The 72,089-nt window shown below is 39.5% G+C and overlaps 2 protein-coding genes across 2 annotated transcripts in view; one reads left to right on the top strand and one right to left on the bottom strand.

Moving 5' to 3' along the window:
- Positions 1-4,857, top strand: part of LOC109675524 (NACHT, LRR and PYD domains-containing protein 9-like) — a 16,320-nt gene extending 11,463 nt beyond the window's left edge. Inside the window, 4 exon segments of the mRNA XM_020152217.1 lie at positions 615-785; positions 2,389-2,559; positions 2,965-3,135; positions 4,725-4,857. Of these exon segments, the coding sequence (XP_020007806.1) occupies positions 615-785; positions 2,389-2,559; positions 2,965-3,135; positions 4,725-4,857 (646 nt within the window).
- A 17,782-nt stretch (positions 4,858-22,639) lies between these two features.
- LOC109675525 (NACHT, LRR and PYD domains-containing protein 9-like) lies at positions 22,640-53,008 on the bottom strand. Its single transcript, XM_074057380.1, has 9 exons — positions 52,703-53,008; positions 36,339-37,884; positions 35,437-35,592; positions 34,339-34,578; positions 30,936-31,103; positions 27,736-27,906; positions 25,721-25,891; positions 25,147-25,317; positions 22,640-22,905 (listed from the first exon to the last, which is right to left on the bottom strand). Exons 1-9 carry the CDS (start codon positions 52,980-52,982, stop codon positions 22,773-22,775), a joined length of 3,036 nt encoding a protein of 1,011 aa, XP_073913481.1. The 5' UTR covers positions 52,983-53,008; the 3' UTR covers positions 22,640-22,772.
- Between the last annotated feature and the right edge of the window lie 19,081 nt (positions 53,009-72,089).

Here is a 72,089-nt window from a genome sequence, read left to right as displayed (position 1 = left end):
TGACTATTGTAACATATATTTAAGGCATACACATTATTTGGTATACGGGTATAATAAGAAGTGACCACCATAGTCAGACTAATTAATACCACCTCACATCATTTCCATTTTAATGTCAACACTTAAATCACTGTACCAGCAAATTTCAAGCATATAATACATTATGATTAACATTTAGAACACTTTATAGACATATACATGCTAAACTGCTTGCCATATTCAAGCAAATTAACATATCCATCATCTCATAGTGTTGCCTTTTTTGCCAAGTGAATCTAAAAATCTACATCTTTCAGGGTTTACTAAAAGTAAACAATAAGCAAAACTGTCCGTCCAGTACAAGCCATTAAACTAGGAGTACTCTCTGCTGTGAATGGGTGGTTTGTCCAAGGTCATCCAGTCAGTGGTGATCTGATTGGGAACAGAAATCAGAGGCTGTTTCATTTCCACACGCTGATTTCCACTGTCCTGGTATTTCCACTACAAGCTTTTAACCTCCGTTTTTTCTAGTGCTGGCTGAGGGCAAAAAACAAGTTGAAAGATTTTTGCATGAGGCTCCATGAGAAGGTCACCACAGAAGCTGACATGAGCTGATTATGTGTGTTTGTTTGCAGGTTGTCATACTGCTGTCTCTCTTCTGTCGCCTGTGAATACTTCTCCCAAGCCCTTTTGTGTAACAAATCCCTGTCTCTCCTTGATCTGGGATCAAATTTCCTGGAAGATAGTGGAGTAGCTGCTCTGTGTGAAGCTTTGAAGCAGCCAGGTTGCATCCTGCAGGAGTTGTGGTAAGAATAGCATGGTTCTCTCCACTGCTGGGGCTTCCATTTTGGGCACTGGCATTCAGAAGAAGGAGGTGTAATGGTCTGAATGTCTGTATTCTCCCCCCAAAACCACATTGGGGCCTTTGGGAGGTGACTGGATCATAAGAGTGGAGCCCCCACCAGCCTCATCCCTCCCACCATCTAAGGACACAGTAAGAAGGTGCCATCTGTGAAGCAGGAACTGGGTCTCAGTCTGCTGGCACCTTGAGCTTGGGCTCCCAGCCTCCCAGAACTATGAGATACACATTTCTGTTGCTTATAAGCCACCCAGTCTATGGCATTTTGTTACAGCCACCAAATAGACTAAGAGAGAGAATGGTGTATGCTGAAGAAAATGAGGTTATGTTTCCTCTCACCTCACTCTTCTGGGATGCTCAGTGGCTCCCTGACTTTTAAGAAGTGTTAGGACAGAGGGGTTGTACATGCTGCTCTGAAGTTGATATGCAGACATTAGAAGGCCTTAATTTGGTCCAGGGTGTCCTTGATCAGTTGTGGGAACTTGCACAGGTGACACATCTCTCCAGGCGTACATGAGGATAGCTATCATCCACACCTGAAAGAATTGAGAAGGCTAACAGAAATCATGCACAGGAAGGAGTGTTAGAGACTGACCTATCATGTGCACTCAGTAAGTGATAACAATAGCAGACATTACTTGCTCCTTCTACCAAGAATTGGAGACTGGTGGGTGGATTATTTAGTTGACAGATAATAATCCCAGCAGTCCTGTTCCCCTGGATTTCCATTTCGTGGAGACACAGGTATACACGTGCTTGTGTAAGGTGCAAATATCATGGTTTCTCAACCTTGGCACTGTTGTCACTTTGGCCCAATCACATTTTGTCATGGGGGGCTATTCTGGCTATTCTTTGCTTTGTAGGTGTGTTAGCAACATCACTACTAGATGTTAGTGGCGACCTGTCTCTGAGTGTGACAAAACAAAATATCTCTGAAAATGGCCAAATGTTCCCTGGTGGGGGAGATGATTTCTTGAGTGCCATAAACACATACCTATAAATATATATACATATCTATCAACCATAATTGATCTGACAGCCATTTCTGTAACAGCTATCTTCCATACAACTACATGTGCCTATCTGCCTAATTATGTAAAATCTCTACATCCTAGTCCTATCCTCTGTCTACTACCTTCCATCTCTCTATCCATATGGCAGGAGGTGGTGAATATTATGGGGAATGATTATCTTGGGGATGGACAGGGACGAGGGACAAGTTCTCACATTAGGCACAGGAGGTCTCAGCAAATGGTAATATTTGCACATGTTTTGAAGATAGTGATAGGGTATCCCCATGGATATTCAGTGCTTAAGCATGTTAACTGGAAGAACAGAAGTGGAGGCCCCAGAAGGGGCAACCAGACAGCAGAAAAACTGCAAGAATCCAAGGTGAAGAGCAGAGCAGGCAGGTTGAGGAACAGAAGTCAGAGCATCCTCTTAGCAGCAGCTCAGAAGTTCTTGGGTGTTCCTTCATGTGAACAACTGCAAATAACCTAAGTGGCTTAAATTAGACCTCATGCATGTGTATATTTGTCATTTCTCCCCAGGTTGCCAGGTTGTTACCTCACTTCTGATTGCTGTAAAGACATCTCTGCCACTCTCATTTGCAATGAAAAACTACATACCCTGAAACTTGGGAACAATAACATACAGGATGCTGGTGTCAAACACTTATGTGAAGCTTTGAGGCACCCTAAGTGTAAATTACAGAGGCTGGGGTGAGTATTTACTGATGATCATGGTGGGAAGGGCTCCCTATTTGAAGAGGAGGGAAAGCTGGAGGATCAATAGGTTTTAAAAGTTTGCTTGGCATAGTTTCATAAGTACTGTCCCATAAATACAGGATTTGCACAAATGTGGTACTGTGAACACACAGGCATTGTTAGTCTTTGTACAGTACACGATCATGAAAATGTTCTGCACCCCTGGCTACTATCCACAAATTGCCTCTACCATCCTCAGCTGGAACAAATGTCCCTGGTTCTTGGCATATGTCCCCCAAGGGGCACAGTCACCCTGGCTAAGAAACAGGGGTCCAGACCTTAATGTCTGCTGTTCAGAGGCAGGGAACAGGCGTGGAACAATGGTCTGTGTCTGTGTCTTTGGTGTGTTCCCTATTATAGGCTGGATGTGTGTCAGCTGACCACAGCATGTTGTGATGACCTTGCCTCAGCTCTCACTGCCTGTAAAACACTGAAGAGCCTGAACCTTGACTATATTACCTTGGACCATGATGGAGTGGTGGTGCTGTGTGAGGCTTTGAGCCACCAGGACTGTGTCCTGGAGACACTTGGGTGAGTGACTCCAGAGTGAAGTTCGTCATCTGTCACTTTGCTCTGCCCTGGCTCAATGAACACTGGATGGAGCACTTTCTGCTGTGGGAGCTGCCTTGCACTGTAGGTGCTGAGGGTCCTCCTTGTCCTCTCCCCACCCATCAGATGCCCACAGCACCACCTTACACCTGGGATCACCAAAAACATGTATGAGCATTAGCAGATGTCCTCTGCTAATCCAGCAGTCCAGCCCAGAATCAGAAAGGGGTTCGGAAAGGTCTGGGCAGAGTCAGAGATACACTCCCTGCAGAAAAGCAGTGAATGCAGTTCTGAACAGTTTGTGCATTTAGAGAACCCATTCAATATGTGTTATTACAATATGTGATATTACTTGAATGCCTGGTAGGATGCTGTGCTGAGGATGGGGCTGTGAGAAAAGTGGTTCATGTATCTGTGCTTCAGCTCTGGATCCTTCACTGGGGATGTGAGGAGTAATGTGTTACAGATAAAGAGGGAGATGCTAAGAAGTGCTGGTTGGGGAAGACAGAGGTAAGGTGTGAGCAAGTGGTACGGCAGACAGGGTAGATTGAAGAAGAAACTGAAATGGGTAACCAGATCAGAAAGCATGGCAGATCTCTAAGTTCTCTATGTGTACTATCCTCCTCCATCCTCAGTGAACCATGAGGGGTACTCATGTCTCCTTACCTTATAGATGGAGACACATGCCTGAGGGCTCAGGCCTAGGGGTTGTCTAGCTAGACCATGAAGGTAGACATGAGGGCTCCACACTCTGGATCTTGACAAAGACACTTTAGTAGAAATACTCCCAAGGTAGCTTCGAGGATAGTTCTGAGTGAGGTTGAATGGAATATCTGAAGACCACAGAAGCTGAAATTCACACAAGTTCTTACTAGACAGCCTGTGGTCACAATGTGTCTGCAACTGAAAGGACATTGAATCACATTCCCTACTTCTGAAAACCCAAGAGCATAAAACATCCCCTCCTCTTGTGTGTGTGTGTGACCCTGACTGTTTGGAATCTGCAAACACTCTATAGCTTCTTATGAAATTTAGGGTATAAAGACGCATGATATGTACACAAGAAAAGAAAGCACATGGCAGGCACTGTGGCTCAAGCATGTAATCCTAGCTTACTCAGGAGGTGGGCGCAGGAGGATTTCAGCCCAAGGCTAGCCAAGGCAAATGTTTGCCCCATCTCAACCACTAAAATCTGGGTATGGTGGCTGTGCCCAGCTGTCAGCTCAGCTACACGGGAAGCCTAAATAGGATCATGGTCCAGGTTAGCCTGAGCATCAGGGGACCCTATTTGGAAAAATAGCTAAAGCAAAAAGTTCTGGGGGTGAGGCTCACATGATAGAATACCTGCTTTGTAAGTGCAAAGCCCTGAATTCAAACCCAAGTTGCATCAAAAAAAATTAACCTTTTGACACAAGCTTTATATGAACTTCCACAGTACCATGTAAAGGAGAAGGTTCCTATTCCATAGGAGAGATTGGTGTTTTCCCTTCAGAGTTCTCCAAGTCACATTTAGGGAAGAATGATGGTAGGCAACTGAACATGTACAAAGAAAATCTTATTTCTTTTCCCAGGCTGGACGTATCTGTATTTGATGAGGAAATTCTGATGGTGCTGCAAGCCATGGAGGAAAAAGTCTCCCACCTAAATATCTCTCCTTACCCTTGGCTTAGGGAGGAGCACATGATGAGGGGTTTGCTCATCTGACAGGGAAGTCATCTTCTCACAACAGCTTCTCCTTGGTCAGTGTCTATTTCTTCTCCTGGCATGGTCTATTGAAAAATTGTGTATCATGTTGGTGGCGATTTCAGAGCTTCTCCTTCACAGTGGCCTATCTCTTGCCTTTAGAATTCCCATCCTACTTTGCAATATCTGGAAGAACAAATCCATTAAGTGAAGAATGACTTTGCTTGTCAGATGTCTTTGAGTTTGAAATGGAAGGAACACCACTCCTGATGCTTCTGATGGGAAAGTGATGCTAAATGTTCTATGATTGTATTGGTGTCACTAGACCTAATATCCACCCAAAGTTTCCATTTGTAGATTTTCTAGATTTTTATCTGATCTGTTTATGGTCTGATAAAATCATATCCAAACTTCTCCTTTAGTATAGGCCAATCTAGTATATTTTTAAAAATAAATTACTATCTTTTTTCAAGTATATATAAGTAACTCACTGCCACAATTAAACATTTTTTTGGTTCTCAACTGCCTGTATAATGAATTATTCATGTCTTTTTGACCAGATAGAATTATTAATTATTGGTACAAAGTACAAAAGTAACACAGAAGATGGCTCTATACGATCAACTCCAAATTCATAGGAATATAAACTCAAGTTCCTCAGTGAGAAATTTTGGTACCTAGACTCCCTCAGAACCTTGAGAAATCTATCACCGCTTACATTTTAAGAATTAAAAAATGGACCTGAAGGTTCAGGTGCAGAAACTTTGGGGAATGTGATTATATGGTATTCATCACCATCACTTCTGATGAAAAAAGTGCTTTCAGTGTTCATATCTAGGAAAATCTCCAGTGGGTGAGTGTTGTTGGATCCAGAGAGATTATCTACTCTCCAAGGTAGATAGTAAAATACCTAAGAGATTGGGGTTTACATCTATGTTAATCAGACTTTATTGCTGTGGTAAATACCTGAGACACAATTTAAAAGGAGGAAGGACATATTTTAGCTCATGGTTTCTGTGCATGGTCAGCTAGTTCCATTGTTTCTGGGCCCTGGGATGAAGACCACCATAATGAAGGCACATGGTAGAGCAGAGTTGCTCACTCATGATGTACAAGATGTATCTTTTTTAGGACATGCCCCCAGTGACCTAGTTACACCAATACCCCTTTCAATAATCCTATCACATTCTTAATGTGTTGATCTATTGATTATAGCACAGCCCTCAGGACCCAAATATCTCTCAATGGTTGAATCCACCATCTGGGACCAAAGCCTTCAACACAAGTGCATTTGGGGAGTCAGCATATCCAAACCATAACAGCATCCTAGATGGTTATTTTGCCTCCACATAGTATAGTGTTAATGTTATTCCTTTTCCTTGTGGGTTTTGACCTGTTGTGGGGGGGCACCATAAGTATATGTATATGACCATCTTTCCCAATCAGAAGAACCCAGTGTGTCACTATAACATAGGTCCTAGAGGCCATCAAGGAGGAATAATCCCCTAGTTCTCATACTAAAGGTGGCTTTGAGATTGACTGTGACATATAAGAACCAAACATGATGGAATCTTGTAGAGAAACTGGAAGTGGTGTCCTCAGATGATGGAAGAGGCAGATCAGAGATTGATAGGGAAAGGAGCTGTGGAGAGGGACACTAACACAAATCCTTACTTAGGATTTGAGCACCCTTGGGTTCATGTGTAGGTCTCAGGGATACAGTGCCTTGATCTTGGAGATCAGCTGTCTTCAGGGGAGGCTAGTTTTCCATGAGAAGCACTTTTTGACATTTGGGACCATTAGATGACTTCTGTAGTAAATTACTGTAGACAGTGCTGGATGTGTCCGTAATCAAAGGACATGGGTTCCTCCAGACAAGTCAGATAGGACATCTGCTTATTTCATGGAATATTTAATCTATCACCTCATAGCTTGGGGTAAAAGTCCATGAGTTGAGTGCATATTAGCATCTATGACTTCTTCATGACTTACATGAAGAGTGTTATAGTAGACCTCTGGTATCCACAGGTATGTGGTTCCTAGGAGACCACCATCAAGGAAAAAAATGTTCAGGATGCATAGAGTTCAGTGCTATGCAGTGAATGCTTGATTCATTTTCCCCCTAACACTACCCAACTTCCACATCTCAACTAGTCTAAAATTTTCATTTTATCACTTACATTAAGCACATTTTAACCTTACTTTGGGGGTATATTTACTTCTATGGAGGTGTGTTTTCACAAAATTAAGGGCAGAAAAACAGATCACAACTATTTAAACACAACTGATAACACAGGACTGACAGTTTTTTCATATCTACTGAGCTGCAGAATGTGTACATGGGAATTAAAAATTGTTTTTGAATTTTTTTTGCATTTTTAACCATGCTTAGTCAAAGCCACATGTAACATATGTCCACAAATAAAGCAGGTTTGCTGAATGTGCATCAGCTTCTCATTGGCCCTGGTGTTGGCTAATGAGGTTATCATATAAAGAGATGGAAATATCTGCTATCACTGGCCCTTTGGTAGGGGAAGGGTATAGGCACACAGGACATCCTGCAATTCAAGCAAGTCCCATCTGTAGCAAGAGCTGAGAAGTTGAAAGAATTAAAAGGACTCTAAATTTGCTGTGTCCAAGAGACACTTATAGTGCAAAACTAGAATTTGAGTGTAGAATTCATGTCTACTGACCTGAATGTAAGGGATGAAGTGGACTCAATTGAGCATATCATGGAATGTATATATTTTATACTTAGACAATACTGGTAAATATTATACTTATGTTCTACTCTTTAACTTCAGTTTTTAATATCTAAGAATTTTTAAATTGTGTGGTGGGTGCACACACCTGTAACTCCAGGTACTTGGGAGGAGGAGATAAGAGAATCAGACTTCAAGACAAGCCTGAGCAAAAATTAGCATGACGCTAACTCAAAAACACCAGGTGGGATTATGCATGACTATGATCCCAGCTACCCAGGATGCAGAGGGAAGAGGAGTGTGTTCTTAGGGTCTCACACTAACTTTTTTACTAGCCTATATGAAAAATAAAAGCAAAAGAACTGGGGGGCACAGCTGAAGTGATTGAGTACTTGCCTAGAAAGCATGAGGTCCTGAGTCCTGAACAAAAAAAAGGTTTGATTAATTTCATATTTCATTCCCACGAATTCTTCTCTGGCCTTGAATGCCTCTGAAAGAAGTGCAGATCCTATGAGAAACAATGGTGTTTTTATCTTGGAGTTCCTCTACAAACTCATTTATACACTGATGCTTCTCTTTAATCCAATGCTATTTTGATGTAACTCTATCTTGATGAATTACTGAGGACATAAAGGGTTAACTTCAACCTAAAGGGTTGAACTTTATCTGAGAGGTAAGTTTCTACTTCACAACAGTGACTTACTATCAGTTAAACACCTGATGGAATCCAATGAGCTGGTTCATAAAATTGTTAGACATTGGTTTTGATCAGTATTCTTAGGAATGGCTTATCTGAAATGACAAGAAGCCAGCATTCATGACAGCCCTAAAGCAAAATTACTCAGTATTAACTGAAACAGCTTTCTAAAGAAGCACTAATGTCCGATAAATACTAAGGAGATGTTCAACTACCTTAGCCATGAAATGTAAATCAAAACTACACTGAGTTTCCATCTCACCCCAGTCAGCAGAATGGTAACCCTCAAGAAAACAACAGATGCTGGTATAGATATGGGGGCAAAAGAACCCTCGTACACTGTTAGTGGGAATGTAAGTTAGTGAAGCTACCACGGAAATCAGTATGGAGATTCATCAGAAGACTAAAAATAGAACTACCATATAACCCTGTTATACCACTCCTGGGGCATGTAGCTTAAGGAATGTAAGTCAGCCTATAATACATATCTGCACACCCATGCATTATTTACAGTGACCAAGCTCTGAAATCAGCCTAAGTGCCCAAAAATTGATAGAGAAAATGTGTGTATACACAATGGAGTATTACTCGGCCATACAGTATGAAATTTGCAGGAAAATGGATGAACTAGCGGTCACCATGTTAAGCAAAATAAGTTCAACTGAGACATATCCTCTGTTCTCTCATGTGCAGAATCTAGTCTTTTAAAATGAATTAACAGGAATGTAAATCAATTTGAGGGTGGGTATCAGTGGGAATAGGGAGGGTGAAAGGATGTAAAGAGGGAGTGGGTATGGTTGAAGTACTTTATACCATGTATGAAAATAGAACTAGAAGACCTGTTGAAATTGTTTTAAAAAGGGGACAAGTTGGGTATGTGGGGTAGGGGTAGAGGTGGTGAATAAATATGGTATGTATGGAAGTATCACAATGAAACCCATTTGTACAACAAATATATGCTAATAAAAACCTATAACCTACTCTACTTGATAAAATATCTATTTGATGAAATATTTTTTTCTCTTTGCTGGTCTTTTCAAATATTTTGAAAATGATGTTTATCAGGTCCATACACATCATCTTTGCCATTCTTGTGTCAGGAAAACTGAAAATGAATGACTCCTCTTGGACCCATTCAAGAACCAAGGTCATGTGCAAAGTCAGTAGATAGTCACAGTTGAGATCTACCCTGAGAAGAAGCATCTGGAGCCATAAACTTACAGGAACATTCACGTGGCCATTTTGATAGTCTGTGGGAGCATAAGGATGAGTGTGAGAGTGGGAAACTCCTGGGCTCCCCAGTTCAAGGAGGGGCACACATCTTGTGGTGTTTACTTCCAGGAATTCTAACAAGTTCTCACAGTGAAGAAACAAAGAGCCTCTTGTAGGTCTGACAGAAAGAGGGGGAAGTGACCATTTTGAAATAACCCATAATATAACAAGACCATACAAGAGCTTTGCCTCAACACCACACCCTCTGGTTCTAAGAAATCAGCACAGAAGAGGAATCTAAGTGGCACACAGGTTCTGTTCTCTCCAAGTGGTGCTTGGCCAAGATGCCACAGAAAGAACCAGTCAGCATAAACTGAGACCTATCACAACTGACTTTAGAGGACTAGAGACTTGTCCTTCAAGATTGTTTTTGTATTTTCCCTTTTGGGGTGTTTTTTTTTTTAGTTTTTCTATGGATTTTAAATTGGACCAGTTTAAACATTTACACACAATTTGTTGTATTTTTAATTTATTCTATTTTGTTTAACATCTAATTCTTGATTTGGTATACATTAATAATATGAGGTGAGCCAGGCACCAGTGGCTCACACCTGTAATCCTAGCTACTGAGAAGGCCAAGATCAGTATTGCAGTTCAAGGCCTACCCAGGAAAATAGTTTGCAAACTCCTGTCTTCAAAATAACCAGAGGCATGGCTGAAGCACTAGAGTGCCTGCTTTGCAAGTGCAAAGCCCAAAGTTCAAACCCCAGCCCCCAAAAAAACACAAGGGGATTTAATTGTGATAATTCCGAACAGTGTACATCGAATAAGTTACCCCTTCTAAATTGTTTGGTGGGTTTCATTAATAGTTTGTCTTTTGGGGGGGGGCAGTGCTGGGGTTTGAATTCAGAGCCTCACAATTGCTAGGTAGTCACTCTACCACTTCAGCCACACCTCCAGCCCTTGTTTTGAGATGGGCTCTGACAGTAGGGCACAGGCTGGTCTCTGAGTGCTGGGATCATAGGCATGAGCCACTCCACTCACCTCTTAATATTTCCCTTCTCCTGCTCCTTCCCCCCAACCACCACCCTCACTGTTTATTCTTTCTTCAATTGCATCAGTGCTTTCTCATTTCTTTTCCCCTTTAAAATTTTGTTTTGGAGGTTTTTTGTTTTCCTTCTTTTATTTGAATGTTCTCATCCCCTTCTATTTTCTATTTTTTTCTAGTGTTATGATTTTTTTTCAATTCCTCTCTCTATTAACACACATATTCTAAGTTCATGCAGAATCATCTTTCTCTTCCCCTCATGTAATTGCAATTGTAACTGCTTTCCCATATATTGTGGTTGCTATTAGTTGGTTTTCTTCTGAGTGGTTCTGGAGATGGGCTCAGTGACTTGAGCATGTTGGGGAGGGTGGAGATTAGCTATGGAGCTGCACCCCCAGCTCAGCCAGGAAAACCATCTCAAACCTGCCATGTCCTAGTCCTGCCCAAACCTTGGGTGAAACACTCCTGAGTATATACCAAAGAAATCAAAGTCAGCATACAATAGGCAAGCTCTCACAGTAGGGCACAGGCTAGACTCAGACTTGTGATCTACCTACCTCAACCTATCCCTCCCCCAAGTGCTGGGATTGTAGGCATTAGCCACCACAACCAAATTTTAATAAGGAATTTTTATATCCATATACCATGTTTATTGCAGCACTATTCACAATAGCCAAGTCATGGAATCAGCCTAGGTGCCCAAGAGATAAATGGATAAGGAAAATGTGGAAATACACAATAGAGTATTATTCAGCCATAAAGAACAAAATTATGTCATTTGCAAGAAAATGGATGGAACTGGAGATCATGTTATGTGAAATAAGCCAGACACAGGAAGACAAATGCTTTTTCATATTCAGAGTATGTATTTTATTTAAAGACATGAAAATAGAATGGGGACTGCTTTTGAGGGGATCAGCAGGAAGATGGAGAGGGTGATATGGTTGAATATGATTGATGCATGCATGTATGAAAATATAATAAAATCCATTATTTTGTAGCATTAGAAACCTAGTCAATGAAATACTGTTTAGAACTCCCCTAATTCTGGGAAAGATGTGAGCATCACATGGAGTCCTGTATGATCTCTTTTTGGGAATAGAAATCACCAGAAATGTCTTCATCACTGCATATTAAAGTCAAACTGTCAAAAGTACTAGAAAAGGCTGGACATGGTGAAAGGCTTGTAATCCCAGCTACTCAAGAGGTGGATATTGGTAGGATCATGGTTCAAGGCCAGCCTGGGCAAAAAGTGAGACCCCATCTCAACAAACAAACTGGATGTGATGGCATACATTAGCTAGTAATTTGAGAGGCACAGGTAGGAGGATCATGGTCCAAAGCTGGTCCCTGGCAAGAACTCGAGACTCTATCTGAAAAATAACTAAAGCAAAGAAGGGGTAGAGACATGGCTCAAGTGGTAGAGCACCTGCCTAGAAAGTACAAAAACCTGAAATGAAACCCCACTGCTGAAAAAGAAAGTACAAAACAAAGAATTATAATAACAAAGAGAAAAGCACCAAGTCGCATTTCTCAGTGGAAACCACACAGGCCCAGAGGAATGGAATGACATATTCTAAGTCCTAGAAGACAACTGCCAGGCAGGAGTATTATACCTAGCAAGGATATCCTTCAAAAATGAAGGAGAAATAAAAAGCCTGAGACAAACAAAACCAGACAGAATTTATCACCACCAGACCAACCTCACAAAAGATACTATTTACAAAGTCCTATATCTAGAAGTGAAAGAACGATAACTACCATCATGAAGTAAAAAAAAAAAAATCACATTGCTAGAGCAGATATATAAAATAGCAATAGGAAATACTTTCAATACAGTAAAAAACCAATATGTAAAGAAAGAATATTTCAAAACAACTTTAAGAAAGTGACAGGCATAAGACTTTTACATATCAATGACCTCAAATGTAAATGGATTCAATTCTCCATGTAAAAGATGGATTGGCTGGAAGCTTTTTTGAAATCCAACATGTTGCCTACAAGAAACTCACTTCATCTGCAAAGACTGAAAGTGCAAGAGTGGAAAATTATATCCATGCAAATGGAAACTTATAGAAAACAAGCATAGCTGTACTTATCTGGCAAGATACATTTTAAGACAAAACAAGACAAAGAAGATCAATATATAATGATCAAGGGATTGTCATACAAGATGTAATCATTGTAAATGTATGTTCCTGTAATGTCAGAGCACACAATTTTGAAAAAAGAAAAAAATATTACTCTAAGTTGAGAGATAGATGCTGCTGTCAATTTGAGACAGTAGCTGTGCTCAACTGACCCAAAAAGGTTACCTACAAACCTGGAACTGCTTCATCTCACTCTAGCAGCTTCCCTAATGCAGAGCTTCCACTCCAAGTTTATACCCTGGCAATCTAGGGCCTTGAGGAGATATGTGAGTAGATGCAACAGGAGAACTGCAGACAAAATACCTGAGGACCAGAGATTGGAGGGGAGTATCCAGTGTACTTATAGCACAAATAACATCCAACCTTCACAAAAAGGAATAAATTGTACATTTAAGTATCTCCTTTTTCATTTTTTAAGATTTCTCTTCTCCTAACTTACCTATCTCTTGTTTACAAATGATTCAACCAGTGGTTTATTGGACCTCCTCCTTATATTACTCTCAACCTTTCTATCCTTCTGCAATTTTTGACAATTGAATCTTTCTCAATGATTGAACTATATTCCTACACATTAGTGTTTTGTTTACCTCTAGCCCTCACATTTCATATCCAATCTCCCCATCTTCCTTTATCTCCTCTTGCACCCTTCTTTTTTTACTACTTGAGTTTTAACTACTATGCAAACCAGTTTTACTTTTCTAACCCCCTACTGTACTACACAAGAACACTAATTCTCTTAATATATAATATCATCAGATATATAGGTAGAGATGCCAGCTCCTACCAGCTTGAAAGAAGCAGACCACCAGGTGAGCTAAGCGGCACACAGTACTCCCACAAACAACCCTGGGCCAGATCAGCATAGCCCCCTGGACAGACTGACCCCCACCCAGTGAAAAAAAGAGAAAAAAACTGAATAATAAACAACAACAACAGAAAGACATGTAGCAAAGAGGGCAGGGTGCCCTGAGCACTGAAGAGGGGGTTAGGGGCAATCCCTCATGGAACTGTAAATAAACTCGCTGGCCAGAGAATGCAGGAGTGGTGCCACCTCCCCCAGTGTGCTTGCAGAAGGGAAGGCTTGTAACAGTGGCCATCACACCCAAGAGAACTCTAAATAAACAAAGCCTGTGGGGCTCGGTGAATGTTAAACTCATTCCTGAGATCTGCAATCAATAAAGCCTCCAGCAACAGCTGGCTGACAGCAACAGGCAGGTGAGCCACAGCCTCAGATAGACATTCACAGAACTGTCTCCAGACCCTTTTTTCCTTTTCATTTCCTTTGATGAGACAACGACTGAACTACAACCTCATGCTGAAAGACTTACTGAAACTGTACTGCATTTAAACTTGGGATATTTTGTTGTGTTTTGGGGTTTTTTGTTTGTTTTCTTTTTTGGTTTTTTTTTCCCCTTTGATGAGATGACAGAACTACTTCTGAGACACCATCTCCAGGATTGGAGGCTGAGGGACTAACAAAAAAATTATTAAGACTGAAACTTTATTGCATTTGAACTTGGGGATTTTATTTATTTATTTATTTTAATCCTCTCCCTGTCTCTCTAATGCCCGTTTAGCTTACTGGTTTTTGTTGTTGTAGTTGTTTGGTTTTTTTAACTTGTTTTTCCCTTTTTCTTTACCTTCTTTGCTTTCCCCTCTCCTCTCACCCTTCTATTCTAGCTATCGCTATTGTTATTATTACAAGCTAGAAAATACTTAATTGCACACAGTACAGGAACAGTAACAATAGCAAGGGCAATGATGGGAAGACAGAAAAAAAGAGAGAAAACAGCTTCCCCCCGCCCCAGCAATACATTAGTACAGGAACCAGAGGGAAATGAAGAAAACAGATACTCAGATCCAGACTGCAACAAAACGAAGATAAACTATGCCAAAGAACCCAGTGAAGCCCACAAGAACAATCTGGAAGAAGAAATCCTCCAAGTAATCAATGAGAATTTTATAGAGATGATACCGGATATGGTCAACCAAAATGTACAGGAGACACTAAAGAAACTCCAAGACAACAAAAATAGAGATTTTGAGAAAGCACAAGCAGAAATAAAAGAAACCATAGAAGCACTGTATAAACACCAAAGTGAAACAAAGAACACAATTAGTAAAGAGATAAATGAACTCAGGACGAAAATACACAACATTAAAGAGGAAACGACTCAGGATATGGAAAACCTCAGAAAAAAGAATGAACAGAATTGCAAAACAAAATGGAGGCAAATCCAGCAGAATAGAACAAACAGAAGACAGAATCTCAGAACTCAAAGATGCAATGGTAATTAACTAATAGTTCTTTGGTTTTTCCTTTAAACAACTCAAGACTTGTGAAAAGAAAATGCAGGAACTCACCAACTCCAGCAAAATACAAAACATGAGAATCATGGTCATTGAAGAAGAAGAGGTGCAAGCAAAGGGAATGCATAATATATTCAACAAAATAACAGAAAATTTCCCAAATCTACAGAAATCTATTCCCATACAGATGCAAGAGGCCTCCAGAACACCAAACAGACCAGACCAAAGTAGATCTACCACATGGCATATTATCATTAAAACAACAAATACAGAGACCCAAGAAAGAATACTGAAGGCTGTAAGAGAGAAAAAACAAATAATATACAAAGGTAAACCCATCAAAATCACAGCAGACTTCTCAACAGAAACATTAAAAGCAAGAAGAGCTTGGGGAGAGATCTTCCAGGCACTGAATGAAAATAACTTCAACCCCAGGATACTCTACCCAGCAAAAATATCATTCAAAATAGATGGAGCAATACAAGTCTTCCATGATAAGCAGAAACTAAAACAATATGTGACCACAAAGCCACCACTACAAAAGATTCTCCAAGGGATTCTGTACACAGAAAGTGAAACCCAACATAACCATGAAAGGGCAGGCAGCACCAAATTACAGGAAAAGAAAAAGCAAGAAAGTAGAGCATAACATTGATTTAGGTACACACAATCAAACCTTCACACAACTAAGATAACTAAATGACGGGAATCACCACATAGCTATCAGTACTAACACTTAATGTTAATGAACTAAATTTCCCCATTAAAAGGCACCATCTGATGAACTGGATTAAAAAGGAAGACCCAACAATTTGTTGCTTACAGGAGACCCATCTCACCAATAGAAATAAGCATAGGCTTAGGATGCAAGGCTGGAAGAAGATTTACCAAGCCAATGGCCCCCCAAAACAGTCAGGAGTAGCAATACGTATCTCTGACAAAGTAGACTTCAAACCTACATTGATCAAACAAGATAAGGAAGGACATTCCATACTAATAAAATGGGAAATAGATCAAAAGGAAATAATAATTATCAACCTATATGCACCCAATGTCAATGCACACAATTTCATCAAACATATTCTGAAGGACCTAAAAGCATATATTAACTCCAACACAATGGTCGTGGGAGACTTTAACACACCACTATCATTAATAGATAGGTCATCCAAACAAAATAATCAGTAAAGAAATCCTAGATCTAAAATATACCATAGATCAAATGGACCTAGTTGATGTCTACAGAACATTTCATCCAACTTCTACACAATATACATTCTTCTCAGAAGCCCATGGAACCTTCACCAAAATAGATCATATCCTAGGACACAAAGCTAGCCTCAGCAAATATAAGAAAATAGAAATTATACCATGCATTCTACCTAATCACAATGCAAAAACTAGAACTCAACAACAAAAGTAAAGACAAAAAACATGCAAACAGCTGGAAACTGAATAACTCATTGCTTAATGAACAATGGGTCATTGATGAAATAAAAAAGGAAATTAAAAGGTACCTGGAAGTCAATAAAAATGAAAACACAACCTACCGGTTGTATTTGGGACACAAAAAGGCAGTCCTAACAGGAAAGTTTATAGCCATGAGTGCATATATTAAAAAGACTGAGAGATCCCAAATCAATGACTTAATGATACATCTCAAACTCCTAGAAAAACAACAAGCAAATCCCAAAACAAGTAGAAGGAGAGAAATAATAAAAATAAGAGCAGAAATCAATGAAACAGAAACCAAAAAAACCATACAAAGAATTAATGAAACAAAAAGTTGGTTCTTTGAAAAATAAACAAGATCGATAGACCCCTGGCAAACCTGACTAAAATGAGAGAAAAAAAACCCAAATTCATAGAATCAGGAATGCAAAAGGGGAGATAACAACAAACACCATGGAAGTCCAGGAAATCATCAGAGACAACTTCGTGAACATATATTCCAATAAATTTGAAAATCTTTAAGAAAGTGACAGATTTCTAGATACTTATCATCCAAAACTGAACCAAGAGGATATTAATCACCTGAGTAGATCTATAACACAAAATGAAATTGAAGCAGCAATCAAGAGTCTCCCTAAAAAGAAAAGTCCAGGACCTGATGGATCTCTGCTGAATTCTATCAGACTTTTACAGAAGACAAAAAACACTTGATCATCTCAATAGATGCAGAAAAAGTCTTTGATAGGATCCAACACCATTTCATGATAAAAGCTCTAAGAGAACTAGGAATAGAAGGAAAGTACCTCAACATTATAAAAGCTATATATGACAAACCTACAGCCAGCATTATGCTTAACAGAGAAAAACTCCTCCTAAAATCAGGAACTAGACAAGGATGCCCACTATCTCCACTCCTATTCAACATAGTACTGGAATTCCTAGCCAGAGCAATTAAGCAAGAAAAAGGAATAAAAGGAATACACATAGGTAAAGAAACTGTCAAAATATCCCTATTTGCAGATGATATGATCCTATACCTTAAAGACCCAAAAAACTCTGCTCAAAAGCTCCTAGATACCATCAACAGCTTAGAAAGGTAGCAGGATATAAAATAAACATAGAAAAATCATTAGCATTTCCATACACTAATAATGAGCAAACTGAGAAAGAATATATGAAGACAATTACATTTACAATAGCCTCAAAAAAATCAAATACCTAGGTATAAACTTAACAAGGAAAACTATAAACTTCTGAAGAAAGAGATTAAGACTATAGAAAGTGGAGAGATCTCCCATGCTCATGGATTGGTAGAATCAACATAGTAAAAATGTCTATACTCCCCCAGAAGTAATCTACATGTTTAATGCAATTCCCATCAAAATCCCAATGACATTCACCAAAGAAATTGAAAAATCTACCATTAAATTTATATGGAAACACAAGAGGCCACGAACAGTCAAGGCAATACTCAGTCAAAAGAACAATGCTGCAGGTATCACAATACCTGACTTCAAACTATATTACAAAGCAATAGCAATAAAATCAGCATGGTACTGGCACAAAAACAGACATGAAGACCAGTGGAACAGAATAGAGGACCCAGATATGAAGCCACACAACAATAACCAACTTATCTTTGACAAAGGCACTGAAAATATATGATGGAGAAAAGACAGCCTCTTCAACAAAAACTGCTGGGAAAACTGGTTAGCAGTCTGCAAAATACTGAAACTAGATCCATGTATATCACCCTATACCAAGATTAACTCAAAATGGATCAAGGATCTTAATATCAGACCCCAAACTCTAAAGTTGGTACTGGAAAGAGTAGGAAATACTCTGGAATTAATAGCTATAGGCAAGAACTTTCTCAATGGAACCCCAGCAGCTCAGCAACTAAGAGATAGCATAGATAAATGGGACTTCATAAAACTAAAAAGCTTCTGCTCAACAAAAGAAATGGTCTCTAAACTGAAGAGAACACCCACAGAGTGGGAGAAAATATTTGCCAGCTACACATCAGACAAAGGACTGATAACCAGAATATATAGGGAACTTAAACTAAATTCTCCCAAAATTAGTGAACCAATAAAGAGATGGGCAAGTGAACTAAACAGAACTTTCTCAAAAGAAGAAATTCAAATGGCCAAAAAAACACATGAAAAAATGCTCACCATCTCTAGCAATAAAGGAATTGCAAATAAAACCACACTAAGATTCCACCTCACCCCTGTTAGAATAACCATCATTAGCAACACCACTAACAACAGGTGTTGGTGAGCATGTGGTGAAAAAGGAACCCTCTTACACTGCTGGTGGAAATGTAAACTAGTACAACCACTCTTGAAAAAAATTTGGAGGCTACTTAAAAATCTAAACATAGATCTACTATATGATCCAGCAATACCACTCTTGGGGATACACCCAAAAGAATGTGACTCAGGTTACTCCAGAGGCACCTGCCCACACATGATTATTGCAGCACTATTCACAATAGTCAAGTTATGGAAACAGCCAAGATGCCCCACTACTGACAAATGGATTAAGAAAATGTGGTATTTATACACAATGAAATTTTATGCAGCCATGAAGAAGAATGAAATGTTATCATTCACAGGTAAATTGATGGAACTGGAGAACATTATTCTGAGTGAGGTTAGCCTGGCCCAAAAGACCAAAAATCATATGTTCTCCCTCATATGTGGACATTAGCTCAAGGCCAAACATAACAAGGAGATTGGACTTTGATCACATGATAAAGCGAGAGCACACAAGGGAGGTATGAGGATAGGCAAGACACCCAAAAAACTAGATAGCATTTGTTGCCCTTAACACAGAGAAACTAATGCAGTACTTTAAAGCGACAGAGGCCAGTAGGAGAAGGGGACCAGGAACTAGAGAAAAGGTTAGTTTGAGAAGAATTAATTTAGAAGGTATCACACGTGTACAGGAAAACAATGTGAATCAACTCCCTGTATAGCTATCCTTATCTCAACTAGCAAGAATCCTTGGTCCCTTCTATTATTGCTTATACTCTCTCTTCAACAAAATTAGAGGTAAGGGCAAAATAGTTTCTGCTTAGAAGCGAGTGGCTAAGGGGGGAGAGGAAGGGGGTGGGGTGGCTAAGGGAGGGGGTGGTAGAAAGGGGGAGAAATGACCCAAACATTGTATGTACATACAAATTAAATTAAATTAAAAAGATATGTAGGTAGTACCACCAGAAGTATTCTACTTCATGTAAATATCTGGTTTGGTATTGAATCAGTGAAGTGGTTATTGCTAAATTATAGCCCCAGGTTAGTGGTAAGGAACAGCACAACAACCAAGCCACTAATCAGACCTGCAAGAACATAGGAAATAATTCAAGGGCAAGAAGGTCCCAAAAGGCATAGAGTAAGGTTTTTCAATCAGTGAAAGACTTTAGGTAATTAAAATCCCCCAAACAATTGATAAATCTCAATTGATACACAAATCTCAAAATAGAGACATAAGATATATGAAAAACCAGGAAGTATAACTCCTTGAAGGGTCAACAATCACACAAAGGATCTGATGGATAGTGAAAGGTAATGAACTCTCAATTTCTGAGCTCAAAAGAATGATATTAATGAGATGAAAGAACATGTGCAAAAACATGTCAATGAAATAGAATAGAAATAAAATGAATTCAGTGAGAATTCAGAGAAACTAAATGAATGAAAGAGGATACAAACGGTGAAATAAATCCAATGAGATACAAATCAAGAGCTAGATGAAATAAGACAGTACAAAACATGAAAGAAGAATTCAATTAAGATGTAGAAAACCAGGAAAAAATTGAAGCTCTGGAAATTAAACTCTTTAAATCGAATAAGAAATTCAGTTGATAGATTCTCCAACAGACCTGACCAAGTGGAAGATAGAATTTCAGGGCTTGAAGGCAAATAGAAATAGTATAATAAAGAGATACAAATGAATATGCAAAAAAACTCTGACTCCATTAGAAGACCAACCCTACAAATCATGGGCAGTGAAACGGCAGCACATGCTTAAGTCATAGTAAACATTCAACAAAATGCCAAAAACTTCCCAAATCTTCAGAAAGATGCCAGTATAGATACAAGAGTCCCTTAAAACACCAAAAGCCAACCAAAATCGAACGTCTCCATGGCATATTATAGTTGAACCAGTAAGTACAGGGAATAAATAAAGATATTGAAAACTACGGGAGAAATGTTAAGTCACCTATAAAGGTAAACCCATCAGTTTTCTCAAGAAAAACCTTTTTTAAAGGGCATAGAATGAGGTATTTCAAGCAGTGAAAGAAAATTTCAAACCTAGATTACTCTACCCAGCAAAGCTTTTCATAACTGGAGAAATAAAAACCTTCCATAGCAAACAAACTAAAATTTATGATCACTAAACCAACATTCCAGAAGATATTCAAAGAACTCCTATATACCAAAGATAAACATAGCCATGAGAGTATGGGAAATAACAGATCTCACCAAATGAGTAAATAAGCAAATGGAGAGTAGGAAAGAACCAAACACTACATAAATATTTTAATTTTTTTTAAAAGCAATGAAATGGCAGAATTACCACATAGTTCACAATATTGACAATGAATGTTAATGGTCTCAATTCCCCTATTGAAAGAGATTGGCAAGATGGATTAAAAAGTAATACTTGACAATTTGTTCCCCACAAGAAGTGTATCTCACTAACATGAACATTGGCTTAGAGTGAAAGAATGGCAGAATATTTTCCAAGCAAATGTAAGTGGTAGCTATACTTAAAGTAGACTTCAAACCTAAGTTAGAAGACACAAAGGTCACTCCATACTAATAAAAGGAAAAATGTATCAAGAGGAAATAACAATTGTTAAGTTGTATGCATCTAACGTTGGCACACCCAGCTTCATTGAACACTACTGGACTTAAAAGATGTATTTCTAACATCATGATAGCATGAGACTTCAATGCCAACTGTCACCAAGAGATAGGTCATTCCAGACCAAAAAAAGTAAGAAACTTCAGAATTAATGATACCATAGACCAAATGGACTTAACAGACATCTATAGAATATTTGATCTAACAGATCTTCTAAGTAGCCCATAGAACTTTCTCCAAAACAGATATTTTAGAACACAAAGTATTAAGAAAATTTAAATAATTCCTTGCATTCTCTCTGAATACAACAGAATGATACTAGAACTCAAAACTAACTACAGAAAATGTTTCAAGTATGTGTCAAATACATGGAGACTAAACATGTTGCTGTACAACCAGAGGGTCAAAGAATTAAGGGAAGAAATAAAAGAGCTCCTGTAATTTAATGAAAATGAAAACAAAACCTACTAGAACCTATGGGATACAACCAAAGCAGTGCTAAGAGGAAAGTTTATAGCTATGGGTGCCTACATTAAAAGCACATAGATCTCAAATGACCTAATGCTGCATCTCAAAATTCTAGATAAAAGATCAAGCCAGTAAATGAGACCAGCCCTTTTGTATGTCTTCATTTGTGAATAACTTTCTAAAATCAGTTCCTTGGGCAACTGTAATTGTATGGTAATGATCCACCATAGTTTTAAACCAAACTTGTCAAAATACAAGTTTTCTATCAAGGTATTTCAGATTAATGTGGTTAAAAGGTGGGTGCATATAGCTAGCTATAAACTATAGTGATGTCCACTTATACATTTCACTTTATGGCCTTTTTCTTTATGAATACAGTCCTCCTACTCATAATCAACAGACCTGTGTACCTGTGATTAGTATACCCAAGTACTTCTCTTGCAAAAAAATGTCATTGTTGCCTATTTTATTATCCAAAATAAATATAGCAGAACACTTCATAGGTTATGTTTCTCAAAGTCTCTTAAAATGTAGTTTTATAAACTTTTCAAATTTTTGAAATTACTTTTTCCAGAATTTTATGTTTATGATTCTAATCTTTCAGAATTTTAAATAGGGATACTGACCTTCATGCTTTGAACATTCTGGATTATGGTATTTCTATATTTCAGGATTATGGTTCATCTAGACAAGCAATAGATAGGAAGTTTGGATGGATGATATAGTTGTACCAGTACCATGTGTAGATATTCAAATATCACTCTCAAGTCTGATGTATAAGAGAATCAAAGATCCTTCAATACTTCAGATATCCATGAAAAATAAATCCATACTTTATGACATGCTCAATACTCATTTAATGTATTTGTTGTACTAAATATTGCAGTCATGTAGGACACAGTGAAGGAGTAGTTCTGAAGTCACAGCTACTATGCCATAAGATTTTGGGAAAGGGTGTGACAGGGGAGAAATGTCCATAGTGACAAAGGAAAAGCCTTGGTGAAAGTATTACTTCTAAGTGTTCACTGAGGAACACCCTTCATCCTCAGCTCTTCTTCAAACCAAGGATGATGAGTGATTGTCAGGTGGGGGATTTTCTCCTCCAGAGCTTGGAGCAGCATTTGAGTTTCCTCGCCAAATGAAGATTTGTCCAGACTGGAAAATAGAAATAATGTTTTCTGTACACAGAATCATTTATCTCTCTACATCCTATGCCTGCCTGTCCTCTTCATGCTTGCCTAGAAATGACTGGGAGAACTGTCTTCAGTGACAAGCATGCTACAGGGAAAGCATGGATCTTTCCTGCAGCGTAGGAACTCTCTTTATATGATAGTCAAATCCATATAAAACATGTGTCAAGAGATTAACACTTGAGTCAAAAAACTTGAAGTAAATGACAATTTCTAATCATTGAATATTTAAGTGTCCAGGTACATTAGTTATTCCTGATACATTAGGGTTTTTTAACTTAATGCAAAATTGATTTTTTTCTCAAATGTATAAATACACTGCTATAATAAATTGGTGTATCCATCAGCATCTTGAACAGTTATTGGTAATGAGTGTTCCATTTGTGCCATGCTTAATTATTATGAGATGTTTTAAAGCAAATGCTATATACAATTTCACCCATAGGTACTTCAGATCTGGTCTATTTCTCTTTCCTTCACATTATTGTCACCTGAGCCCACTTCAATAGTGCTGGTTTTTATAGATACCAAACATTATCAAATGCTTTTATAAATTCTTAACCAGTCAGAATTCTATATGGATAGTTATATTTTCTTTCTTGGAATATTTTTCTCCAAGGATTTTGGGACAACACTTCCTTCTGATATTCCTACTCTCTGGCCAGCTGATAGGTTAGATCATTCATTGATCTCTGACTTCTAAATGCCTAAAAGCCTCAAGGTATAGAAATGCCAAAGAATTCCCAAATAAGTGGTGAAATGGAAACAAATATTTCTTAAAGAACATGACCAGTTTTACCAATATTCCCCTCCCTTCCAGACTCTGAGCATCTGTCTTGCCTCATGTACATAATCAGGTATCTTATCACCCCCAACAACATAAGGAAGCTGTAGGGTGTTTGCAGACTCCAAACACTCAGTCACATAGACACAAGAGAAGGGAGTTTTATACCCTTGGATTTTCAGAAGTAGGGAAGATAGTTCAATGTCCTTTCAGTTGTACATATATGTGAACACTGGATATCTGGTAAGAAATTGTATGAATGTCAGCTGATGTATAAAAGATGCGATGATTTGGATGGGAGAATGGTGGTTGAGTAAGAGGGAGACATGCACATTTGATAGCTCATCTTGATGCCTTACCTGTCCCTTTAGAATTGGTGTGTTTCTCCTCTGAATCCATTTCTCTTACTCTGCACAGCTCCTCATGTCTTCTAAGACTGTAGAGCCTGGCCTCACCTCATGGCCTTGTACTTACTGAATCCCTCACCTGGGTTTTCTTCCCTACATCTTCAAGTGATTCCATTCAACCCCACTCAGAACTATCTTACCCATGTTGGGAGCATTTCTGCTCAAGTATCTTGGTTAAGAGCCAGAGTGCCATCTCCCTTCAAGGTCTAAGCTATACAACCTCTAGCCATGAGCCCTTAAGGAAAAGACTCACTCTACTTAGAACATTGGTGCTCCCATCTGTAAGGGAAACTTGAGTGCCCTCACAGCTACTGTGAGGATAAAGAGGATTAGTGTGGTTGAGGAGCTTCGATCTGCCAGGCTCTTTTGAATGTGGCTGCCCATTTCAACCCGACTCTTCTGCATCTTCAATTGTCCCGTCTACCTGCACCCAGCACTTTTCAACCTCTCCCTCTTTATCCCTCACATGTTACTCTCACAGACCCAGGGTATAATCTAGAGATGAAGCTGATACATGAACCAGTTTTCTCACAGCCACATCCTCAGCACAGCATCCTACCAGGCATTCAAACATCATCCTACACATGTCAAATGGATTCTCTAAATGCACCGCAATGTTCAGAACTATGTTCAGTGCTGCTCTTCAGTGAGTATTTGATTCAAGACTCTGCCCAAATCTTTCAGAGCCCCTTTCTGACTGGGCTAGACTGCACATTTATGGGCAATATACAGAGGGGGTTGTGTTAGAGCAGTGGTCCTTAGCCTGGCAGTTGGATCTAAAGGATATCTGTCAATGCTCATAGATGTTTTTGGTGATCCCAGGTGGAAGGTGATGGTGTGGGCATCTGACAGGTGGGGAGAGGACAAGGAAGACCCTCAGCACCTACAGTGCAAGGCAGCTCCCACAGCAGAGAGCTCTCCACCCAGTGTCCATCGGGCCACGGCAGAGCAAACAGACAGCTGATGAACTTCACTTTGGAGTCACTCACCACCATGGTATGCAGCATCCACTCACCCAAGTGTCTCCAGGGCACAGTCATGGTGACTCAAAGCCTCACACAGCACCAGTACTCCATCATGGTCCAAGGTAATCCAGTCAAGGTTCAGTCCCCTCAGTGTTTTGCAGAAAGTGAGAGCCGAGGCAAGACCTTCACAACATTCACTGGTGAGCTGACACATGTTCAGCCTGTAACAGGAAGCACACCAGAGACAGGAACACAGACCACTGTTCCATGCCTGTTCCCTACCTCCGAGTAGGAGACATTAAGATCTGAACCCCTGGTTCTCAACCAGGGTGACTGTGCCCCCTGGGGGACATATGCCAAGAACCAGGGACATTTGCCCCAGCTGAAGATGGTATAGGCAACTTGTGGATAGTGGCCAGGGGTGCAGAACATTCTCAGGATCGTGTACTGTACAAAGACTAACAATGCCTGTGTGTTCGTAGTACCACATTTGTGCAAATGCTGTATTTATGAGACAGTATTATAAGACTATGCTAGGCAGACTGCTTTAAAACCTATTGGTCCTCTGGTTTTCACTCTTTAAATAGGGAGCCCTTCCCACCATGATCATCAGTAAATACTCACCCCAGCCTCTGTAATTTACACTTAGGGTGCCTCAAAGCTTCACATAAGTGTTTGACACCAGCATCCTGTATGTTATTGTTCCCAAGTTTTAGGGTATGTAGTTTTTCATTGCAAATGAGAGCAGCAGAGATGTTCTTACAGCCATCAGATGTGAGATAACAACCTGTCAACCTGGGGAGAAATACACGTTAGCTCATCAGTTGTTCACATGAATACCTAAGCATTTTTGCGATACTGCTAATGATATTCCAGTTGTCTACTGTTCTCTTCTCTGTCTCCCTGAAGAGGGTTCTTTTCCTCTGGAGCCTCTGATCTTGTTCTCCCTGGTTAAAATGCTCAGCAGAGCCACCTCATCTCTGCCTTCAAAGCTGCATATGTCACTTTTTTTGGTGAGACCTATGAATATTTTAAATAGCATGTCCTCAGTGCCTCGCTGGGCCACAAGATCATAATTCCCCATGGTACGTTCATCCATGTAAGACAGACACAGACACATGAAGTAGCAGACAGAAGATGGAGAACGGTGGCATAGATAAGTGGTGGACAGAAACATGTTAAAGAGTTGATAGCCATTAGGTAAATGTTAGATGAATGATGGATAGTATGTGGTGAAAGAGGTGATCAATAATTGACAGATGTGTGACATTTGGACAGATGAGAGTGAGAGGAAGATGTAACAGGTATATGATAGGTAGTTAATATGTTGATAGATAAGGTAGTTGTATTTCCTGCATATCTATAATCTGTATTTTCTGTGCCTACAGAAAATAGGTAGATGGATACAAGATAGATAGATACATAAACACACACAACTGCATAGTTATATGGTTGTTAAAGGTGTTATAATAAAATAAAAATTAAAAATAAAAATTTTTTTTAAAAGGTGTTATACATCTCATACATATGTATATATGCATATGTGTTGACGGTTTTCCAGCAGGCATGATTTTTCCCTCTAGGGAATATTTGTAGTCTGTAGAGACATTTTAGTTTGCCACAAAGGAGGAGAAGGTGCTATAAGAACTTAGTGGATAGAAACCAGAGTTGAACTGGCAGAGTGTTTCATGTGGTAGAGAGCCTACCTAGCAAGCATGAGGCCCAGAGTTCAAACCCCAGTATCATAAAAAAAAAAAAAAGATGATAGATGGTGAATATTACAGGGAGAATATGCATATGGTGATAGGAAGAGGATAAATGAGTATGATAAATAGGTAAATGATAGGTTCTAGATGGATAGATTACAGATGGTAATTAAGGGTACAAAGCATAGTACAGGCTCCATGAGGGATAACTATCCATATCAAAATATTGTAATACCAAGATTGAGAAACCATGACATCTGTTTGTATACACACACACACACCTCACATGCACTTACATGCACATCACTTCTTTCTAAGGCTAACTTCACATACACCTGTGGAAAGAGGAGTCACCTGGGCAAGTTCCCACAGCCAGTCATGGGCACCCTGGACTTTCCGATGCCTACATCAACTCCAGACCTGCACATGCAACCCCCATCTTGACATCTACTGCCAAAACCTATTCCCACTTCAGTGAGCCACTAAGCATCCCAGAAGAGTCTCATAGGGTAAACATTTAGCCTCATTTTCAGTACATACTATTCTCTTTGGGCTGCTATTTTTAAAAATACCATAGACCAGGTAGCTTATAAGCAATAGAAATGTATGTTTCATAGTTCTGAGGGCTTGAAGTCCAAGATCAAGGTGTTAGCAGAATGACACAGTGAATGGTGTCCAATTCCTGGTTCACAGAAGGCACTTTCTCACTGTGTCCTCAGATAGTGGGAAGGAATGGGGCAGTGGATGGTGCCTCTTTTGTAAGGACATAAATCCCATTCATGGGGGCTCTGACCTCACGATAATCACCCCAAAGGCCTCACATATGTTTCGGGGGGAGAATACAGACATCCAGATCATTCTACCTCCCTTCCTTCTGAATGCCAGTGCCCAAAACGGAAGCCCTAGCAGTGGAGGGAACCATGCCACTCCTACCACAACTCCTGCAGGCTGCAGCCTGGATTCTTCAGTGCTTCACACAGAACTGCCACTCCATTGTTTTCTAGGACATTTGATCCCAGATCAAGGACAGACAGAGATCTGTTGCACAAAAGGGCCTGGGAGAAGTAGTCACAGGCAGTGCAGGAGAGACCACAGTATGACAACCTGCAAACAAACACATGTAAGTTTAGGTGATAACCATCTCATGATGCCTCACACAAAGTCTTTCAACTTGTTCCTTGACCTCTGCCATCACTGGAGAAAGTGAAGATTAAAGTTCATACCAGAGATACTAGACAAAATGGAAATCAGTCAGTGGAACCAAAATGGTTTCTATGATTTGTTTGTACTCAAATCACCACTGGCTGAGCTTAGACAAACAACCCATTCACAGCAGAGAGCACTTCTGGTTAAAGGAATCTATGGATGAACAGCTTTGCTTACTTTTTATTTTATCTGTTTCAGGTTCTGCTAACAAATTTTAGGTGCTCTTCAGAGAAAAGGTGAAACTAAGATGAATATGTTAATTTACTTGAATATAGTGAACATTTCACCATGTACATGCCTATAAAGTAATTCTTATTCTAAAAATATTAAACATACTATATTATGTACTTGAAATTTGCTAGTAATCTTGTTTATACTACATTAAAAAGTAACTCTGAAGTGATCGATGTTAATTGACCTGATTGTGCTTACTTTCCCATTGAACCTGTATATCAAAGCAGTGTAAATGCCTTAAATACATATTATCAGACAACTAATTCCCCTGAATAGAAAATAAAAGTGATGGGAATTTCAAGAGAAGAAAACATTTAAAAGCCATACGTGGTGATGAGGTCTCATACTCAGAGTGGGAAGTCCTAAAAGTAACGAAACTAGAAGTCATAATCTGGTAGCTAAGGAGTGACTATGACTCCTGATATATTCTGTTTAGTAAACATCAAGTTTAACTTTTTCAAACCTTAACCAAAGGATTTCTCAATGAGTTCTATACTTTGAGCTACCAAAGAAAGAAAAGCCAGTTGCCTGGAAACCCACCCCAGACGGTCAAATGCAAAACCTAGGGGCCAGGGAATCCCAGCTTCTCCTTGGCTGGGACAGCATTCAGCTCACCCCTGCCCTCTCTCAGCCCCTCCAGGGCATCTGAGAGTCTGACAGGAAGGAAGCACAAGTCCTTGATGAGCAAACAGTACTTTCTTTTGAGAATCCCTTCTGGTATTCTCACTTTTGAGAATAGACTAAAGGCACCTACTTCATACCTTTCAGTTAAATAAGACAGGTTTACAACATAATGGTTCAGTGTTCGTATAACAGGGTCTCAAGTGTCTGCACTAATCTACAACCCTCTCTGAAGAATTCCCACTTCCATTCTTCATACTTTCTCCCATTTTAAATTCTACTCAATCTCCAACTTGCATCAAAAAATTTTGAAATACTGAGATTCACTTTTGTAAAATCTATCACAGACTTTTCCACATATATTTGCCAACTTACTTTGCAAAACATTCAGTGAACTAGTTCTCCCACCCACAGCATGCATTTGGCATGTTGCAGAACTCTGCCCCGTGAAGAATCCTCTGTTGAAAATGGTATCTTGGATTACTAGTGACATCTTTCAACTTTAAGCCTAGTTTTTGTTTTGTTTGCAATACTGGGTTTGAATTGAGGGCCTCTTGCTTGCTAAACAGATGATATACCACCTCAGCCACTCTCCTGGCCCTTTTTTGCCTTAGCTATTTTTTTCTACAGGGTGTTAAGTTTTCCTGGGGAAGGCTTCAGACCACAATCCTACCTATGCCTCCCATGTACTTTGGATCACAGGTATATGCCACAATTCCCAGCTTATTAAGTGAGACAGGATCTTGCTAAGTTTTTTTGCCCATGCTGGCCTCAAACCACTATCTTCCCAATCTCTACCTCCTAAATAGCTATGATTACAGGTATGTACTACCACTACCACACCCAACCCCAAACCTGTTACTTTTACGGGTTAAAGATTCTAGTATTTTATACATGCTTTTTTAAAGAGCTCTTTTGATCAATGTGGCTCACTATGGTTACCTGCCAGTAAGTGCACTTTAATTCGATTTGCTGTAGAACATCAGGCAGTTAGTTAAGTTGTTGAATAGCCAGATGCTTTTGTCTCCCAATGTCATTTCTCTCCTACCTCGTATGTCATATGACCTTTAATCTCAAAGTTCTTTTTTCCCCTAAGAAACTTTAGTATTGACTTGGATTTTTACTACAAGCTCAGCAGTCATAATTGAAAAAAAAAATCACAAATCTCCAAAATACAAAACTTTTTGAGTGCCACAGGATGCCACAATGAATCTGTTCCCAGTAAAGATGCAAGTACACTGAAAATATTGTATAAAGCAACCTTCAGGCCATGTGTGCAAAGTGTATATGGCACATGAAAGAATTTTGTGTTTGGACATGGTGTTCCATCAAGATATTTCATTATAATATACAACTATTCCAAAATCCAAAGAATGAAATATTAGACGCTTTCAGTGTTCCAGTCCTCTTATTTATATGTGTGTCTGAGATCTATGTGTGCATATTTGTCCAGCTTGCACAAGACACCAACAATGTTGTGTCTACACCTCTTTCTCCTCCATGGACTTGGGTGTTTTTGAGCATATCACCTGTTTTAAACACTTCAGCATTCATTTGACTCAAGACCAAGTTTCTTGTGTGACCTCCCTAGGAAAATAGAGAATCTGTCCTTCTGCCACTGTGACCAACCATCATCAGGAGAGGAGGCACCTCCCTACATAGATTAGCAACAATTAAACGGAAGAGATTGGAGGAATAGCAATGACCTAGAATGTATTAAGCCTGCACTGGAAAGGAATCAAGTGAATTTCTTTTTCTTCTGTACATTCTGACCCAGCACCCCAGATACATTCAGGGACAGCAACCTTCTTCATGATAACCAAGACCATAGACTCCACATTAGATGAGAGGGTGTTTTGCCTCTCCTGAACTCAATTTCACAGGGCCTCTGTTTGCATTTGTTCCACTCACTGACAAGACAACTCCTCAGTTGTGATGCAGAAGTGATACAGGTCTAACTTCACTTTCGATCTCCTGCCTCCCCCAGAGAGCATTCAGTGGCCTTTATGATGGTTGGACTCACATGCAGGCTTCTGGGATCTCCCCAAGGGCACTCCCCAAGACCTACTCACATCAGGGTCTCCAAGGCACAGTTTGAGTGTTTCAGGGCTTCACACAGCACCATCGCTCCTTTGTTCTTCACAGGATTTTCTACTAGGGAGAGATACTTCAGCTTCTTGTAGATGATGAGAGAGACAAGATTTTCACAATCTTCACCTGTGATGTCACACTTCCCCAACCTAATGTGAGGCACATTTCATGAGTTGGAAGCAAAGGCTATAGACGGTTGGCACAAGATTGGCCACTGGCCAAATTAAACCCCAATTCCCATCTTGCATCTGCCAATCCACTGTCTACACTGTAGACTGACTGAAAGTACAAACATGGTTATATTAAGTTCCATCTCCAGTGAAGTTAGTCTAAGCCAGTGGTTCTTGGCCTAGGGTGGTTTTTACCCTCCAGGATACATTTGGAAATGTTTTGGGACATTGTTGTTCATCACCACTGAGGATTGAGGTGCTGTTGGCACCAGTAGGTGGAGGCCAGGGATGTCACATCCTACAATACTTAGGACAGCCCTCACCACAATGGGTTATCAGGAATACAATATCATTGTAAACATCACAGTAATAGATAGGGGGAAACTTTCCTACTCTTACACTCAATACAACACTCGGAACATTCAACACAGAAAGAGCAACATTTCACCAAAATGGGGAAAGGGGCGTGGTCACACATACCCAGCACTTCTCCAGCAGACGTCAACCTCAATCCTGCACTACTTACCTGGAGTTAGTCACACCCTGCTGGCTGAGAGCTCAGTTCCTACAGTACCCCTCCAAATGTCAGTCACAACACCCAGTAGTTTGACTTGTGCTTCTGACCAACCGCCTGTAAATCGAGCTTTCCATGACCAAAGAGACCACAGGACTCAGGGAGATGTGCATATTTTCCAGTTTAGTATAATAACATAATAAAGGCTAATTAAGACAGCCAGCTAGAGATACATAGGACCAGGTCTAGAAGGATCCCAAACACAAAGGCTTCAGCTTCACAGAGGTGGACACTCTGCATAGATACATTTGCCCACCTGGGAGCTCTCTGAATTTCCTAATTTTGTGATTTTTATTGTGGTTGAATCAACTCCATTTGCAACATAGGTATGATTCATCAACTCCTCCCTGAGGATAGGACATAGGGCTGAAAGTTCCATGGGAGGTCAATGTGATTGATCTACATTATGTATGTGTATGTATGAAATCACTAAAAACTAAAATCTAAGGGGGATAAGGAAGGAGTAGATTAGAAAAAAGGGGGGCTGGCAGTGTGGTTCAAGTGTTAGAGCATCTGCCTAGCAAGCATGAGGCAGAGTTTGAGGTCCTGAATTCAAATCCTACTACTAGAAAAAAAGGAAAAGAAATAGAGGGTGAATATGATCAAATCACATTATATGCATATATGAAAATATCACAATAAAACCCCTTTGCATAATTTATGCTAATAAGAATATATAATGGCAAGGTAGAAGCATAAAGGTGCACAAACATTTATCCACAAGTGTAGGAAGCTCAGTGAATTTTGAGGGTATTGTAGGGAATGGGGTAGAAAGGTGAAAAAAGACAATTACCAAGTTGTCATCACTGAATTCACTCCTGAATTACACAAGATGGGGAAATCAGATCCATCCTTAAATTATAAGAAGAATCTTGATGGGCAATATTAAATACAGAAGGACATAGAAATGCAGAGGATGGTTTCCTTCTATGAAGATAGAAACTAATACTCGGTAACTCAGTAATCAATTGAACTTTAAAATTCTAAGAACTGTTGATTATGAAACTTCTGGGGAACCTAAAGTGTATCTTCAAAATACCTTTGTCCATTGCATTAGTTTCTTGATTTTTTGAGACAAAGTCTTATGTAATACAGGCAGTTCTGGGACTCACCATCCTCCTATCTGTCTCCTTCTCCCAAGTGCTGGGATTACAGGTGTGTACCACCATACTCAACAAGTTTCCCCGTTTTGATAATGTATTATATAAGAAGATGTTACCTTTGAAGGAAGCTTGGTGATCAGTACATGGAACTTTTGTCAAATTGTGACTAACAAGTTTATGATAGTATTATCATAAAATTAAACAATGACAAAGTATAATGGTTGATGTAGAATATAGGTACTAGTCATAAAGGTATCAAGAAACCCACAAAATAGCCAGCGGTATCTATCAATGTTCTTGATGGAGCTTTTGTGTTAACAGGTGACTGTGTCCAGTACCAGGGCCCCCAACTGGTGCAAGAAAAAGATATACAGCCCACTCTGTATAAGCTAAGCTGACCCCCTCCCACCCACTAGAAGAGAAGGGTCACTAATTTCCCCCTAATGCACTTTATAGGGTAGAACAGCTGCCAAACATTGGTAACTACAAGAGAAAATTGACCCATGTTAACAACCCCTGAGCTTGACCTAACTGTGATCAACTCCCACCCCCAAAACCAAACTGAATTTGGTCAAGACCATAGCTGGTCTGCTCAAAGGAGGCAACATTTCCAACCACAAAATATCCAGTTAACTCCTGCTTTCTTTACCCAATTCTTGTTAACATGTAATATATAAACTCTAAGAAAATGCTGTACCTATGAAACAGGAGGCCAAATACTAAAGAATTTGTAAATTTTCCCTGAGAGAGAAACCAAAAAAAAAAAACTCATAGTGAAGGAGATCAATAGAAACGGACATGCTCAAATAACCTCATGCATTGACCCTCCTATTTCTCCCGTGAGGCATGATGTGTATAATTAACAGGACATACATAAATCCCCAATCATTTGTGATGGTTATTGCAAGGAAGAGAGTGAGCTGGAGAGAGAAGAGCACACACTCCCTTGGTGTTTTTAATGAATTGGTTTTGCTCACTTCCATCTCAATGACTTTTCTGTATTATTTCTGGTGAAAAATAGATTGGCCCTGCCTAGAGGTCACCAGTTAGGATGGGGGAAGCCCAGGTCATTTTCAAAAGGAAGAAAATACTTTGGTCAATCACTTTCCCTCTGACTCAGTGTAGTCATTTGCCAGGTCAGATTTCACCCTTGTGATCACAAATGTGCTTTTTAGCTTTAAGTTCCTATGAACATCCTTAGCAGGAAATGGAGTTCTAGCTCAGGAATGTCAAGTGAGAGGAAAGCCAAGAAGTGTCACAGGAGAGGTGCAGAGCAGTGACCAAAGTGAGTTCAGGGACAGGGAAGGTGGAACCAACTTTCTGAGAGGAATCCATGCTCTATGGAACCCATCCCTACTTTACAAGAGAGAGGGAGGAGGGAAGAGGGAGAAGGGGAGAGGGAGAGAGAGTATAAAAAATGAAAACACAAGAGACAAAAGCAGATGCAATGGCTTCCAGGAAAGAAAATGGGCAAATTCACAGGTCAAACTTCACACTGGAAAAGAGAACACTCAGCACACCCAGCCTACTGACTTACACCAGCTCTTCCACGTTGCACACTGGGTGTTGCAGTGCCTCACACAGGCATTTGATCCCAGAATGGGAGAAACCAGTACCATACAGATTCAGATGTTTCAGTTGAGGATTATGAATAATTCCCCTTGAGAAGTCTGCACCGTCTCCTAAGTTAGGCATAAAGTTAAACCTGAAAAAGATGAGGACGGAGTGAGTCATGCCAGGATGAGCAAACACAAAGCAAGACACCTCTTGCACTAATCTTCCCTCCCGTTGTTAGCTTCCCACAGTTTGGCATTCAGGTTACCCCTACTCATAAGTTATTTCACTAGGATCTTATAAACACCAAGGCTCAAGCTTCTTAGATCTCTTCTGCTTGCTCCCAGTCCCTCCACCTCTACTAACATCAAGGGCATTATAAGGAAATTGAGACTTAGCCCACCTTAAACTCTGATCCCTGTAAGGACAGGGACAATCTATGCTTGCACCTCTTTACATTCCAAAATGTAGCACAGTGCTCAAGTACAGCAGGGATGCTCATCTATATTAGCATTTCAGACCATGGACTCCAAGCAAAGGACCCATTTCTGTTTAAGAACTAAGTTTTTATTAGGGAGACAATATTTGTAGTAGTCATTGACTTTGGCTCCAGAGTCAAAGAAAACTGGATTCAAATTTTGACTTCTCTCCTTGTCTCTCTTACAAGGCAGAGACAATTACCTAACTTTTTCATTGTCCACTTTCTTCATAATAGTAATTGTCACCATGATTAAGAAACAAACATTTTAATGTCTACAATGTGGTCGACTCATTAGCTTTGAGACAGATTAATCATAGGATAGATAGGCCATATAGCTCTTACATATGCATATGTATATATACATACATATGTATACCAGATATTTAGGTATTTGAAAAATACATATAAATACATATATATATATATATATATATATATGTGTATATATAAACTATGACATCAAAAGTCAAATGTGACTGCTGTTATAATGAACACTTTAATTTGCAGTCCTGCATTTATCCAGAGGTTTTCTCCAAAACAGTGAGAGAAGGGGAAAGGAAGCTTCTATTTACTTAGAGGACAGGGAGATGCCAAACTTACGACAAGCTTCGAAGACTACAAACAGGCTGAGCCAGTGCTTTAAAAAGAACCCCCATGCAGCAGTTATTGAGGTTACAGTTGTCCAATTCTAGCACTTGTAAGTTCCGGCTAACGGTGAACACTGAGCAGAAGTCCTGCCAGTATTGTATGTCATTACTGTGGGAAAAGAGAACATGATTTTCTATTGGTTGTATTCAAATCAAGACATTCCCCATAGAAAGACCATTCCTAAACCCTTCAAAACAGGCTTGAACAGAGAGACGTTCAGCCACTGGAGTCACCATGGCATAGTGGTTAAGAAAATGAACTCAGGTGAGAATAACTGGGATCAAATCCCAGTGGAGTCACTTATGAGCTATGTGACCCGAGACAAGATACCCAAGCTTACTGTTTCCATTACTTGATTTCCTTTGAACAGGGATGGATGTTGGGTGACCCATCGATGAACAGCAAACTGCATCCACAGACATGCACTTGAGAGCTCAAGTGTGCACTGGTATCCCAAACCCAATGAAAGATGCAAGGCAAGGTCAGAAGAGGAAAGAGGCACATAGGTACAAGCCAGTGGAAACCAGGCACAAGTTCTCAGGAGTCCCCGCCTCCCCACCCCCCGCAGTGCCATCACCAGGATATACTAAACACACCATAGAGAAGGGAAGAGAGCCATCGTGAAAACTGTTCATCTTTCTACCATGCATTAGCCTTCTGAAGTGGATGAAATACCTATTCCTCTTTGTACAGATGGGAAAACTCAAAAAGCTGTTCATGGTCACATGGCTCACAAATGGCAGTGCCAGGAGCAACAGGAGGCCTTTTTGACCAATTGTATAAGAACCCAGGAAACACCCATTTGACAGGAGCAAACGACAAGTATGGTAGGTGAAGTTCATAGATGCACTCACCCTGCAGAGGCAGTGTGTTTATACGAAGAGATCTTATGTACACGCAGGCGAAGTTTCTTTAGCTTTTGAGAAAGCCTCAGGCAGAATGAAGCCATTATAAATGGCTCAAGTTCAGAAAAAGTAAGGGACACTTCATCAAATAAATCCATCACTTTTTTTACAAATTCTTCATCCTGGGTTTCAAACAAATAACCGAACACTTGCTGGAAACTAATGTTTTTGTTGTGCTCACATTGACTTATGCTTAGAAAACATTGTATTATTTCCTGCTTTATATCTTTTGACAGTAGAAAGCCAAAGGATGTCTCCAGATGATTGTTCATTGTTTCAGGTAAAATTCCAAACAGGTATATTCCTAGCTGGATCAAGTAGTGTTGCTTGTGAACCACAATAGCTGTTACCAGCTGGGCTACACTGCCAATGGCAGGGTTAGGATGGTCTGTGGACTCTTTGAGGAAGTAAAACAGAGCAGCACAAAAGTCTTGGATAGACACACGTTTGAAGGTAAAACAGTCACCCTTCTTTTGGAGAAGTCTCATGCTCATCCACACCAAGACATCAGATTCAGAGCCCCCATGCCTCCTGAGATCCTCACAGCTAAACACAAATGTATGAGTCCATATTCCCTCTGCAGCCAGGGCACACAGGCTTTTCAATTGGGCTTTGTTCTTAGATGGACAATTTTCACTTCTTGCTTTGAATGCACTTCTGAAAAAAGTTACAAAAACTGATGCAGCACTACCAGGGTGAAGTTCAAGGTCATCACCTATCTCGAGCTGCCACTTTAAACTAGTACAGATCACCCAGCATCGAAAGGGATTGCTGCACACTAAAAAGAACGGTGGCTGCGACTTCACAAAACTGAGGGCTCTTGAGGCTTTGTCCTTTGCACGGAAGAAGTAGGTGAAATACAGCCTTCTTGAATCTTCAGATAACCCTGTACAAAATATGTCCTTTGGATACTTCAATAGGAAATAAATGTCTTGCATATGCTCATCTTGTAATGCAAGAAGCAGAGAAGACTCAGGGAGCAATTTTTTCTGCAACAAGCTGCTCAAGATAATTTGTGGTGGCTGCCTTCGTCTCCAGTCATCACACAAGTTAGTCCTGAGTTCCAAGTCAAATTTCAGTTTCTCGAAGTCATCCATGATGAACAGAATTCTCTCTGGCTGGGAAAAAACATCACCAATCGTCCCTGAAGACTCTGGCCAGTCCCTGGAGATGAACTCTATTAGGCTTGTCTGCATCATAGAGTTCATGTCACAGACAGTGAGGAAGAAAACAAACCTGAATCTTTCATTCAAGAAGATTCCTGAAGCCCAGTCTAACATCACTCTTCTTAGAAAGGTTGTTTTCCCAATTCCGTCATCACCTCTCAAAGCTACAGTGACTGGCCCAGTCTCAGCAGTATAGATGTCCTGCAACGCTATGTATTCATTCCTAATGGTCTCATTGTAGAAATACCCAGGAATTGGGAGGCAGGTTTCTGTTTGCCATATGAGTTGGAATTTCTGCTTCATGTGCCTTTTGTATAATTTAGACTTATCTGAGTTAATAAAAACAGAATATATAACAGTTAGGAGTATGATACTTCTCAGAGTAACTCCTGCACATCAATTGAACCCATGTACAATGACTGGTCTACACCTCTGGGTGGACAGGTTGGTTAGTTTGGTTTTGTCAGAGCCATGATTTGAAACACTGTCTGTGGAAGCACCTGAACAAAACTGGAAGTCCACCTCAGGAACAGCCACTGCAAAGTGTGAATGCTTGACAATTCCATTCCAGTTGGGAAGAGAGAGTGGTACCTTCCCAGCAGAGAATCCATAAGCACTTGCATTTGCACAGTATGCCAGTAGTTAGGGCTTAGAATGTTGCTATTGAGTCCTCAACAAGCCACTGAGATTTGTTCTACTCACACTGCAAAAAGTGTTGTGATGATTTATATGAGTTAACCAATTCTGATCAATATTGGGTCAGGTGTCTGACTGAAACCATAAGATCTAGGTTATTTTTATTAATTTCAGAAAGCCTGCTAAACCACCATTCTTTCAACCCGACATTACTGCATTCATTCCATGTCCAAAGCAACTGATCATGGGAAGTTAAGAGCAAGGATGTTACAAATGCAGAGAAGGACTACACACTGCATTGAGAAAATACACACCAGAGTAGGTTACAACAGTTTGCAGCTAAAATACAGGGTATACTATAATAATAAAAAAAAAAAAAAAAAGATGCCACCCACAAAATGGCTGCACTGGTCAAGTGACATTCAATGGAGAAGGGCATTTTATGTTACTCTTAGTGACATTGGGACTTGGAGTGTTCGATGCAGAAGAGGGTCCTAGCGGATGTGAGTCTCAGTTCCCTAATTCCTTTAAGAGCCTATTTTTAGTGAGTTCCACATGAAGCTTCATGGAGTTCTTTTAAAAAGCAAGTACATTGGTGCTAAGACAAGCTTAGCTGGCATTAATGACTCCCCAGTATTTATCTTATCTTTCTCAGCACAGAACTGAAGAGTCTTCAAAATACTCCCTAGTCCCTCTCTAAAGGGACATCAATCCCAGCTTCCTTGCATGTGCTCATGGTTTCACTTCTGCCTGGGCACACTGCACCTCTGACTGTGAGAAGTTGTACGTCCAAACCCACCCCACTGCGTGCTGTTAGGTGCAGCCATGTTTATGAATTCTAACCGATGGACTGAACAGAAGCAAAATATACCATCTTCAGGCCTTACCCATGAAAGACTTTCTTTTCTCTAACAACCAGGACAGACATTGATGGAAACAGAACAAAAACTTCTGGGGGAGCCAGTTTTGGGTCACTTTGAAGCCAGATACCCACCAAGAAAGAGCAGTTGCTATGCAATCCATGTGTCTTCCATGAACTCATTTCCTTGTGTTGATGCAGTCTAGTAAAAGAGCCGAATGAATGTTTCTGTTGAAATACCCAGGGCTACTCCTACTATTAGAGACAAAAATCCTACTGGACATTTCTCAACTAGTTTTGCTTTCCTTATACCACAGGACAGAAAAGCAGACCTCATTCCTTTTTTTCCATTCTTCTGTGTGTACTCCTAAGACAATGGCATTCTTTCTCTTCATAATAGTCTGTCTGAAGAGAATGGTGATTAAGAACCAAGACTTTATTTTTTAGCTGATATTTGAAATGATGGCTATATCAGGCCACTAGGTATTAAGAGCGGATTATGAGAAGCCTGAGACCCAGACATAAGCAAAGCGAGATGCAGCTCAGTTGCTTTTTCCTAAGATGCTTATCTGTAGGCTGAGATTGCCACAGCCCCCGGCCAAAGAAGAAGAAAATGCAGAATAGCTGCTTCTCCTAAATTGTTTATGGCAAGAGAAGCAGGAAGGCAGGTTTCTCCTGTTGTAATGTCACGCCCCTCCCTGAGAGCCTACTGCTCCACCCTGTTTACCACTGGATATAAAAGACTCACTGAAGGAGGATGTGGGGGGGCTTTTACTTTTTGGTTTTTTGAGGTTTTGGCTTTTGGGTTTTCTGGCTTTTTGGCTTTTGGGTTTTCTGGCTTTTGGACTTTTGGCTTTTTGTTGTGGGAGGCTTTTGGAAAGGAAAAGAATTGCTAAAGGGAAAAGAATTGCTGAAGGGAAAAGAATTGCTGAAGAAGAATTGCTGAAGAAGAATTGCTGAAGGGAAAAGAAGAATTGCTGAAGGGAAAAGAAGAATTGCTGAAGGGAAAAGAAGAATTGCTGAGTCGATTCCAAGATGGCGGCTAGAGGGAGGAAGCAGAAAGCAAGCCTCCTATAGTGAAATCTTGGAGAGACACCAGAGACACACTTTGCAGGCATAATCACTGAGAAAAGGCATAACTTTGACACCTCCACACCTCCTGCTGGCACAGAGAATCTCCACTTCACGTTAAACGGAGAAACAAGGAGGGCCCCCGGGCCGCCAGTCGCCGGCGCCCAGAGGGCTTGGGAAGACGCAAACCAGGTGAGCTTCGTGGTACCACGAAGCAGCATAGCCCCCTGGACAGACTGACCTCCACCCAGGGAAAAAAAAAGAGAAACTGAGTAATAAGCAATAAGAACAAATAAGACACGCAGGAAAGAGGGTGGGGCGCACTGAGCGCTGAAGACTGGGGGAAGGGAATCCTTCCCGGGACTGTAAATAAACAAGCAGGGCAGGCCAGAGAGCCTCTGGCAGGAGCGGGGGTGCGCGCCCAGCAACCAGGAGTGGGAAAGCTGGTGAGAGTGGCAGAGGGAGGAAAACTCCACAGGAGAGGAGGGAAGACCCACTTCCCATGTGAGCTGTAAACAAACATGGCGGCTGGCAGAAGCAGCAGCACCGCCCAGTAATCAGGAGCAGGAAAGCTTGTGAAAGTGGCGGTGGGAGGAGAACTGTACAGGAGAGGGGGGAAGACCCACCTCCCACATGAACTGTAAATAAACACGCAGGCCTGAGAACACGGGTGCAGTGTCACCTTTCCCAGTGCTTGGAAAGGGGAAAGCTTGTAGCAGAGGCTCACGCACAGGAGAAATCTGAGCAAACAAAGCCTGTGGGGCCAGGTGAGTGCTAAGCTCACCCCAGAGATCTGCATAAATAATGCTTCCAGCAACAGCAGGCTGACAACAGCGGGCAGGCAAGCCACAGTTGCAGAAACCATTCTCAGAACTGTCTCCAGACTCTTTTTTTCTTTGTCTCCCTACCTTTGATGAGATAACAACCGAATTACACCTGCAAGCTGAAAAACTTACTGAAACTGTATTGCATTTGAACTTGGGACATTTGGTGGGGTTATTTTTGTGCATGTGTGTGTAGTTTTGTTCTTCTTCATGTGTCCCCTTTGATGAGACAACTACAGAACAACATCTGAGGCACCATCTCCAGGATTGGAGACTGTGACTTCACTGCATTTGAACTTGGAGATTTTTTGGTTTTTTGGTTTTTTAAATTTTCTATTTTTTCATTTTATTTTAATACATTTTTATAAATAGATTTTTCTTTCATTTACTTATTTTTTATTTTTCTTACCTTTATTTTTTTTATTTTTGATTTTCAATCCTCTGTATCTCTAATGTCTGTTCAGCTTACTGTTAATTAGTACACTAAAGCTCCCTGTTTATACCTATGAAATCTCCTTGTCTGACATCTTGTTCTGCTTTCTCCCTCCAGTCTGTGTATTTGTTTTTCCCATTTCTTTAACTTCTCACTTTCCATCTCAGCTCACCCTTCCATTCTAAATATTACCATTGTTATTATTACAAGCTAGAAAATACTTAATTGCACACAGTACAGGGACAGTAACAACACCAAAGACAATGATGGGAAGACAGAAAAAAACAGGGAAACCAGTTTCCCCACAGCAAAAAATTAGTACAGAACCAGAGGGGAATGAAGAAAACAGAAACTCAGATCCAGACTCCAACAAAATGAAGATAAACTATGCCAAAGGACCCAATGAAGCCCACAAGAATAATTTAAAAGAAGACATACTACAGGTACTCAGTGAGAATTTTATAGAGATGATACTGGATAGGGTCAACCAAAATGTACAGGAGACACTCAAGAAATTCCAAGACAACAAAAATAGAGAATTTGAAAAAACAAAAGAAGAAATAAAGGAAACCATAGAAGTACTGTATAAACACCAAAGTGAAAGAGAGAACACGATGAATAAACAGAAAAATGAACTTAGGACAAAAATAGACAACATTAAAGAGGAAATCACCCAGGATATGGAAAACCTCAGAAAAAAGAACGAAACAGAACTCCAAAACAAAACGGAAGGCCAATCCAGCAGAATAGAACAAACAGAAGACAGAATCTCAGAACTTGAAGATGAAGTGGTAATTAAAGGAAAAACTGAAGAACTATTAATTAAACAACTCAAGACTGGTGAAAAGAAAATGCAAGAACTCACCAACTCCATCAAAAGACCAAACTTGAGAATCATGGGCATCGAAGAAGGAGAATAGGCGCAAGCAAAGGGAATGCATAATATATTTAACAAAATAATAACGGAAAATTTCCCAAATCTAGAGAAAGATATACCCATACAGATGCAAGAGGCCTCCAGGACACCAAACAGACCAGATCAAAATAGAACTACCCCACGACATATCATCATTAAAACAAGTTCAGAAACTAAGGAAAGAATATTGAAGGCTGTAAGAGAGAAAAAACAAGTAACATACAAAGGTAAACCCATCAAAATCACAGCAGACTTCTCAACAGAAACATTAAAAGCAAGAAGAGCATGGGGTGAGATCTTCTGGGCACTGAATGAAAATAACTTCAACCCCAGGATACTCTACACAGCAAAACTATCATTCAAAATAGATGGAGCAATAAAAGTCTTCCATGATAAGCAGAAACTAAAATAATATGTGACCACAAAGCCACCACTACAAAGGATTCATCAAGGGATTCTACACACAGAAAGTGAAACCCAACTTAACCATGAAAAGACAGGCAGCACCAAACCACAGGAAAAGAAAGAGCAAGACAATACAGAGTAACCTCAACTTAGGTACACACAATCAAACCTTCAAACAACTAAGACAACTAAATGACAGGAATCACCACATACATGAAGACCAGTGGAACAGAATAGAGGACCCAGATATGAAGCCACACAACTATAACTAACTTGTCTTTGACAAAGGAGCTAAAAATATACAATGGAGAAATAGCAGCCTCTTCAACAAAAACAGCTGGGAAAACTGGTTAGCAGTCTGCAAAAAACTGAAACTAGATCCATGTATATCACCCTATACCAAGATTAACTCAAAATGGATCAAGGATCTTAATATCAGACCACAAACTCTAAAGTTGATACAGGAAAGAGTAGGAAATACTCTGGAATTAGTAGGTTTGGGTAAGAACTTTCTCAATGGAACCCCAGCAGCACAGCAACTAAGAGATAGCATAGATAAATGAGACCTCATAAAACTAAAAAGCTTCTGTTCATCAAAAGAAACGGTCTCTAAACTGAAGAGAACACCCACAGAGTGGGAGAAAATATTTGCCAGCTACACATCAGACAAAGGACTGATAACCAGAATAGATAGGGAACTTAAAAAACTAAATTCTCCCAAAACTAATGAACCAAAAGAAATGGGCACGTGAACTAAACAGAACTTTCTCAAAAGAAGAAATTCAAATGGCCAAAAAACACATGAAAAAATGCTCACCATCTCTAGCAATAAAGGAAATGGAAATTAAAACCACACTAAGATTCCACCTCACCCCTGTTAGAATAGCCATCATTAGCAACACCATGAACAACAGGTGTTGGGGAGGATGCGGGGAAAAAGGAACCCTCTTACATTGTTGGTGGGAATGTAAACTCATACAACCACTCTGGAAAAATATTTGGAGGCTACTTAAAAAGCTAGACATTGATCTACCATTTGATCCAGCAATACCACTCTTGGGGATATACCCAAAAGACTGTGACACAGGTTACTCCAGAGGCACCTGCACACCCATGTTTATTGCGGCACTATTCACAATAGCCAAGTTATGGAAACAGCCAAGATGCCCCAGCACTGACGAATGGATTAAGAAAATGTGGTATCTATACACAATGGAATTTTATGCAGCCATGAAGAAGAATGAAATGTTATCATTCGCTGGTAGATGGATGGAATTGGAGAACATCATTCTGAGTGAGGTTAGCCTGGCCCAAAAGACCAAAAATTGTATGTTCTCCCTCATATGCGGACATTAGATCAAGGGCAAACACAACAATGGGATTGGACTTTGAGCACATGATAAAAGCGAGAGCACACAAGGGAGCGGTGAGGATAGGTAAGACACCTAAAAAACTAGCTAGCATTTGTTGCCCTTAACACAGAGAAACTAAAGCAGATACGCTAAAAGTAACCGAGGCCAATAGGAAAAGGGGACCAGGAACTAGAGAAAAGGTTAGATCAAAAAGAATTAACCTAGAAGGTAACACACAAGCACAGGAAATCAATGTGAGTCAATGCCCTGTATAGCTATCCTTATCTCAACCAGCAAAAACCCCTGTTCCTTCCTATTATTGCTTATACTCTCTCTACAACAAAATTAGAAATAAGGGCAAAATAGTTTCTGCTGGGTATTGAGGGGATGGCGGGGAGAGGGAGGGGGTTGAGTGGGTGGTAAGGGAGGGGGTGGGGGCAGAGGGGAGAAATGACCCAAGCCAAATAAATAAAAAGAAAAAAAAAGAATTGCTTAAGGGAAAAGAATTGCTGAAGAGGAATTGCTAGCAAGACTGATGGCCGAGACTTTAAGAAGCTCTAGAACATGGGACAGTGCAAGTCTGAGCACCAAGGCTTTAAGAAAGCTAAAGAGAAAACGTGGGACAGGGCAAGTCTGGGGGCAAAGACTTTGAAATTATGTTAAAGAACAACTAAGAGAAAACATGACAGAGCGAGCCTAAGGAAAGAGATTTTAAGCAAAGTTTTAAGGAAAGACTTTAGAAGCAAGGTTTCAAAGAACTGTAAAGGAGTAAGGCCTTAAAGAATAAAGAGAGAAAAGAAATAAGTGAAGAGAATAATAGAGAAAAGAAGCAATAAGGGTTGTGCATCTCCACCTGAGTACCCAACACACTTGATCCCACTTTCTGTCTGTCTATCTTGTGTCTTTTCTGAATCTCCAGTCACCCCCAGTTAGGGTCCATAATAACAAAGGAGCAGGAGAAAAAGCTCACTCCAACTAGGAACTTCAATTTAACAGTGTCTGTTGCTTCTAAGATGGATTTTGTCTGTCTCATCTTCCTTATTTATGTATTCTCTTTAAAGAGATGTCACCTCTCAGCAGAGGACAGAATATAAACAAAGTTGATCTAATTATTATGAGAAATGATAAAGGGAAAATTAAAATCTTGTCCATAATCTGAAATTCCAAACTTAAAACAACACTCAAATCTGGTGAAAGAAATGGAATGAAAGCCCAAAGGGCCCCACGGTGACACTCATAAGGACAAGTACACGTTCACTGATGGCCTTTGCCATTCTGCTTCCTTAGGCTGTGATGGCCCCAGGAGTGGAACAACATCCTGTTTCCCACTACATCCTTCAAATACATCTCAAGGATGTAGTCAAGTTGCTGAACAGTGATTTGTCTTTTCCCAAAGTTAACATTGCAAGATTATCTCAAATAGAAAGCACTGGTACAGAGAAAGGAAATACAGCCATTATAAAATCCCATCTCACACACAGAATCATGGGTCAAGTTAATTTCTGTCTATATCATTGTAAGTTTTTATGCCCGATTTAGCTCTCTGTAGAATTACATTTTATATAACATCTGGAATACTCGGTTTTTATCAGCATACTAATTGTACAAAGAAAGGATAACGTGGTCTGAGTGAATATATTATGAACATCTCTTATTATGAAACTTTTAGAAGGATATCTATAATATATTGTTCCATCAAGAAATCACATAACAGCCAAGATGCCCCAGCACTGATGAATGGATTAAGAAAATGTAGTATCTATACACAATGGAATTTTATGCAGCCATGAAGAAGAACGAAATGTTATCATTCGCTGTTAAATGGATGGAATTGGAGAACATCATTCTGAGTGAGGTTAGCCTGGCCCAAAAGACCAAAAATCGTATGTTCTCCCTCATATGTGGACATTAGATCAAGGGCAAACACAACAAGGGGATTGGACTATGAGCACATGATAAAAGCGTGAGCACACAAGGGAGGGGTGAGGATAGGTAAGACACCTAAAAAACTAGCTAGCATTTGTTGCCCTTAACGCAAAGAAACTAAAGCAGATACCTTAAAAGCAACTGAGGCCAATAGGAAAAGGGGACCAGGTACTAGAGAAAAGGTTAGATCAAAAAGAATTAACCTAGAAGGTAACACACACTCACAGGAAATCAATGTGAGTCAATGCCCTGTATAGCCTATCCTTACCTCAACCAGCAAAACCCCTTGTTCCTTCCTATTATTGCTTATACTCTCTCTACAACAAAATTAGAGATAAGGGCAAAATAGTTTCTGCTGGGTATTGAGGGGGGGAGTGGGAGGGGTGGAGTGGGTGGTAAGGGAGGGGGTGGGGGCAGGGGGGAGAAATGAACCAAGCCTTGTATGCACATATGAATAATAAAAGAAAAATGAAAAAAAAAATAAAAAATAAAAGATTTGTTGGTAGATGAATGAGTAAATGAGCATCTTTCTCTTACTGAGTCAGCTATCAAGTGTTTGAAGTGGGAATAAGATGTTCATGATTAAAAAAAAAAAAAGAAATCACATAACAAACAGACTTACCATTAGTTTATTGCTTTCCTGTATTCTTGCTGTTGTCTAGATATTTTTAAACAAATAAATTTGGAGCTGATAATTCATAATTACTCACTGCACACCAACTATGTGCTAGAAGTAAAGACACCGAGTTGTAACAATGATAAAAATCTGTGCATTAAAGTTTTATGATAAAGGCAAAACAATGAAGCCTAGAGTCCTGTTGCCAAACTGAAGGTTGTACGCTCAGTTTCTTTGGACAATATATATTTCCCTCATTCCCTCACAAGGAATGAATGACACTGTAGTTTCAAAAATGCTTGAGAACCTGCTGTCTCCAGAAGTTCCATCACATGGTTTGTATCCGTGCTGGAGAAATCTCGAATTGCTTATGTACAAAACTTTTGTATTATTTTGAAACTTTGCTTCTTTAGGGTTGGGGAGCCCTGGCCACCCCGTCTTGTTCTGATACCTTACGGTCTAAAGGCTGGCAGTGTGTTGATCTTTTGAAGTTTCTTTCCTCACCCACACCCACTTTTAGGTGAGGTTTCTGTGAAATCTGTTAGATTTACATCCTGCAGCTTATTGACTTAAAATACATTCTTTGTTGTGGTCTTTTGGGGGCCAATTAGGAGAAAGAAACCAGTAGCACAACTGTCTTGATACTGAATACTGACAAGTGTCTTTTTGAAATAACAAGTTCTGCCAAAAAATGCTTCAGAGGTAAAGTATAGCAGTTAAAATTTCAATGTCTCAAGTGGGACACATTCAGTCTAGATAGTGGATCATTTTTTTCTTCTGCAACACAGGCTTTTCTGCTAAGGAAAATTCTCCTAGTGTACCAGCCACAAGGCAAAAAAAAAAAAAAACTAACAGAGCTCCAAAGTGAGTAATATATCCTTAGACTATTATTTGGTGCCATAAAACAGTATCTTGAACTGGAAATTCCATCATAAGGAAAAGAAATAGACAAATGAAAGAATTGCTGGCTGAACTCAGGAAAGTATTCGGAAAAGATGAAATTCTAAGATCACTAAGAATAGAGTTGAAGTAATAAAGTATACTGAAGGAAAGCAGAAAAACAAATAAAATTAAAATGAGATGAAGGAAATTCTGGAAAAAGACTAAAAACAAAAGATACAACATATTACTGGTATCCCTGAAGAAAATTAAAACCATACAACACAGGTAGTAGGTAAAGCCATTATCTAAGACATTTTTAGAAGTCAATGACCAAATTTAAATATTTCATTGGCCCATTATGTACCAGAGAAAACTTAACCTGTAACAACTTGAACCATCTAGTAAAACTGCTAAACTTAAGATGAAAAAAATTGGACAAAAATCACATCATCCTCCCAATTGATGCAGAAAAAACCTTAGACAAAATTCAATATCCTTTCATGAAAAAGCTCTGATGAAGCAAGGAATAGAAAGAATGTACCTCAACATAATAAAGACTATATAGGACAAACCTATAGCCAACATCATACTACATGAGGAAAAACAAACCACTTCCTCTAAAATCAGGAACAAAAGATTGTCCATTGTCCCCACTCTTACTGAATATAATACTGGAATTCCTACCCAGAGCAATAGAATAGGAAGAAATAAAAGGAATTCAAATAGGAAAGGAAGTCAAATTACCCCTATTTGCAGATGACAATCTTACACCTGCAAGACTCTTAACTCCTAAGAAAAACTTAGATCTCAAACACATTCAGCAAAGTAACAGGATACAAAAAGAAACAGCACATAAAAACTAGTATTTCTGTAAACCAACAATGAACAGTCTAAGAAATCAGGAAAATACCATTCACAATAGCATCAAAAAAATAAGATACCTAGAAATAAATTTAAGGAAGTGAAAGACCTATACAATTAGAATTATAAATCACTGAAGAAAGACTTCAGAAGTCATTAGAGGGGCTGGCAGAGTGTCTCAAGTGGTAGAGCACCTCCCTAGCAACCATAAAGCCCTGAGTTCAAACTCCAGCACCAAAATTCAATAAAAGATGGGAGAGCATACCATGCTCACAGATCAGCAGAATCAGTATTTTGAAAATGACTATACTACCAAAAGCAATTTATCTGTTCAATACAATCCTCATTAAAATTCCAATGACATCCTTCAGAGATTTTTAAAAAAGGAATCAATCCTAGGAGTCTTTGTTCTCATTGTCTGCATAGGGACAAGGAAATGTTTCTTTTTCTCTCTGCCCTCTAAACTTTATTGTTATACTAAAATAAATTCTTGCTAAAACTTAAAAAAATCCTAAAGTTCATTTGGAAGCACAAAATACCTTGAATAGCCAAAGCAATCCTTAGCATAAAAAGCAACACTGGAGGTATCACACCAACTTCAAACTATACTGCAGAGCCACAGTGATAACACCATGGTACTGGCACAAAAACAGACATGAAGACCAATGTAACATGATAGAAGACCCAGACACAAACCCACACAGGTATGGCTATTTGATTTTCAATGAAGGAGCCCAAAACATGTTGGAGAAAAGAGCCTCTTCAACAAATGGTGCTGGGAAAACTGGACATCTACCTGTAGATCAAAACTTATTCCAGAGTCTCACTCCACACTAGTATCAATTCAAAGTGGATCAGATATCTGAAGATCTGAAACTAAAACTACTATAGGAAAGAATATATACTGGAACATGTAGGCATAAGTAATAACTTTATGAATGGAACTCCAATAGCTCAGCAAGTAAGAAAGAACTACAAATGGGAGTGCATCAGACTAAAAAACTTCTGCACAGAAAACAGTCACTAGACTGAAGAGACAGCATACAGCATGAGAAAAATCTTTGCCAAATCTCTCTGACAAGGGATTAACTACAAGAATATACAGGGAGCTTAAAAAATTAATTCCAAAAAGAATCAAGCCACTGTATAAATGGGCAAATGAACTGAACAGACAATTCCCAAAAGTACAAATGGCCAATAAATACATGAAGAAATGCTCGATATCCTTGGCCATAAAGAACATGTCAAATCAAAACGACACTGAGATTTCACCTAACTCCATTCAGAATGGCTATCATCAATATCAGAACAACTAATGCTGGCATGGGTGCAGGGAAAAGGAACCCTTACCCACTGTTGGTAGGAATGGGAAGTAGTGAAACCATTATGGGAAGTATGGAGGTTCCTTAAGAAACTAAAATTAGATCAACCACATGATATAGCAATGCCAGACCTGGGCATATACACAAAGGAATATAACCCATTATATGATAGAGCCACTTGCACATTCATGTTTACTGAAGCACTGCTCATAATAGTCAAAGTTTGAAAATAGCCAAAATTCCCTACAACAGGTTAAAATATAGTATATATACACAATGGAGTCATAAAGAGTGAAGTTATGTTGTTTGCAGGAAAATCATGGAATTGGAGATCATCGTATTACATAAGTAAGCCAGGCTTAGAGGGACAAAGGTCACATGTTTTTCCTCATGTGGACACTAGAGCTAAAACAAATGTATACATAAGTTTTATAGAGAGAGAAGAGAGAGAGACATGCAGACACAAATAATGGGTCTTTTCAAGGGGACTACAGGAAGGCAAGAGAGGAAAAGAATGATAGTGATAGTAAGATGAAATACACTGCATCTGTATGAAGACAGTATAAGAAAATGCATTTAAGCTATTGAATAGGGGAGCAGGGAGATAGAGAAAAATAGAGGGGGTTAATTCACTTAAAAAATGAAGTACAAGAAGTTAAAACAGGTCCTGTCCAGGAGTGGGTACCAGTGGGAAGAGGGGAAGTTAAAGGGTGAAGGAGGGTGATTATGGTCAGTGTACTTTGCATACATGTATGAAAACAGAACAACGAAACCTGCTCAATTGGTCTAGGAAAGGGGAGGGGGGAGGAATGAGAATGATGAAGTGGATGAATCTAAGATACATTGTAAGCATATATGTAAATGTCACAATGAATCCACACATACATACACACATACAATACATAACACATATATATGAAAGGCAAAAATTGGATTGGCATAACTTTCAAAAAGAATGACTAAATAAAAGTAAAGCAACAGTATAGCAGCATTCTCAGCACCAGAGGAGAGAGAATGTTAACAGAATACTTCATTCAGCCAAGCAACCTATCAAGTTTCAGGGCCACAGAAAAACACCTTGGAATGTACCAGAACTCAGGAAACTTGATACATGTGTCATCCCTGGGGAATGCATGGGGATGAGCTGCCTCCAAGGAAGACATGATGAGGAACACTTCACTAAGGATGTGAACAGGTCATATATTCAGCTGGACAGCTGAGAATAATCTGTTGAGTGGAGCCATGGGCTAAAGAACAGTGTGTTGACATTGCATGCTCTAAGAAGGCAGTAAAAAATTTAAGAATGGGAAACACAGTAAGTTCATAAACTATTGTATTGGTAAGAAATGGAATCAAAGGATGCCATCTGACATAGAACCAACAGCCAGAAGAGGGAGACTAAGAAAACTATATACAGCTATAAAAAGGTGCCAAATTAAAACAACAAATTAAAAACACGAAGTGTGTAATTTTAAAGCAAGGAGGGCACACTAAGACCTCTAAATACAATACACAAAAGTTCAACATGAAATACAATTAAAATCCAGTATGACCATACAGAAAATGAATAGATTTGCATAATTAAAGAAAATACTTTCAAGTTTGCCTATAAAGCAAGATGTAATTTTATGCCTCACTAAAAACATTTTAAATGTAGTGATTTGGACAGATAAACAAAGGACTGGTGGAGTGGCTCAGGTGGTAGAGCACCTGCCTAGCAAGCAAAAGCTCTGAGTTCAAACCCAAGTACCAAAGAAAACTAAATATAGAATAAACATATTTACCAAGTGGAAAACTCCAGAAAGCAATCATGAGCTATTTGAAGTAAAAAGCATGAAAGATGATAAAACAATGCACTTTGTAATGTTAAAAACCACGAGTTGTGAGTATAAAATTGGGACTTTTGAGGGAACCAGTGGGAAGAGGGAGGGCAAAAGGACATGGTGATGGGGAATGTGATTAAGGTGCTTTATATGCATGTATGAAAATAATGACACAGGAGAGGGAGGGTAAAAAGAGGTGATTATGGCTGATGTACTTTCTATACAAGAACGAATGAATTTTTAAACTGTTGATCTCACCATAAGAAAGGTGACTAAGGTAGAAAGAAGAATGGAAGTGATGAACCAATTCAGTTTATAATACATATATACATGGATATGTCACAATGAAACTCCCTGAATAGCTATCTTAAACAAAAATATCTTTCCAAGAATGGAGAACATGAAGGTAAAACAGGTCCTGTCGGGGGTAGTACCAGTGCAAGGGGGAAGATATGAGGAAAGGTTGTAGAGGACATATTATGCACTCGTGTATGGAAATGGAAAAATGAGTCTTGTTACAACTATTCCAAGAACGGGGGAGGGGGAGAGAAAGAATGATAGAGAGGGTGAATTCAACTATGATATGTTGTGTTCAACTATGATGTATTATAAGGACTTTTGTAAATGTCACAATGTACCCCCAGTACAATGTAAGAAAAAGCTGAAATAGAATGAAACCCATTTAAAAAAATTTTTAAATGAGAAGGAAAAAGCAGTAAAGGAGATTAATTTGATCAAAGTATATTATATGCATGTATGGAAATAGTGCAATGAATCTCCTTTGTACAATTAAATCACTAGCAACTTTTTAAGCCACATGCCATGATGAAGATACAACTATGAATATCTATACATGAAATGACAAATCGCAATAGAAGCAGAAATAGAAGCCCACTACCATAATAGAATTCATCTCAGTAGATCTGGTTATCAGACATGAACTCCCAGGTCATCTCCTGTCAAAAAGAAAATAGACTCAGCCTGGGGCAGAAAACTGAGGAGACACCCCTAGAGGAGCAGCGTATATTGGACACTATCCATCCCCAGTTTGATGATCATGAGCATTGGTGTGCAACTCTCCTACTCCCCTACTCCCTCCAAGGCTCACATTGACCCACACCCCTCCTCTGCTGCTGGAGGCGTGGTCAATCACTCCACTGTGACATCACCTTTGTGCCAGAAAGCTTCCTCATGGACTCTGTCCCTCCACCCTGCACTTACCTCCCATCTCGTCCTGAGCTTTTTGCCAGAGATCTCTCCGACTGATCTGGAGAAACAGGCTCATGACTACATCCCACACCTGCTTTCCTGAGAAATGCTTGTACAACAGCTTTGCTAGACCTTCTTTTGAAGCCCTCTTGATGTCAGTCCAAGGCATTGGTTTCAGTTGAAATTTCTGTGGTTCTTGCCTGAGGAGTTCCTTAAATTTCCAAAACTCTTCTTTTTTGAGCTCTTCCAGGTACCACACCAAACCAAACTCAGAAAAACGTGGTTCAGCCATCTTGTCCCAGGATAGTGAGCTCAGAGTTCTCTGAAGGAAAAAGAACCGTCTATGTAAGGAATTAGTGACATTTGCAGAAGAATGGTGTGATTACAGAGATACCTTTGAACAGCAAAATGTGACTGAGAATTACTGGTATCATGCATACTACATCAATCCCAGACTTTCACTTCCTGCTATCCAGGAAATGAAACATGTGCTCATAGGTTTGCACAAATAGTCACTGCAGAGTTTTTTAAATGCTTTAAAGGGGAAAAATTTAAGTGTGCATAAAAGAGCAGTTAAGCAATTATACAAATATAAAGTAAAATAAATTGTATGGATTTACGGACCTATTACATGGCAGAGAGAGTCAATATTGAACGAGGGCCCAGGGAGTTCTACCTATTTGGAGATTGAGCACACCACCTGTCAGACCAAGCAGAAGCCCTGAATGTTTTGGTAGACCAGACCCTTCGTGGACATCACAACTTTCATCAGAAGGATTAAGATCATGCACACTCTCACAAACACATTCCCTTCCCACCAGAACCATGACAATTTGACTAACTAGGGTCAATCTCAGTGCCTGGTGACTAGGTTATATTTTGTCCAGGTCTGTAAGTTAGCCCCAAAGCCACTCCTCCACATGCATACTCTGGATCACAAGGGGCATCTGAAACCCCAGTTTTGATTGCATAGAGGCACTTATCCCAACACCTGAGGTCTTTCCATTGCATCCTCTTGAACACAAAACCCACCATCAAAAGTAAAACCTCATAAACCATGAAATGATTTAGCTGTACACCAATATTCATAGCACCATTATTCACAATAGCCAAGAACTGGAAGCTACCCAAATGTAAATCAGTGCAAGAATGGATAAATGAGTGTGGTCTATCCACTGAGCCATGCCAAGAAAGGAAATTCTGACACATGCTTCAATGCGGATAAACCTTGAAATATTTTGCTAAGTAGACAGATATGAAGAAAAAATACTTATGGTTCTACTACTTTGATCTACCTAGGTCAAATTCACAGACACAAAAGATAGAGGGGCTGGAGGAGAGGGGTGGGGTTATTTAATGGAAACGTTTTCAGTTGGGGATGCGGAACAAGCTGTGGAGATGGGCAGTGGAGATGGTTGCTGAGTTAAGCAACTGTATTAAAACCACTGAATTGGACTCTCAAATGGATAAAATGCTAAGTTTCATGCCATGTTTACCAGTTTTTAAAAACCTCATCTGTGGGAAATCTATTCTCTAAGTGTCCCTATCTCCTTCCTGATGGACCTGAAACCTTCCATGAAAAGGAACTGAATCTCCTGCAGCTGTCTTAGATGCTGATGACAAACAGCTGCATCCTGTGGCAGAGTGGGTTCCTCACTGACACTGCCCAATGCCTCATAGACTAATGGCTCACCCCATTATCATTCCTTACCTCACATGTGGACATCTATCTGAGGTCCTGCCTCTATCACCCCACTCTTTTTTGCAGTACTAGAATTTGAACCCAGGACCTACCCCTCAAGCCACCCTGATACCCCTATTTTGTGTGATGGGTTTCTTCAAAATAGGGTCTCATCTCATGAACTGTTTACCCAAGGTGGCTTCGAACTGTGATCCTTTTAATCTCTGCCTCCTGAGTAGCTAGGATTATAGGTGTGAGCCACCAGCACCTGGCTCTAACAGAACTCTTGTGGTCACCCAAAACACGTGGTGGTGGTAAAGCAGCTCTCATAAGATTTAGCATAAGACTGGAATTTCCTAGAACTTCTGGATACTAAAGTATTACTTCAAAGCACACCAGCCATCACCACAGTTCAGATCTCCAACTTAACTAGCCTTCTCCCTTTAACGTCCCATTGGCTCAGATTTGCTTCTCATCATTCTCCCCTGGTTGCCTACATCTCAGTCAGAACCAACTGACCCACCAAGTGTAAAGATGGACCTCTGAGTTTTATTTTACCTTAATTCTCTAGTACTTTCTCTATGCCTTAAAAATGTACTTAGAAAACAAACAAGAATTCCCCAATTCATTATGGAAGAGTCCCTTTCTCCACCAGTTTTAGAGATGGGAAACACAGAGGATTAAAGAGGGCAGTGCTGGCTGCACAGGCTCTGCAAATTTCCAAAGTTTTCACTACAGATCCTGCTTGCCAGAACAGAGGACAGGACTGAGTTATTGTGGGAGCCCCTCTTCCTGGTTCTTTATTCACCTAAGGTCTTTAGAAAGCAAGAGAAGGCAAAGGGAAGAGGAGAGGAAAGACAAAGGAAAAAAAAAACCTAAGTCACACAGGAAGAAGTCTTCCTTACCTAGTCTGAGATGGATCCTCAGAGCTGGTACTTATCAAAGGACAGCTGAGGAGGCTAAGAATAAAAGGCAATGCCCCCTCTTTGATTGGTTGTAGAATCCCTCCCTTCCCATTGGCTGTTGTGGCTCTGATCACCACACTCTGGGTAAGGTGAAACTGTGTAGGGGTTTTTTGTTTTTTTTTTTGCTCCCCAAGTGTGAGTGAGCTCTGCTGGGGTGCTGACTGCTGGATGTGCCTCATGATGCTACTAATATAATGCCTCTCAAAATGCAACACAATCGCAGGGCTTCTGTGAGCAACCTTCTGCTATCAGTGAGTTCTAACTAGGAGACTGGTACTGGGAACCTCTGTGCTCATCATCTGAGGTTCTGACTTGCCCTATTCTGTGCACTTCCCAAGGGAAGCTATTTTATACATCTCAATTTTCACAGCAGTACTTAAAAAGGAGAATTCCTATGTGAGGAAACTAATGAATGTTCTTGAAACTCTTGCTATGGAAATAAAGAGTAGACACCACAGGTGTCTGTTAACAGCCTTTATTGCTCATTGTTGAACCCTGTGTGAACTCTGCCCCACGTCCACTCTAATCAGCATTCTCCACCGCCACTGTCATCGCTTTCTCTCCCACCAACATCAAGTGAATGCTGCTGCGTAAGACCTACCACTAAGGGCATTTAGTAGAATATCTGGTTGGCCTCTCTTTGAGCCCTCTGAAGTAGGTGGTATTACTACTACTATTTTTAAAGATAATCCAGGCCATCAGGGAAAGGCTAAAGTTGAGGATGTTCCTGCAAAGGTCAACCCAACATTTAACTCCCTTGTGCTGCCTCCCAGGAAGCCTCGATCCTGGGAGTGATGAGAAAGTTCTGTGTTGGATCAGTGGGCAGGTGTGGCTCGCTTAGCCTAATGAGACTGAGCCTAGAGATTCAGTAAGTCCTTTGACTTCACCACGAACCCTACACCATTACTCAAAACTGTGACCTGACCTCCTCACCTTAACCTTGTCTAAATAATCCTTCACGGACCACAGCTCACACATTACAACTGTGTCTTGGTTACCTTTAAAAAAAGTTTTTTGATGGGTGCCACAGGATCCAGTACAGAAGGCTGGAGGTGGTTAAGCACCTGGGCTCTATTCCAGACCATTGCTGTGGCCATGGGGAAGTAGCTTAATTTCACTGTGTCCTCCTCTGAGAAACAGAAATGATAAAGATTATGATAACATTGATGGAAATGGAGATGTAGGAGGAGATGGAGAAGAGGAGGACAATGATGGTAATGGTGGGAGGATTTTTGGCATTTACTTTTTCTTTTGTGAATTGTCCTTTAAAGGTTCAACTTGACTTTACATATATTTTGTATGTATAGTGTGTGTATATTTTGTGTGAATAAGCATATGTACACACAAAATATATTTATATATATGTTATATGAGATCACAAAATTTTCCAATAATTTGTCTCTTTTTCTATTTGTTGTTTATGGTCTTTTCAGGGTAGTGTTGTTTTAAAATGTAATGTAATGTATTTCATTAATTTTATCAGTTGTGCATGGTATAAATTCTTCCAGTCCTGAAGTTGAACTTTTCCTGTTTCCTTCCACAAACTAATATTTTGTTCCCATTTTGGTTTTCTATGCACCTATACATCCTAAAACTTCATAGTTGATGTAGTGGTTCAGTTTTATTGATTATTATATTCATTCCAATTACATTAACATATATATCACCCAGCCTACCTTCCTTTATCAATTTTCTAGTACCACTCACCCAATATGAAATATAAGTTTGCTACATTTGTTTCTTCTGTGTCTCTCTTTGTACTACATTGTTCTATTTTCTTCACTGCTATAATCTTATTTACAAATTATGAATTTTTTTCATTGATATACAGTTATGCTCATATATCTCAATATGTATTTTTATACCTTTTATCTCATGTACACTATTTTAATGATTTTAAATAAAGTTATTATATAGCCCGTTTTAAAGTTTTGTCACAGTTCATTTTCTGGGAATAGGCATTCTAATGACATATCACTGTCCTCTGCTCACGTTTTAAAGTTTTGTCACAGTTCATTTTCTGGGAATAGGCATTCTCATGACATATCACTGTCCTCTGCTCACAGAAGAGTTTTCAAGTATGTTTTGGCAAATAAAGAGAAAAAGACTTTTCACATTACCATATGTATTTCCTTGCAAAATAAATAGCCAAAGTTGTCCGATTTGTCTCAGAAGTGTCCCCAGAAGAGTCTTTGCCCAGAATAAGTGCTAATGTCAATGTCTTGGCTTATTATTTTCTTTGTTAGTATTTTTCCAGGTACTGAGTTTGGTTGTCAATTTCTAACTTTTTCAGATATCAAAAAAAAATGCTCTCTTCTGCATAGACGCCACTTGCCTACTTTCTTTTTTGGTACAGAGGGAAGGACTGTGGTGCCCATTATCACTCTAATTTCAACACCCCAGGGTTGTCTATGGATGACAGAGTTGTAATACAGCATCTCACCTTGTCAGAGTCAAATAAATGCTCACATCCTTTCCCTGTATGGGTGTTAGGTACCCAAGACTCAAAGGAATCCAGCTTCTTTTTAACTCTGACCTCAGGGCCTACTGAAAGCACATGGTAACTTTGAATTGAAGAGTTAATGCCCTGCACTCGATTTAATTCTCTGTGTAAGTGTCCCGCAGATTTCTTAATTTTTAGTCTCAGTGCAGTGAGTTTCTATACCCTAATTATATAACCCTGCTAAGCAATGAGCCAGTGTCCAAAAGGAGAAAGATGGGAAATGCAATTTGGAACCTGAGACTTGCATCAATAAGAACTTTAAGATGAGGTTGAAAATGGGTCCAAGATTCATCTGGGCCTCCACTTCCACCCCTGCAGGTCCCACCTGGCTAATATGTTAATGCACAGGAGCTCTGAGAAGTATAAGGGTCAACAGTGGCATAAAATTCACAGTTTGCAACACTGTTGAACAGAAGTATAAGACAAGGCACAAAGGTCATTTCAAAGTTTTTCCGTAGCCACATTAAAAAAGGAAACATGAAATTAATTTTAATATACATTTATGCCATACAGTATTTCCAAAGTATTGTCCTCACTACTGTGGCAGTAGCCACATTTCAGGAGCTCACGGCTCCCTGTGGCCCAGTAGCTGCCATATTAACAACCAAGTCATAGGAATTCCTGTTGAATACCTCTGTTGTGCAGTGTAGCTCAGCGCACTCTGGCCCACAGGACACATCCAGCCCGCTCCCAGATTTGATATGGCCACAGACGGTGCATTCACTCTGTACAGCCTGCAGTTGCTTTGGCTCCAGTGTGTCCATGAGAGACCATGTGGCCCACAAGGCCAAAGGCATTTCTTTTGTGGAGCCTTCCTGCTTCCTCCTCACATGAACAGCAAGCTTTAACCTGAGTCAGGTCTCATAGATAATTCACCTAACACTTCCTTTTTCATTTCTTAGCATGACTTAGAGGAATTCCCTGTCTTTTTCTGTATGACTTTGAAAAGATGTTTTCTACATCCCATTATGATCTAAGTTTTATTTTAGATGACATCCAGGTATTCAGAGATTGTTATTGGGTGGATCAAGAGGTAACACGAAAAAAGACAAGATTAACATTAAATTTAAATTTCATCATTTAAAGTTTGAGTAATTCACATTTGTTGATTAAACGATCATTCAGATCATTAAACCCAGTGTTACTTCGTTCAACAATAACAAGTGCTGGAAGTAGAGAAAAGGCCTCAGAGGCCTCATGTCCTAAGGGCATGGTGGAGTTGGTTATGCTTCCCCAGATCTGGCTAAAGTGTGGTTAACAGTGAATGCAGTTAGAATGTGTGCGGTAGCTAGAATAGCAAAATTCAAAGAAACAGAAAGTAAGTTAGAGGTTTCTGGGGCTAGGGGGTGGAGATAGTGTTTAATGGTTACACAGTTCTGTATAGGATGATGACAATGTTCTGGAGATGGGTAGATAGATGGTTGCACATGGCTGTACTTAACATCACTGAAGGGCACAGTTAACAATGGTTAAATGGTTAATTTCGGTGCATACCGTACACTGCAGATAATTGTATAAGGTACAAACTCCTGTTCACATAACACAACTATTTATGAACTTTTTGCCTGGGCTGGCTTTTGTTGGATCTGGATACCTAAGGCAGATGAGTAAGTAGCCCATTCGCCATGGAGAGCACCATGAGCCCTGCACCCTGAGAAGGAGTTATAAATCCGCATTCCTGCACCCTGAGGAGGAGATACAGAGCCTCATAAATCTGCCATGGGGCTGACAAAATGCTCTCAAGATAGTTTCCCCCCGCCCCCAATTAGGGGCAAACAGACCAGCTCATCTAAGAGAGCCCACATGCAAATACATGACCAATAAAAAAAAAACCGCAGAGTTAAAGCATCCATAAAAAGTCGAAGCCTTCACCTGAACAGGGAGTTACCAGCTTCCGGGCTCCGCTACAGTGCTCTAGCTGTAGCCTTTCCTTTCTCTCTAATAAATCCTACTTTACACACCGGCTTTGGCTCATCATTCAGCTGCCCCCCTGGCCTGTGAAGGCCAGCCTGTAACACTTAGACACCGGCACGTAACACTTTGAACAGCTATCCTCCCTATCTTACCCTCCAAGTACTTAGTATTACAGGTGTGAGCCTCCATACCTGAGGATTGCTTTGGCTACTTGAGAACTTTTGTGCTTCCATATGAAATTTAGGATGGATTTTTCTATTTCAGTGAAAATGACATTTGGATTTTGATTGCATAGAATCTGTAGATTGATCTTAGTAGTATAACAATTTTCACCATATTAATTCTGCCAACCTCTTAGTATTAGATGTCTTTTTACCTTCTGGTGTCTTCTTCAATTCCTTCATTCAATGTTTTGTAGTCTTTGTTGCAGAGGTCTTTCCCCCTATCGTTATAGTTATTCTTGGGTTCTTTGATGTTATCATGAATGTGATTGTTTTCCTGGTGTCTTTCTCAACCTGTGCATTGTTGGTAGATAGAAAAGCTACTGATATCTGTATGTTGATTTTATATTCTGCCTCTTTGCTGAAAGTGTTTATCAGATCTAGGAATATTTTGTGCAGTTTTTAGGGTCGCTTAAGTATAGAAATATATCATCTGCAAATAGGGGTAATTTCACTCTTCCTTTCTCTATTTGAATCTCTTTTATTTCTTTTCTTGCCTTATTACTCTGTGGGGAGAATGGGTTCTCTTGACTCATTCTTGACTTCAGAGGAAATCATTGCATTTCCCTCCTGTAGTATGATGTTGGCTATAGGTTTGTCATTTATAGCCTTTATTATGTTGAGGTACATTCCTTCTAGTCTTAGTTTCTTTAGAGTTTTTATCATGAAAGGATGTTGAATTTGCCAAAAGCTTTTTGCTGTTGTGATTTTTGACCTTGATTTTGTTCACGTGCTATATTACATGGAAGTCTTAAATTCATTTTGAGATACTCTTTTTTGATGTGAGACAATTGAAAAATTATATTCTTTGACATGTGGGTGTCCAGTTTCTTCAAAACCATTTAGCAATGTGATCAAACTTTAACCATTGTGAATTCATGGCACCTTGGAAAAATTTAGTTGACTCTACATGTATGGATTTATTTTAGGGCTCTCTCCTCTTATCTCTTGGTCTATATATCTGATTTTATGATACTAAATACTATTTCAATTACTACAGATTTGAATACGATGGCTTCAAATGAGATCATGTTTTCCCAAGAGTTCTTTTTCTCAGGGAAATATTTTTATTATACAAGATATTAGAGGACTCACAGAGTGGCTCAGGTGGTAGAGCGCCTGCCTAGCAAGTGTGAGGCTCTGAGTTCAAATCTCAGTACTGCAAAGAAAAAAGAGAGATCGGAAAGAATACAGATGAAGACATGCCACCCTTACTTCTCATGTACATAATAGTGCTGTTCAGCTACTGCTCAAAAACAGGCTTAATCCGTGACCCTGCTGGTTATAATGACGATAATTTGATCACTCTCAGTCTGGTCCTCTAACCCTGTATGCTTAAGCTCAGATAAGCACAGAGTTCCCTTGTATTAATTCCCTCCAATGCAAATAGAATATGTTGTTATTGAAAGAGACAGTCAAAATGATAATTTCATTGATTCATTGTGCATACACTGCTTGTAATTCCATCAAGTATGGCTGTCTTGGGCCCTATATCAGGTGTGATTCAATTATTGAATAAAGGTTATCCATTTCTCTGATTTGGTGAGTGTAAAGCACTAGCATATCAGATTATAGTTAGAAAGCAAAGTAAGTAAGAATTAAAAACTTCATGAGAGTTACAGTATCAGAACGAGGGGAAGTGGCTTGGATCCACACTAGACATCTTCTCCTTGAGAGGTTCTTTGGAGGTTCTAGCAGGGAAGCGCAGCTACTCGTAAACCCTTGACCGAAGAATGGTCCTCCTCTATCAGGGAAGGCCGTCCTCTTCGACAGAGCACACAGCTTCAGGAGGGAAGCACGTGGAGCAGTGAGGGAGGAAGGGGTCACCTGCCTAGCCAGCCAGATCAGCCAAATCAACCGTGGCAATCAATGGGGTGACAGAAGTCGCAGCCAGATCGCCCTCACATCCTAGACATCTTCTCCTGATATACCTTGTCAAAGGCTTCACTCTGGGTCACAGTGAAGTGGTTCTTCCAGTTCCCAGAAATTCCCGCCAAACAGAGGGAAGGAAAAACATCAGAACACTGAGAAAACTCCCAGCTGTGCAGACAAGACTGTAGCAGTGTGTTTCTCTGTGGACTCCTCAAACCAGTCAATGTTTTCTCTGGAGATTAAAATGAGGTATCCTACAATTGTCTGCTTCCTGCAACCATAACATTTCATTTAGCCTTAAATAACATAATTGAAAGCTTAAGCTTTAAGTGTTGAGGTATAGATTCACAGGAAGTTACAAAAGTAGGACAGAAGTCTCATGCACCTTTATCCAGTTCTCCACCAAAGATTTTATTTGCTGTAACTATAGTACCACATCATGACCAGAAAATTGACATTGGTAAAATGGGTGTGCTCTATGCCATTTTCCCCACACATGAACTTATGTAGCCCATTGTCATCCATATACAGAAATATCTCAGCACCACAAAGATCTCCCTGATACAACTTTCCAGTTCAACCCATATCACATAGCCACACCATCCTGGGTCCATGGACACAGGAATCACTTCTCCAGCTCTATGAACTTGTCATTTTGAGAATGTTACCTAAGTAGAATTATGCAGTAAGTGCCTTTTGGTATTGGCTTTTTTCATTCAGCATGAAGTTCTGGAGGTCTAACCAGCTTGTTGCATGTATCAATAGATTGTCCTTTTCAATACTGATTCATCTAATGGATGAAAAGTTTTATCAATGTATCTGTCCCATGGGTGACACAGTGACCACATGCTATCATAAATTGCAAGGATGATCTCTTTTAATCCCACAAAAGTATCTGAGGGATGCTTTTTTTTCCTCTGTCACCTAGAGTTTTACATGAATTAGGAAAACATCACCCAGTCAGTACAAGGCAAAGCCAAGGGAGGAGCACAGACATCTCTGATCTCTGACATCTTGTCTACTGGTCTTGACCATGGCTCTCTTTGGGTTTCCAGGTTTGAGAAATTTGTGGACACTATAACAGGATAGGATAGAATTCAGGGATGTCAGTGTTGAAACACAATTATTTCCACATCTTGTGCTTTAAGTTAATATTAAAAATCAATCCACTAATATAGTATGACCCTTGACCCCACACACACACACCTTCTCGTCTCACCTTTCTCAGCAATGGTATGTTGACGATGGCGTCATCTATTGGATTTCTAATTATGAAGTGGTTGGACACCTTCTCAAAGTTCATGATTGGGAAGGAACTATTTTGGAGAACTGAATCAAGTTCTTCTGAGTTCAACTTTTTATCAAGAAATTGACACAACTCCACCACACTGTGTCTGAGGTCCTGGGAAAAGAATATATTATCCGCAGAAAGTGTTGACTTTTTTTGTTTGTTTCATTTTGTTTTTTTCTACTTGTTTATTTGTTTTTCCCTCTTTGCTTTCCATCTCCTCTAACCCTTCCATTCTAAATATCATTAGTGCTATTATTACAACACAGAAAATACTTAATTGCACACAGTAAAGGGACAATAACAACACCAAGGGCAATGACGGGAAGACAGAAAAAACAGGGAAACCAGATTCCCCACAGCAAAAAATTAGTACAGGAACCAGAGGGAAATGAAGAAAACAGATACTCAGACCCAGACTCCAACAAAATGAAGATAAACTATGCCAAAGAAACCAATGAATCCCAGAAGAATAATCTAAAAGAAGAATTACTACAGGTACTCAATGAGAATTTTATAGAGATGATACTGGATATGGTCAACCAAAATATACAGGAGACACTCAAGAAATTTCAAGAGGACAAAAACAGAGAATTTGAAAAAGCAAAAGAAGAAATAAAAGAAACCATAGAAGCACCGTATAAACACCAAAATGAAACAAAGAACACAATTAATAAAGAGATAAATGAACTTGGAACAAAAATAGACAACATTAAAGAGGAAATGCCCCAGGATATGGAAAACCTCAGAAAAAAGAACAAAACAGAACTGCAAAACAAAACGGAAAGCCAATCCAGCAGAATAGAACAAACAGAAGATAGAATCTCAGAACTTAAAGATGAAATGGTAATTAAAGGAAAAACTGAAGAACTATTAGTTAAACAACTCAAGACCTGTGAAAAGAAAATGCAAGAACTCACTGACTCCTTCAAAAGACAAAACCTGAGAATCATGGGCATCAAAGAAGGAGAAGAGGTGCAAGCAAAGGGAATGCATAATACATTCAACAAAATAATAACAGAAAATTTCCCAAATCTAGAGAAGGCTATTCCCATACAGACGCAAGAGGCCTCCAGAACACCAAACAGACCAGAACAAAATAGAACTACCCCATGACATATCATCATTAAAGCAACAAGTTCAGAAACTAAGGAAAGAATATTGAAGGCTGTAAGAGAGAAAAAACAAATAACATACAAAGGTAAACCCATCAAAACCACAGCAGACTTCTCAACAGAAACATTAAAAGCAAGAAGTGCTTGGGAGAGATCTCCGGGCACTGAATGAAAATAACTTCAACCCCAGGATACTCTACACAGGAAAACTATCATTCAAAATAAAAGGAGCAATAAAAGTCTTCCATGATAAGCAGAAACTAAAACAATATGTGACCACAAAGCCACCACTGCAAAAGATTCTTCAAGGGATTCTGCACACAGAAAGTGAAACCCAACATAACCATGAAAAGACAGCAGCACCAAACTACAGGAAAAGAAAAAGCAAGAAAGTAGAGAGTAACCTCAACTTGGGTACACACAATCAAACCTTCAAACAACTAAGACAACTAAATGACAGGAATCACCACATACCTATCAGTACTAACACTTAACGTTAAGAGACTTAATTCACCCATCAAAAGGCACTGTTTGACGAAATGGATTAAAAAGGAAGATGCAACAATTTGTTGCTTACAGGAGACCCACCTCACTGACAGAAATAAGCATAGGCTTAGGATGTAAGGCTGGAAGAAGATTTACCAAGCCAATGGCCCCCAAAAACAGGCAGGAGTAGCAATACTTATCTCTGACAAAGTAGATTTCAAACCTACATTGATCAAATGAGATAAAGAAGGACATTCCATACTAATAAAAGTGGAAATAGACCAAAAGGAAATAACAATTATCAACCTATATGCACCCAATGTCAATGCACACAATTTCATCAAACATACCCTGAAAGACCTAAAAGCATATATTAACTCCAACTCAGCAGTTGTGGGAGACTTTAACACCCCATTATCATCAATAGACAGGTCATCCAAACAAAAAATCAATAAAGAAATTCAAGATCTAAAATATACCATAGATCAAATGGACCTAGTTGATGTCTACAGAATATTTCATCCAACTTCTACACAATATATGTTTTTCTCAGCAGTCCATGGAACCTTCTCCAAAATAGATTATATCCTAGGGCACAAAGCAAGCCTCAGCAAATATAAGAAAATAGAAATTATACCGTGTATACTATCTGATCACAATGCAATAAAACTAGAACTCAACAACAAAAGACAAAAAACATGAAAACAGCTGGAAACTGAATAACTCATTACCTAATGAACAATGGGTCATTGATTAAATAAAAGAGGAAATAAAAAAGTTCCTGGACCCAAGCCTTGTATACACATATAAATAATAAAACAATTAAATAAATAAATAAATAAAATTTATAAAGCATAATTTTCTAAAATAAATAAATAAAAAGTTCCTGGAAGTCAATAAAAATGAAAACACAACCTACTGCAACCTATGGGACACAGCAAACGGAGTCCTGAGAGGAAAGTTTATAGCCATGAGTGCATATATTAAAAAGACTGAAAGATCCCAAATCAATGACCTAATGATACATCTCAAACTCCTAGAAAAACAAGAACAAGCAAATCCCAAAACAAATAGAAGGAGAAACAATAAAAATAAAAGCTGAAATCAATGAAATAGAAACCAAAAATAAATACAAAGAATTAATGAAACAAAAAGTTGGTTCTTTGAAAAAATAAACAAGATAGACAGACCCCTAGCAAACCTGACTAAAATGAGGAGAGAAAAAACCCAAATTAGTAGAATCAGGAATGCAAAAGGGGAGATAACAACAAACACCATGGAAGCCCAGGAAATCATCAGAGACTACTTTGAGAACCTATATTCAAAAAATTTGAAAATCTTAAAGAAATGGACAGATTTCTAGATACACATATGATCATCCAAAACTGAACCAAGAGGATATTAATCAACTGAATAGATCTATAACACAAAATGAAATTGAAGCAGCAATCAAGAGTCTCCCCAAAAAGAAAAGTACAGGACCTAATGGATTCTCTGCTGAATTCTATCAGACCTTTAAAGAAGAACTGATACCAACCCTCTTTAAACAGTTCCATGAAATAGAAAGGGAAGGAAAACTGCCTAACACATTTTATGAAGCCAGTATTACACTTATCCCAAAACCAGGGAAAGACACCTCCAAAAAGGAGAACTATAGGCCAATCTGCTTAAAGAACATTGATGCAAAAATCCTCAATAAAATAATAGCAAACTGAATTCAACAACACATCAAAGATTATTCACCACAACCAAGTAGGCTTCATCCCAGGAATGCAGGGGTGGTTCAACATACGAAAATCGTAAATGTAATAAACTACATTAACAGAAGCAAGACAAAAACCACTTGATCATCTCAATAGATGCAGAAAAAGCCTTTGATAAGATCCAACATCATTTCATGATAAAAGCGCTAAGAAAACTAGGAATAGACGGAAAGTACCTCAACATTATAAAAGCTATATATGACAAACCTACAGCCAGCATTATACTTAATGGAGAAAAACTGAAACCATAACCTCTAAAATCAGGAACTAGACAAGGATGCCCACTATCTCCACACCTATTCAACATAGTACTGGAATTCCCAGCCAGAGCAATTAGGCAAGAAGAAGGAATAAAAGGAATACAAATAGGTAACAAAACTGTCAAAATATCCCTATTTGCAGATGACATGATCCTATACCTTAAAGACCCAAAAAACTCTACTCCGAAGCTCCTAGACGCCATCAGTAGCTATAGCAAGGTAGCAGAATATAAATCAACATAGAAAAATCATTATCATTTCTATACACTAATAATGAACAAACTGAAAAAGAATATATGAAAACAATTCCATTTACAATAGTCTCAAAAAAAATAAAATACCTAGGTGTAAACCTAACAAAGGATGTGAATGACCTTTACAAGGAAAACTATAAACTTCTGAAGAAAGAGACTGATGAAGACTATAGAAAGTGGAGAGATCTCCCATAATCATGGATTGATAGAATCAACATAGTAAAAATGTCTATACTCCCAGAAGTAATCTACATGTTTAATGAAATTCCCATCAAAATTCCAATGACATTCATCAAAGAAATTGAAAAATCTACCCTTAAATTTATATGGAAACACAAGAGGCCACAAACAGCCAAGGCAATACTCAGTCAAAAGAACAATGCTGGAGGTATCACAATACCTGACTTCAAACTATATTTCAAAGCAGTAACAATAAAAACAGCATGATACTGGCACAAAAACAGACATGAAGACCAGTGGAACAGAATAGAGGACCAAGATATGAAGCCACACAACTATAACCAACTTGTCTTTGACAAAGATGCTAAAAATATATGATGGAGAAAAAACAGCCTTTTCAACAAAAACAGCTGGGAAAACTGGTTAGCAGTCTGCAAAAAACTGAAACTAGATCCATGTATATCACCCTATACCAAGATTAACTCAAAATGGATCAAGGATCTTAATATCAGACCACAAACTCTAAAGTTGATTCAGGAAAGAGTAGGAAATACTCTGGAATTAGTAGGTATAGGTAAGAACTTTCTCAATGGAACCCCAGCAGCACAGCAACTAAGAGATAGCATAGATAAATGGGACCTCATAAAACTAAAAACCTTCTGTTCATCAAAAGAAATGGTCTCTAAACTGAAAAGAACACCCACAGAGTGGGAGAAAATATTTGCCAACTATACATCAGACAAAGGACTGATAACCAGAATAGATAGGGAACTTAAAAAACTAAATTCTCCCAAAACTAATGAACCAATAAAGAAATGAGCAAGTGAACTAAACAGAACTTTCTCAAAAGAAGAAATTCAAATGGCCAGAAAACACATGAAAAAATGCTTACCATCTCTAGCAATAAAGGAAATGGAAATTAAAACCACACTAAGATTCCACCTCACCCCTGTTAGAATAGCCATCATTAGCAACACCATGAACAACAGGTGTTGGCGAGGATGCGGGGAAAAAGGAACCCTCTTACACTGTTGGTGGGAATGTAAACTAGTACAACCACTCTGGAAAAAATATTTGGAGGCTACTTAAAAAGCTAGACATTGATCTACCATTTGATCCAGCAATACCACTCTTGGGGATATACCCAAAAGAATGTGACACAGGTTACTCCAGAGGCACCTGCACACCCATGTTTATTGCGGCACTATTCACAATAGCCAAGTTATGGAAACAGCCAAGATGCCCCACAACCGACGAATGGATTAAGAAAATGTATTTATACACAATAGAATTTTATGCAGCCATGATGAAGAACGAAATGTTATCATTCGCCGGTAAATGGATGGAATTGGAGAACATCATTCTGAGTGAGGTTAGCCTGGCCCAAAAGACTAAAAATCGTATGTTCTCCCTCATATGTGGACATTAGATCAAGGGCAAACACAACAAGGAGATTGGACTTTGAGCACATGAGAAAAGTGAGAGCACACAAGGGGAGGGGTGAGGATAGGTAAGACACCTAAAAAATTAGCTAGCATTTGTTGCCCTTAATGCAGAGAAACTGAAGCAATACCTTAAAAGCAACTGAGGCCAATAGGAAAAGGCCACCAGGAACTAGAGAAAAGGTTAGATTAAAAAGAATTAACCTAGAAGGTAACACACATGCACAGGAAATTAATGTGAGTCAACTCCCTGTATAGCTATCTTTATCTCAACCAGCAAAAACCCTTGTTCCTTCCTATTATTGCTTATACTCCCTGTACAACAAAATTAGAGATAAGGGCCAAATAGTTTCTGCTGGGTATTGAGGGAGTGGGGGGGAGAGGGAGGGGGCGGAGTGGGTGGTAAGGGAGGGTGTGGGGTCAGGGGGGAGAAATGACCCAACCTTGTATGCACATATGAATAATAAAATTAAAAAAAGAAGGAATCTTTCTAGCAATGATAACTGGATATGTTAAATAGAAACACTGTGATTGCTCAACCTCAACACAGTGTGGAATGGAAGCTGGAACACTTCCATTCTACACTTGGGGATGCTTCCCAAATTCTATATTGGATAGCACTATATGAAATGGGTAGCCCATGCTTATGACAGGAACAGATGAGCCACCCCAGTGATGATTACTGGGATGTTGCACTAGAGAATTTTATTTTATTTTTTATTTTTTTTTAATTTTATTATTCATATGTGCATACAAGGCTTGGGTCATTTCTCCCCCCTGCCCCCACCCCCTCCCTTACCACCCACTCCCCCCCACCCCCTCAATACCCAGAAGAAACTATTTTGCCATTATTTCTAATTTTGTTGTAGAGAGAGTATAAGCGATAATAGGAAAGAACAAGGGTTTTTGCTGCTTGAGATAAGGATAGCTATACAGGGCATTGACTCACATTGATTTCCTGTGCGTGGGTGTTACCTTCTAGGTTAATTCTTTTTGATCTAACCTTTTCTCTAGTTCCTGGTCCCCTTTTCACATTGGCCTCAGTTGCTTTTAAGGTACACTAGAGAATTTTAAATGGATTCTACTGAATCATGCTACCAGGGATGGCAAAAAGGAGTTAATGACAAGTAAGGAACATCTTTTCCCAGAGAACTGATTCTGGGGCTGTGTGTGGAAAGTGTCCTATCCTTTTATAATAAGTAGCAAAACTAAGAAAATACTCCCCTGATTTCTGAGCTGTATTTTAGCAGATTAGTCATCTGCAAGTGTTGAGTTTTTTGGGGGGATGGGGGACATCATTGAAACCCTGGTTCATTGCCCATCAGCCAAAAGCACAGGTGAAGTCACCAACCCTTGCTGAGAAGGAAGCCACTCTGATCAAAGAAGGTACAAAGACATCATCTCAGCTGGCTGAGTACAAGCTGAGGACTTGAACTGTGGGACCAGCCCCTGTGGTAGAGATTTTGCTGACTGACAGGCAGTGTCCGATGGCCTGACCACAGTGTCAGCCAAATGCAAATGGAAATTTCTCTTCTAGGTTCAGAAGACAGCTACAGAAAACTCCATGTACTTATGAAAATGTCCACCTGAGTCCATAAAATGAGTGGATACAGAGGGATGCAGCAATGCAGACATGAGCAGAATCTAGAGATGGCCCTCTTGTACTCTTTAAGACACATTAGGGAAATGAGAGCTGTTCTGTCTGCCAACAAAAGAGACAGACTCAGAGTCCATGGTGGGAAGGCCCAGAACATACCTGGCAAATGGAACTGAGTCCAAATGCCTGGAGGTTACTAACAAGTATTGGTAGGAATAAACACATGGGTTCTCTTATGCATGGAAGAAGCAAATGCTCAGAGTGTGATGAAAACACCAAAATAGGAGCTTTTGCATGGATTTGGATGGCCAACCATCATTTCCTCTAAACACAAAGAATACACCTTACTATCAAACTATGGGTACAGAGACATCCTCCTCAGAGTAATAGCTTGACAGAGGAGTGGAATGCATGATTGAAACATTGGTTGTTTAAAACAGGGGTAGATAAATACATGATAGACTGTCTTACCTGCCTGAATGAGTGCTCATGCTCAGCATGAGTGTGGCCGAGAGACTATCCCCACTAGATATTCCTCTATTTAGGTGACAGATCTGAGGGAAATTACCTCCTTCCCTCAGATCTGTTGTGGCTATGCAAATATCAGTAAGGGAGGGCCGTGGGTATGACTGAGTTTTTCTCTTTCATCCCCATATCACTTCAACTTTATTCTTTTCCCTTATCTGATGCATTGGTCACAGGACCAGGTCTGCAAGTAGAAGAGTTGAGAGTAGAGATGATGTCTCAGAGACTTTATGACAGAATTCCTAAGAAGCTGAGGGTGTGTGGTTCTTCTTCTTCACATCTGGCTAAATTGGGGTTAACAACCCCCAAACCCCAACCTCTGGAAAGGCATGGAGGGTACAGTGTAAATTGATCGCAAATGGCCAATTTTCTAATAAATCACACCTAGTTATACCTCCACAAGAGCCCAGAAGAATAGGGAATGGGGAGGTCCAGAGAGCTGAATATTTGGAAAACCAATCCACACCATTGGTGGAAATGTAAACTGGTGTGTTGCTATGGAAAACTGTAGAGAGTCTATACCAAAAACAAAAGCTAAGAAAAACAAGCATAGATGTCTCAGATTTAATCATAAAGGGCTAGATATGGAAAGGAGGACATTTGAGATGGTATATCAGTTAACAAGCCATAGGAAAAGAATGAATGCAGTTTTACATCCCAGAATGTAGGTTAGAGCCTTAAATCAAATCCAACCATGCCTTCCTAGGTGCCACTGTGTCCTATTTTCAACCCCAAGCAGTCAGAAGCACAAGCATTTCCCTTAATGATTTCCCACCTGTCACAAAACTCTTGAACTTTTGTGTAATCCCACCCCTACCATGTATAGCCAAAGTAGGCTCAATATAAATATGCATTCCCTCCTCAAATACTCATTATAAACCATTGGCATTTTAGCAAGGATTGATATTTTCCTACCTGCTACTTGACTTTCCTGCCAGTGACTATCAGAACTTGTCCCAGGATTTGTTCTTTCTCTCTGGCTAGTATCTGTAATGGCTCAGTAATCCCTTTTATTTCAGTCATTTCTGTCTTGGGAGTTTTGGCTGAAAAGAACTAATGTGGTCCAGTAATTCTGATTACATATACAAAGGGAAAAAAACATGACTTCAGAGAGATCTTCAGACTCCCAAACTCTTTGCAACATACTCATAGTACCCAACATGTAGAAACAACCAACCCAGGTAGGTTTACTATGAATATCCTCATGTCAGGAACCACTTCAGGAGATGCACACACACATACACACACACACACACACACACACACACACACACACACACATGTACGCTACCAGCACTCACATAGGCACACATTCCTCTTACCTGATGTCAGG

The sequence above is a fragment of the Castor canadensis genome, chromosome 16 (assembly GCF_047511655.1).
Source record: "Castor canadensis chromosome 16, mCasCan1.hap1v2, whole genome shotgun sequence".
Taxonomy (NCBI): domain Eukaryota; kingdom Metazoa; phylum Chordata; class Mammalia; order Rodentia; family Castoridae; genus Castor; species Castor canadensis.
Note: the sequence above shows the minus strand (reverse complement) of the source record. Positions and strands in the feature narration are given on the sequence as shown.

Excerpts from the sequence above, each read along its gene's own strand:
- LOC109675525 (XM_074057380.1), bottom strand. The coding sequence starts at position 52,982 with ATGGCTGAACCACGTTTTTCTGAGTTTGGTTTGGTGTGGTACCTGGAA. Across the intron at positions 25,892-27,735 it reads TGCAGCCTGCAGGAGTTGTG|GTTGACAGGTTGTTATCTCA; the intron begins GTAGGAGTGGCA and ends ATTTCTCCCCAG. Across the intron at positions 25,318-25,720 it reads TGTAAATTACAGAGGCTGGG|GCTGAACATGTGTCAGCTCA; the intron begins GTGAGTATTTAC and ends TTCCTGTTACAG.